Below are 72,089 nucleotides of genomic sequence, written 5' to 3' on the forward strand. Positions count from 1 at the left end.
AAAACATTCTTTTACCCTATACTGCTAAATAGTTAATCCTCGTCCTTGAAGACTATCTCCATTCTTCCACACATCACTGCCAATTGTTCCTCTGGCCTGAGAGAGATTACCATTCTTCCCTTCGTTCTTGGCTCAATCCCAACTCCTCCAAGCTGGATATTACATCCTGCTTCCTTCAGAAACTTGACTCGTTCATTATATTCTTTCTTCCAAATCTTCTATCTTTCCTTCATTGCTAGATTATCCTACTCAATAAAGAAAGATAATTTTTTAAATATAAAAATTTTGTCTTTCAACTTTTTACCTTACCAATTACAAACAAGCTGAAGAATAACCTGTGATGCCTCGCTTCCTCATTTTTCATTTAATCCAACTTCCAGTCACTTACAGGAAGTCCCCTTTCCAAGGTCACTGATATAATGTCCATCTATTCCAAAGAACATGTGGCAGTTTACATGCTACTCATTACATTTGATACTGTTTGTCACTCTTCTGAATACTCTCATCTTGTTTGACCTCCCAGATCCTTCTTTATGTTCCCTTTCCTTTGCCCATACTTGCAAAGTTTGATGTCCGGAATTTCTCCTCTGCTTATTCTATGCAATTCATCTAAATGGTTTCATCTGTTGCCATGGTTTCAACTACTGCTAACATGTTCATTACTCCCAACTGTCTTTCCATAGCCTCAGAGATTGAGCTGCTTTTTAGGGAATTGCCATCCGGTATCCCAGAGGCACTTCCATCTCAATAGATACAAACGGGATACCTTGTCCTTAGGTTATGATGCTGGCTCCTTCTTGTATATTTTCTAAATCAATAAATGATACCATCTCCTGTTCTGTTGTTGTAGGCAGAGTTGTGGTTGATTAATCTTTTCTTACTCCTCCATGTAAAAAGCACCATCTCTCATTCACCATCCCCCCTACCTACATCATAAATATCTTTCTAATAAATCATTTTGTCTTTTCTACCTGTCATTAACCATATGGTGTCCTACCTACTCTGGGGCACTGAGTAGGACAGGACTAGCTGGAGAGCACATACACGTCATTCAGAAGATAATGCGTATGGGGCAAAGACAAAGCCAGGAACCATGTGCAGCTAGGTCTGGGGAGAGATGCAGCAGCTGCGCATGAGCTAACAGAGAGAGACGGAACAGGCGGGGTGTGAGGGCAGGGCAAAGCACACTTACTTACAGGTCCAGAAAGCCCACATGCGCTGCTTTCGTGAAGTGCACAGCATGGCTATCATATATATCGAGGGAGTGTGGACACTTAGATATTTTTCATTCTCCACCTAGCTCCTGGATATCTGATGATGTTTACAACTTTTCTTCCTGCCTTCCTAATTGGTCTTAGCCTTTTGATACTCTCACTGTTCTCTGAATGACATTTCAAATACATTTCACTCAGTGCTGGTTTTACAATCAGACTTTTTTTTTTATAATGATTTTTTATTATATTATGTTAGTCACCATACAGTACATCCCCGGTTTCCGATGTAAGGCTCGATGATTCATTAGTTGTGTATAACACCCAGTGCACCATGCAATATGTGCCCTCCTTACTACCCATACCGGCCTGTCCCATTCCCCCACCCCCCTCCGCTCTGTAGCCCTCAGTTTGTTTCTCATAGTCCATAGTCCCTCATGTTTCATTCCCCCTTCTGATTACCCCCCCTTTCTTTATCCCTTTCTTCCCCTACTGATCATTCTAGTTCTTATGTTCCATAGATGAGAGAAATCATATGATAGTTGTCTTTCTCTGCTTGACTTATTTCACTTAGCATTATCTCCTCCAGTGCCGTCCATGTTGTAGCAAATGTTGAGAACTCGTTCTTTCTGATAGCTGAGTAATATTCCATTGTATATATGGACCACAACTTCTTAATCCAGTCATCTGTTGAAGGGCATCGCGGCTCCTTCCACAATTTAGCTATTGTGGACATTGCTGCTATGAACATTGGTGTGCATATGGCCCTTCTCTTCACTATGTCTGTATCTTTGGGGTAAACACCCAGTAGTGCAATGGCTGGATCATAGGGTAGCTCAATTTTTAACTTTCTAAGGGACCTCCACACTGTTTTCCAGAGTGGCTGTACCAACTTGCATTCCCACCAACAATGTAGGAGGGATCCCCTTTCTCCACATCCTCTCCAACATTTGTTGTTTCTTGCCTTGTCTATTTTTGCCATTCTAACTGGCGTAAGGTGGTATCTCAGTGTGGTTTTGATTTGAATTTCCTTGATGGCTAATGATTTTGAACATTTTTTCATGTGTCTGTTAGCCATTTGTATGTCTTCATTGGAAAAGTGTCTGTTCTCATCTTCTGCCCATTTTTTGATTTATTTGTTTCTCGTGTATTGAGTTTGAGAAGTTCTTTGTAGATCTTGGATACCAGTCCTTTATCTGTAGTGTCATTTGCAAATATCTTCTCCCATTCCGTGGGCTGCCTCTTAGTTTTTCTGACTGTTTCCTTGGCTGTGCAGAAACTTTTAATCTTGATGAAGTCCCATAAATTCATTTTATCTTTTGTTTCTCTTGCCTTTGGGGATGTATCATGAAAAAGGTTGCTTTGGCCGATGTCGTAGAGGTTGCTGCCTATGTTCTCCTCTAGAATTTTGATGGATTCCTGTCTCACATCGAGGTCTTTCATCCATTTGGAGTTTATTTTTGTGTATGGTGTGAGATAGTGGTCAAGTTTCATTCTTTTGCATGTAGCTGTCCAATTTTCCCAGCACCATTTATTGAAGAGACTGTCTTTTTCCCACGATGTTTTTTTCCTGCTTTATCAAATATTAGTTGCCCAAAGAGCCGAGGGTCCATTTCTGGGCTCTCTATTCTGTTCCATTGGTCTATGTGTCTGTTTTTGTGCCAGTACCATGCTGTCTTTGTGATCACAGTTTTGTAGTACAGCTCAAAATCCGGAATTGTGATGCCCCCAGCTTTGTTTTTCCTTTTCAACAGTTCTTGGAGATTCGGGGTCTTTTCTGGTTCCATACAAATTTAAGGACTATTTGTTCCAGTTCTTTGAAAAATGTCATCGGTATTTTGATTGGGATAGCATTGAAAGTGTAGATTGCTCTGGGTAGCATGGACATTTTAACTTTTTAAATGCCTTCAAAGGATCTCTAATTAGGTAGAGGTTAAGTCTTAAATCTTTGCAAGTCTTGCAAGGGAGTCTAAGATTGGCCCTTGACTTAATTTCCAACATGCTTTTCTCAAATCATTTTTGGAACTACCCTGAGCAACATTAAACACCTTTCAGTGCCTCTGCTGTACTGTATTTTCTCTACGTTTTTGTAATTTCCACCCTTTCTCTCTGCAATGCTGTTATCATCCTACGAACCTTGCTGGGATCAACTCTTCTAAAAGAAAGCCATACCCCATTCTCCCCGGGTCCCACCCCAACTGGGTTAGGTTCACTCTTCTGAGTTCTCATTCCTCATTCTATAATCTAATCTATTCTCTAGCCATATTGTACATTATTTGAGGACAAAGATTATATTCTGCTACCTATTTATCATCTATTATTATTTGTATTTCTATTGCCTTTTACAATGTGTAATGCACAAAAGGCACTCAATATATGTTGGTAAATGGTAATTAAATATCCTTAAAATTTTTCTATTTAGTTAGGTCTTCAGGGAATAGCAAGTTAAGTTTTTGGAAGGCAGGGATGGGTCTTCATTGCATTTTTCCTTCTTATAGAACTTAACAGGACTTCATGCGTAAAAATTACTAAATAAATAAAAATATTAAATGTAATGCTAGAATACGACAGCTATTAGAGTATAGGCTTCAGTGGCAGAAATCTGAGTTCAAATCCTTTTCTTCAATCTTTGGAAGATGAATCAGAGCCACAAATCCTCCATATAATAATCTCTATCTCTTTCTTCCATATAGGCTTCATTTTTCTTCTTTACTTCTACTTAGCTAAATGCTTTTTTCTGTTTCACTGCTTTTTGTTTTTGCTTTTGTTTTCATCACTTGTCTCCCCTTTCTCTCTCTTCCTCTGAGTACATGTGCAGATTCACATGTGCACCATGTGTGTTTGGGAGTACGTTAAGTGTGGGTGGTTTGCCAACCACAAGACCCTGTGAGTGTAACAGAAAAGCTATAAGCCAAAACTAAGAGTGAATACAAATGCAGACCAACAATGCAAACATAAATAAAACCATGCAAAGCATAAGAGCTGCACAGAGACAACACTAAGATTGTTATAATTTAACTTTTTCTTCTTTTAACCTTTGCACATTCTTATTGTCCTATTTTATTCTTTGCAGTTTCCTCTGCTCCCCCCTCTGCTTTTTCACCAAGGAGGAGAAAAGGAAAATGTGAAGAGCAACTTTCTTTAAAGAGGAAATACACTAAAGCCTTTTAACCTTAGAGGGAAATTCATTATTTAAATTGGGAACTACATGGACTCCCAATACCCTGTCTGCTCTTCAGCCAGTCACCTTATAGGTGAGACCACTATGATTACCCCTGCTCATTTACAGAGAGCGGCTACCATGGTCCTCATTCTGGGAAAGTCCTGTGAGGAAGCCAACCTCTACAGTAGCCAAGGAAACCTCTACCAGTTACATATACTGTAGATTTTAATCACCTGGTAGTAAATGTGACCAACTGGCCAGGAAACACCAAGTGCTTGAGAAAAACCAGTGGTATTAAAGAAAGAATCAATATTTTAAAAAATGGCACAGCACATAATCACCTAGGCGATTATTTCCTACCTTGAGTTGAAACTGAATAGTTTGATCTAAAAGCAGATTTCACATTCTAGGGAAAAATAACCACAACAGTTCAGTCAATCCCTTTTCTCTTAGGACTCCTCTGATGATTCTGATTATCAACTTAATTCCAACCAAGCCCCCAGACAAGGTGCCAGCTTCCTGGGGCACTTAATTGCATTCATAAGAGTTTATGAGCAAGGGGAATTTTCAGCCTAATGCCAAGTAATTGACAACTAAATTTTTTCCTGGTTTCAACCCAAATATTTATTCTTAACATGGCAAAAGTTTAGGATTTGTAGTATTTCCATAGCTTCCAATTATCTCCATTGCTGCAGGACATGGACCATATATAAGTCTCATGTGGTAATCACTAACATTTATCTTTGTTATTGTCACCTGGTATCTTCCTCAATGTCAAAAGAGTCTTAGAAAATGAAGCTCTGCAGTTTTACTGGCCCAACAACAGAGGTCTTACTGAAGAAACCCTATCTCTGTATGACAGAGAATGGGCAGCAGAAACATCTCTGACAGCTGTTGCATGATGGGGTACGATAAAGGTCATTTCCTGCAAATGTTAGGGGTTTTTAAGAATCCCACAGGCACTGGAGAAATAATTGGACTCAAGCAATCAATCATACTTGAAGCATGTGAAGTATATCTAAGGACCAAAGGTCAGGATTTAATGCCCAAATTCATCCAATTGTCTGGAAATAAAAAAAAAAAAGATTTAACTTCACAGAAGGTTATATGGAGGAATTTAATTGAAGTTAAATATAAATTAATTAAATATAGATTTTTTTCTTTCTTTGAAAATCTTTGTTGATAAGGACTAATATGATAAATTAGAACCTAAGTGATCTCCCTGAAACTTTATTATTCAAGTAATTAATAAAAGCATACTGAAGTTTTTAACTGATTTTTCTTAAGAAGTGTTACTTTTGTCATAAACTAAAAGTAATTTAACATATTGGTTTTAATTGACATTAATAATTTTAAGAATGAAATTTAAGAATATAACTATGGCTTAACATCCTAAGATGTTTAGCTGGAAATTTAATTTTAAATCACCTGGTTCTCTTCTAGATTCATATGTTATTAAATGCGGTTTTGCTTAAGCTATGATAGTGTTAGGAAAATAATGAAATTTAAAAACTGTAATCCTGTTCAAGACCTTAAATCTTTTTATTGAGTGTGACAGACTTCTAATTGTCCCTAAATACCCAATTCCCTCTTCTTTCTTTTAAATGCAACTTTTTATTTTGAAATATGTTGGCTTCCTGAAGTTTCAAAATAGTAATGATCATTCTGGTATATTTTAAAGCAGCTTCACCCAATGATCATATCTTCCATAACCACAGTACATGGTCAAAAGCAGGAATCTCACATTGGTACAATACTCTTTTTTTTTAATTTTTCTTTTCAGAGAGAGTGCACATGCACGAGTTGGGGGAGGGGCAGAGAGAGAGAGGGAGAGAGAATCTCAAGCAGGCTCCACCCCCAGAGTGGAGCCCAATGCGGGGCTTGATCTTATGACGCTGAGATCACGACCTCAGCCTAAATCAAGAGCGAGACACTTAACCAACTGAGCCACCCGGGTGCCCCAACATTGGCACAATACCCTTAACTTGCAAATATACTTTATATAGATTTTAAATGCACTCTTCTTTTGCTCTCTTTTATGTGTATAGTTCTTTGAAATTTTATACCAAGTGTAAATTTGTTGAAGCATCACCACATGGTACATATTACCATTAGGGTACAGAACGGCTCCATCGGCACAAAGACACTCCCTTATGTTACCCATTAACAGTTCTGTCCTCCTCCCCAACCCTAACCTCCGGCAGCAACTGACTACTTATCACTATGATTTTGCCATTTCAAGAATGTTATAGAAACAGAATCATATCATATCCAATTTTTTCAGATTGGCTTTTGCACTCAGCATAAATCCTTGACATCCTTCTAAATCATTTTTTGTATCATTAGTTTGTTTCTTTGTATTTGTTGTATCACACTTTATTTACCAGTTGAATTTTGGGTGCTTTCCAGCTTTTGGCTACTATAAACTGACTGTGAACATACTTTAGTTCGCTAGGATAGAAACCCAGGAGGGCTGGGCTGTATCGTGGTTGTTAACTTTAAGAAACAGCTGAGTTGCTTTCCAGAATGGCTATGACATTTTACGTTTTCATCAACAATGTTTGAGAAATCCAGTTGCCCTCTATCCTTGTCAACACTTGATACTGTATTTTTAAATTTTTTTGCCGTTTTAATAGGTATGCAATGGTATCTTACTGTAGCTTTAGTTTGCATTTCCCTAATGACTAATGATGGTGAACATCTTTTCTCTCGTGTGTATTTGCCATCTCTATACCCTTTTGGGAGAAATATGTTAAAATGATTTGCCTATTTTCTGATTTTTTTTTTAATTGCTGAGATTAGAGAATTCTTTATATATTCTGGATAAAAATTGTTTCTCAGATATGTGATTTGATAATATGTGTCAATGACAAACTTGATACTCTAAATAGACCTTGATCCTCTTAATAGGGATCACACAACAGAGCAAAAGTTTTTAAGTTTGATGGTCTATATTATTTTATTTCTTTTATGGATTGTACCTTTGGTGTCATGTCTAAGAGCTCCTTGTCTAACCTAAGCAAAGGAAAAATTTTTCCTGTGATTTCTTCTAGAAGTTTTATAGCGTTTTTTTAAATGTCTCATTTAGATCTATGATCCATTTTGAGTTAATTTTCATATAAGATGTTAAGTTTAGGTTTGGTTCTAGAGAGTTCTGTTTGGATATTGATGGGAGAAGGACAAATTTCAGAAGGAAGAATACTGATGACTGAAAAATGATGTCAGTGTGTACTGAACAAAGTTTCAAGATAGTGACAGAGGAATAAGGAAATTGGACAGTAGTCAAAATCAAACACACTAGAATACAGAAAGAAGAGTGAAGAGAATGACAGAGTTCTGAAAGAAAATGAAAAATTTAAGAGTAGGTTCAAAATATCAAAAAGCTTTCTAGTTCTTAGACTTGCCCACAGTTGGACTAGGCTATCTTGGTTGAGAGTTTATAAAGATGTTCCTATATATATTATCGATAATACTTGAATAATAGCATTCTGGCTATAAAACCTCTTACTTGCTCAAAAGAGTCATCCCGATGGTGAAATTTTAAATCTGTTAAGGAAGTTTATTATAACTTGAAAACAGCATAATAATTTAAGGTGTATTTCTATGCTTCTGAAATTCTTTTGTATGGCTTTTTGTTCAAGTGAGTATAACTCAAAAGCTAAAGAAGGACAACATTTTTCTGATATTCCGAAGATACTTAGTAGCATCAGAAAGGCAAAGGATAGCTTACAAAATAACAAGTCTTAAAATTGGGCTAAAAGGCAATCTTAAACAATGAAATTTAACAGAGAGGCCATGAAGAAGTCACATTTAAGAGGAAGATAAAGCACCACGTAAAACTTGGAATTTCTTAAAATAACAACAAATAGAAAAATGAAGTAAATATTTCATTTCAATTTTAAGATTTCCCAAGACCCATTAGCAACATGGCAAGTGTAAATTGAGAACTGGTTTTTATGGGAAAAATGATAATAATTTCTACTTTCACTATCTTTTCCCTAAGTAGATTTACAATGATGTGTGTATTTCCATGAAGAGTTGCTTAATCCAATAAGCTTTCCATTGACATCCCATGTCAGATAGGAACACCACTGTATCACTTACTGATTTCACCAGTATTAGCTTTTTCCTAGAAACTAAAACCAGATGTTACTGAAATTTACACACATGTACATGCACACAGAGTCTATTAAAAATCAATTATTCATCTTTCTGCCTATAATTTTCAGAAGGAAGAAAAGAAAGATGTGCTCAAAGACAAACTATTATTTATCAGAAAAAGCATAAAGATAACTCTCAACCTGAATATTTCCAGTAAGTGTCTTGCTGAAAATTACTGAGGTGATTCTACAAAAATATCTTAGTTTTTAGAGCACATAGAAAGCCATTTCCACAAATTTGATTTTTTTTAGTTTTATCAAGATAATTGGCATACAGAACCGTATAAATTACATAATGACTTGACCCACATATATTACAAAATGATTAGCACATAAAGCTTAGTTAACATCAGCTCACATAGATACACAAAGAAAAGAAAAAATGTTTTTATCCTTGTGATGGGGTCTTTTAGAATCTAGTCTTTTAGCAGCTTTCAAATATACCGTACAGCAGTATTAGCTATAGTCATCATGTTGTATATGTTACATTCCTAGTATTTATTTATCTTATAGCTGGAAGTTTGTTTCTTTTCATTAACTTCCTCCAATTCTCCTCATTCCAACCCCCCCATCCCCACCTCTGGTAACAGCAAATCTGATCTTTCTCTGTTTTGTTTTTGTTTTTGTTTTTGTTGTTGTTGTTTTTGCTGTTGTTTTAGATTCCACGAGTAAATGACATCATATAGTATTTGTCTTTCTCTGACTTATTTCACTTGTCATAATGCTCTCAATATTCACCTATGTTGCCACAAATGGCAGGATTTTCTTCTTTATGGCTGAATATTCCGTGTGTGTGTGTGTGTGTGTGTGTGTGTGTACATTTTCCAGATTTTGCTCATCCATTCACCTCTGATGGACATTCCATTATTTCCATGTCTTGGCTGTTACAAACAATGCTGCAATGAACATGAGGCAGATATCGCTTCTACAGTGATGTCATTTCCTTCAAATGTATACCGACAACTGGGATTTCTGGATCACATGGTAGTTCTAGTTTTGATTTTCTGAGGACATCCATACTGTGTTCCAGTGCCTGCACCAGTTTACATTCCCACTAACAGTGCACAGAGGTTGCCTTCTTTCCACATCTTCACCAGCCTTTGTTACTCGTCTTTCTGATGATGGCCATTCTAACAAGTATGAGGAGAAGATAGTTCACTGTGGGTTTGATTTGCTTTTCCCTCATGAGGAGTGATGTTGAGCACCTTTGCATGTGTCTATGGCCATCTGAATGTCTTCTTTGGAAAAAAAAGTCTATGTAGGTCTTTGGCCCTTTTTTAATTGGAGGATTTTTGTTATTATTGAATTGTATGAGTTCTTTATATACTTTGGATATAATTTGTAAATATTTTCCCCCATTCTGCAGACCGCCTTTTCATTTGGTTGATCATTTCTTTTGCTGTATGGAAACTTTTCGTTTCTATTTATTTATTTTTAAATATTTATTTTAGAGAAAGAGAGAGCATGACCCCGAGTGTGGGAGGGGGTGGAGGGAGAGAGAGAGTCCTCAAGCAGACTCCCCACTGAGCATGGAGCAGATCCCAAGACCCTGAGATCATGACCCAAGCCGAAACTAAGAGCTGGCCGCTTAACCAACTGAGCCACCCAGGCACCCCAGTGTGGAAGCTTTTTAATTTGATGTAGTCCCACTTCCTTATTTTTTATTTTGTTGCTTATGCTTTTGCTACCATATCCAAAAAAAATCATTGCCAAGATCCATGTCCAGGAGTTTTTTTCCGGTTTTCTTCTAGCAGTTTTATGGTTTCAGATCTTACATTTAAGTCTTTGATACATTTTGAGTTAGTTTGTGTGAGTGGTGTCCACAACTTTTTAATGTTCGTAATAAATTTGAACATACAACATATCATCCAAATTTATTAGACAGCTTGAAGTATAGTAGTCAAATATCTAGCATAGATTAGTTGAAATGGGTAGCTCTCTTAAGACTTTAAAATTTGTCCTTCTCATAGATCTGAACTCCTAAATGTGTAAAATGAAGCATTAATTAATGTTAGCAACACTTTTCAAAATACTATTTAAGTTCCAGAACAACCACAATGCTCAGAAATGGTCCCTTTCCAGGTTATTTCATGCTCTCTGTAAGATTCCTGGATTGGGTATGAGTTATGTCAAATATGAGTTAATATTGATATTATTTCTGTCTTTTTCACAAACCAAGAGCACACTTCTAAAGTTGTCAATAGTATGAAAAAAAATAAGCAAATTTTGGAATAGGTGACTTCCCTACATTAACTCAAGTTGACTTTGTTCTTCTGAATGATGACAAATACTATCTTGCAGTAGAATAACATGGAAATTCTGTAAACATGTTTAGTTGAAAGTATCCCAAAGATACACAATAATTCAATGGAAGATATAAAAGTAGATCTCAGAAACAGATTTTAGGTTCACTTCTATTTAATTATCTTAATTTTTCTAGTATAATTAAGATTCTGCCTTGACTATGGAAGTGGCTTATGAAAGAGTTATAAAAGTAATATGTAGGGACATTTGAAATATTTTCTTTTTGCTCACTTTGAAAAGATTTCCAGTTTGCTTCTAAATGCATATCAAATTTGAAAGGCCAAGTGATTTAAGGCAGGTATATCATTACTTTCCTCTATGGTTTGTTCAAGCAGGTAAAAAGTATGCAAGAATCTGAATGTTCCTTGCAACAGTAGCTTCAATTTTCATCAGCCAAGACCCAATTTGTGTCAGAGGGTAAAACTTGCCTGATTAGATCTGTTCAAAAAGCCATTAAACAACTTTCAATGTTCTTGCTCTCTCACATTTAGGACACTAAACTTTTACAGAGATAGGCTGTTTGAAGCCTTCCTAATTATTTCCATTATTATCCAAGAAGGATTACTGATGTTCAGCCTCCATTGGAATTCTCAAAAGTTCTCAGTGCAAATTATATGGCAATCTAAAATGCCTTTCTCTGGCTTTATGGCCTGATTATTATTTAGAGTCTCTCCAGCAGTGAACTTGAAGATCATGCAAATGTGCTCTTTGGGAAAGTCACTGTATAGCTGAATAATTTGTTTTGTAGGAAGCCAGCTCAAGTTTATCATCAACCACGAAAATTCTTTATCAATGCTTTTCTATAAAGTAGGCCTATTATTATACCGGTTCCACTTTAACTCTGACAGAAAGCTGATCGGGAATGCTATTATTAAGTCATAAATGCCTATTTTAAAATATGTTGCCTCATATTATTACACTGTATCGTTTCATTAATTCGTGTAATATTTCCTTTGGTTTTTAGTATCTTCTATGTCATAATCAAAACTAAAATAACTCTAAAAATGTAAAGTCTATAGCATAGATTTAGTCAAGAGTCCGTATGCGTCTACAACTTAATATGTATAAATACATACAAATTTAACTAGACAGAAGTGACCATGTTCACTCACTACATGCAATATTTACAATGCTGAATAACAACTGTATTTGCCAAGATATTCACAGTTCATAATATTGTGAGATAAAATGTAGCTATAAACATTAATCAATGGCATGTTTATTAAACCTATATTTCTTAGATCATAAGATATACTGATGAACAAATTTCACTGTGTAATAACAAGGAGCCTAGAGCCAAGTGGGAACAAAAATACCTAAGTAATTTTAATTTGTGAGATAAACTATCAGTATAGGGATTTATTCAGGATACCACTGGCACACCTTACACCCATTCAGGAAAGTTGTTAACAAGCGATATTCAAATAGGACCTAATTAGGCATGAGGTCCTAGAATAGAGAGAGTGTGCCAGTCAGGAGAAGACATGTCTACATGGACAGTAGGAATATGTTACAACAGAGGTTTAAAGTCATATTAAATCAGACTTAAAATGGAGTTTGGTCTTCATCTTGATGTTGAGATAGATCACTGAAGGAGAGTGATATAATCACATTTCAGTTTGGAAAGATCATCCTGGCTCAAGTATAACGAATGTTTTAGAGGGAATAATGGAATTAGACCAGTTCAGATAAGAAATGATACTGTCTTACCCTGTGGTAGTGATGGAAAAGAAAGAAAAAAAAAAACATAAAATAAACTTACTTCTCAACTTATTCTGTTATGACTATTGTTTTGTAATAGACTTTACAGATGTTACTTTTAAAATATTCTGTTAGTCTGAGGAGCCATTTATTTATAGATCTCCTTGTATTATTTGTAACAATATTGTATTTATTTTTTTAAAGGTTTTTTATTTTTATTTATTTGACAGAGAGAGAGACAGCCAGCGAGAGAGGGAACACAAGCAGGGGGAGTAGGAGAGGAAGAAGCAGCCTCCCAGCAGAGGAGCCTGATGTGGGGCTTGATCTCAGGACCCCAGGATCATGCCCTGAGCTGAAGGCAGACGCTCAACGACTGAGCCACCCAGGTGCCCCTGTATTTATCTCTTAAGCACAGATTCTCTACACATCATCTCAAGTTCCCAGATTGTTTTATTAAAACATTTATCTTCAATCATCCAAATGTGACTAAACACTATCTGAAAAGTCCCATAGTATTCCATACCTGTGAACACATTTACATTTTTGTGCTGAAAGATACATAAAAACAGAGGCTTAGATATTTGATCTTACTGATTTGAAGAAATGATAACATGAAAAGAGAGGTAAACGGAGGCTAAGAAAATGTAAAGTGTGTATTGTGGAAACAGACATGTTATCTGAAAAGTGAATTGTCTGAGGGAAATATAGATCTAAGAGGCATGCATGAAAAATGCAAAAGGAGAGACGTGATTGCATACAAATCTAAACTATTTTAACTAGTGCCTACTCATAAAAACACCATCATTTGAATCATATTATGGATTTTTTTTTATAATTATTTTTTATTATATTATGTTAGTCACCATACAGTACATCCCCGGTTTTCGATGTAAGGCTCGATGATTCATTAGTTGTGTATAACACCCAGTGCACCATGCAATATGTGCCCTCCTTACTACCCATCACCGGCCTGTCCCATTCCCCCACCCCCCTCCGCTCTGTAGCCCTCAGTTTGTTTCTCATAGTCCATAGTCTCTCATGTTTCATTCCCCCTTCTGATTACCCCCCCTTTCTTTATCCCTTTCTTCCCCTACTGATCATTCTAGTTCTTATGTTCCATAGATGAGAGAAATCATATGATAGTTGTCTTTCTCTGCTTGACTTATTTCACTTAGCATTATCTCCTCCAGTGCCGTCCATGTTGTAGCAAATGTTGAGAACTCGTTCTTTCTGATAGCTGAGTAATATTCCATTGTATATATGGACCACAACTTCTTAATCCAGTCATCTGTTGAAGGGCATCTCGGCTCCCTCCACGATTTAGCTATTGTGGACTTTGCTGCTATGAACATTGGTGTGCATATGGCCCTTCTCTTTACTACATCTGTATCTTTGGGGTAAACACCCCGTAGTGCAATGGCTGGATCATAAGGTAGCTCAATTTTTAACTTTTTAAGGGACCTCCACACTGTTTTCCAGAGTGGCTGTACCAACTTGCATTCCCACCAACAATGTAGGAGGGATCCCCTTTCTCCACATCCTCTCCAACAATTGTTGTTTCTTGCCTTGTCTATTTTTGCCATTCTAACTGGCGTAAGGTGGTATCTCAGTGTGGTTTTGATTTGAATTTCCTTGATGGCTAATGATTTTGAACATTTTTTCATGTGTCTGTTAGCCATTTGTATGTCTTCATTGGAAAAGTGTCTGTTCATATCTTCTGCCCATTTTTTGATTTGTTTATTTGTTTCTCGTGTATTGAGTTTGAGAAGTTCTTTGTAGATCTTGGATACCAGTCCTTTATCTGTAGTGTCATTTGCAAATATCTTCTCCCATTCCGTGGGCTGCCTCTTAGTTTTTCTGACTGTTTCCTTGGCTGTGCAGAAACTTTTAATCTTGATGAAGTCCCATAAATTCATTTTATCTTTTGTTTCTCTTGCCTTTGGGGATGTATCATGAAAAAGGTTGCTTTGGCCGATGTCGTAGAGGTTGCTGCCTATGTTCTCCTCTAGAATTTTGATGGATTCCTGTCTCACATCGAGGTCTTTCATCCATTTGGAGTTTATTTTTGTGTATGGTGTGAGAGAGTGGTCAAGTTTCATTCTTTTGCATGTAGCTGTCCAATTTTCCCAGCACCATTTATTGAAGAGACTGTCTTTTTCCCACCGGATGTTTTTTCCTGCTTTATCAAATATTAGTTGCCCAAAGAGCCGAGGGTCCATTTCTGGGCTCTCTATTCTGTTCCATTGGTCTATGTGTCTGTTTTTGTGCCAGTACCATGCTGTCTTTGTGATCACAGCTTTGTAGTACAGCTCAAAATCCGGCATTGTGATGCCCCCAGCTTTGTTTTTCCTTTTCAACAGTTCCTTGGAGATTCGGGGCCTTTTCTGGTTCCATACAAATTTAAGGACTATTTGTTCCAGTTCTTTGAAAAACGTTCTCGGTATTTTGATCGGGATAGCATTGAAAGAGTATATTGCTCTGGGTAGCATGGACACTTTAACTATGTTAATTCTTCCGATCCATGAGCGTGGAATATCTTTCCATCTTTTTATGTCTTCCTCATTGTCTTTCAAGAGTGATTTATAGTTTCTAGAATATAGGTCCTTTACGTCTCTGGTTAAGTTAATTCCAAGGTAACGTATGGTTTTTGGTGCTATTGTAAATGGGATGGATTCCCTTATTTCTCTTTCTTCGGTCTCGCTATTCGTGTACAGAAATGCAACTGATTTCTGAGCATTGATTTTGTATCCCGCCACGTTACTGAATTGCTCTATAACTTCTAATAGTTTGGGAGTGGCTTCTTTTGGGTTTTCCATATAGAGTATCATGTCATCTGCGAAGAGAGACATTTTGACTTCTTCTTTGCTGATTTGAATACCTTTGATCCCTTTTTGTTGTCTGATTGCTGTTGCAAGGACTTCTAGTACTATGTTGAATTATAGTGGTGAGAGTGGGCATCCTTGTCGTGTTCCTGATCTTAAGGGAAAGGCTTCCAGCTTTTCCCCATTGAGAATAATATTTGCAGTAGGCTTTTCATAGATGGCTTTTATGAGATTGAGAAATGTACCTTCTATTCCTACACTCTGAAGGGTTTTAATCAGGAAAGGATGCTGTATTTTGTCAAATGCTTTTTCGGCATCGATTGAGAGGATCATATGGTTCCTGAGTCTTTTCTTGTTGATATGATGTATCACGCTGATTGATTTGCGAATATTGAACCACGCTTGCATCCCAGGTATGAATCCCACTTGATCGTGGTGGATAATCCTTTTAATGAACTGTTGGATTCTATTAGCAAGTATCTTGTTGAGGATTTTGGCGTCCATATTCATTAGGGCAATCGGTCTATAATTCTCCTTTTTGAGGGGGTCTTTGCCTGGTTTGGGGATCAAGGTAATATTGGCCTCATAGAATGAGTTTGGTAGCTTTCCTTCTGTTTCTACTTTTTGAAATAGCTTTAGGAGAATAGGTATTATTTCTTCTTTGAATGTTTGGTAGAATTCCCCAGGAAAACCGTCCGGGCCTGGAGTTTTGTTATTTGGAAGGTTGTGTATCACTGACTCAATTTCTTCATCATTAATTGGCCTGTTTAAGAAATCAATTTCTTCCTGTTTCAATCTTAGTAGTTTATAGGTTTCCAGGAAGGATTCCATCTCTTCCAGATTGCTTAGTTTATTGGCATATAGCTGTTGATAAAAATTTCTAATAATCCTTCCAATTTCAATGGTGTTCGTCGTGACCTCTCCTTTTTCATTCATAGTTTTAATAATCTGGGTCCTTTCTCTTTTCTTTTGGATAGTCTTGCCAGTGGTCTGTCAATTTTATTGATTCTCTCAAAGAACCAGCTTCTAGTCCTGTTGATCTGCTCTACTGTACTTCTGGTTTATGCTTGATTGATTTCAGCTCTAAGTTTGGTCAACTGCTTCCTCGTGTGTGGATTAGGCCTGTCCCTCTGTTGCTGTTCTAGCTTCTTGAGGTGAGAATATAAAAACTGCATTTTAGATTTTTCTATTCTTTTGAGTGAGGCTTGGATGGCTATGTATTTCCCCCTTAGGACTGCGTTTGCAGTATCCCATAGGTTTTGGACTGTTGTATTTTCATTCTCATTGGTCTCCATAAATTGTTTAATTTGATTTTTGATTTCCTGGTTTATCAAGTCATTCCTGAGCAGGATGGTTCTTAGTCTCCAAGTGTTTGAGTTTCTTCCAAATTTTTCCTTGTGGTTGAGTTCCAATTCCAGAGCGTTGTGGTCTGAGAATATGCAGGGGATAATTTCAATCTTCTGGTATCGGCTGAGACCTGTTTTGTGTCCCAGAACGTGGTCTATTCTTGAAAATATTCCATTAGCATTAGAATAGAATGAGTATTCTTTGGTTCTGGGGTGTAGTGTTCTCTATATATCTATGAGGTCCAACTCGTCGAGTATGGCATTGAAAGCCTTTGATTCTTTGCTTAGTTTTTGCCAGGGTGTTCTGTCTATTTCTGATAGTGGAGTGTTGAGGTCCCCTACTATTAATGTATTTTTTTTTTTATATGTCTCTTTATTCTGGTTAAGAGTTGCTTCTGTATCTTGCTGCTCCCCTGTTGGGGGCATATATATTTATAATTGTCATATCCACTTGTTGAATACTTCCTTTAAGAATAATATAGTGCCCTTCTGCGTCTCTAACTATAGTCTGTAGTTTAAAATCCAATTTATCTGATATGAGAATTGCTACCCCAGCTTTCTTTTGAGGTCCATTTGCGTGAACCATGGTACTCCATCCCCTTACTCTCAGTCTGAATGCATCTTTGGGTTCAAAATGAGTCTCTTGTAGACAGCAAATGGATGGGTCATTTCTTTTTATCCAATCTGCAACCCTGTGGTGTTGTAAGGGAGAATTTAAGCCATTAACATTAAGACTGAGTACTGAGAGATAGGCTTTTAATGATGCCATGTTGTCAGTAAAGTCTTTGTTTGTATTGGCTGTGACTTTCTGTTTTGTATCACTCTTGGGGCCTTTTTACTTTTATAGAACCCCCCGTAATACCTCCTGTAGGGCTGGTTTCGTGGTTACGAAATTGGCTAGTGACTGTTGATTCTGAAATGTCCTTATTTCTCCATCAATTCTGAATGACAGCCTTGCTGGATAAAGGATCCTTGGCTGCATGTTTTTCTCTGAAAGAGCTTTAAAAATGCTCCCCCAACCCTTTCTCTCATTCCAGGTCTGTGTAGACAGGTCTGACGTAATTCTGATGTGTTTTCCTTGGTACGTGAGAAATTTCTTTGCCCTGGCCGCTTTCAATACTGTATCCTTGGATCTAATATTTGCAAATTGGACCATGACGTGACGTGGTGTAGGTCTGTCATGGTTGAGCTTGGGAGGGGTCCTCTCTGCCTCTTGGACACGAATTTTTGTTTCCCTTGCTAGATTAGGGAAGTTTTCAGCTACAATTTGTTCAAATATCTCTTCTAGACCTCTGTTTTTCTCCACCCCCTCGGGGATGCCGATGATTCTAACATTGGATCGTTCCGTTGAGTCAGTAATCTCCCGTAGCCAACATTCGCGGGCATGGATTTTTTTAAGACCATCTTCTATTTTTATTTTTTCCTCTATTAACCCATCCTCCAATTCACTAACCCTTTCCTCTGCTTCGGTGACCCTGGCCGTCAAAGCCTCTAGTTTTGCCTGCATTTGGCTCATAGAATTTTTAATTTCTGTCAAATTCGCTCTCATTTCCGCCCTTAGGGATTCTATATTCTCAGTAACATTTTCCTTAATACTTTTTTCAAGTCTACTCATTATCTTGACCATTGTTACTCTGAATTCCATTTCTGATAATTTGGTTACATCCATGTCCGTTACTTCTGTGGCAGAGGCCACAGACTCACTGTCTTCTCTTTGCTGGGGGGGGGGGGCCTCTCCTTCTTGTCATTCTGATGAGGAGAGGTTGCGGGGTTGTCCAGAGCCCAAATTATTGACTGGGTCCCAGGCCATGCCCCTTGTTTTGTAGGGATCTTAGAGATGTAAGCTTCTTCTTTAAAGATTTTATTTATTTACTTATCTGAGAGAGGGAGACAGACAGTCAGCAAGAACGGAACAGAAGCAGGGGAGTGAGAGAGGAAGAAGCAGGCTCCCAGCGGAGGAGCCCGATGAGGTACTCCTTTCTGGAACGCTGGGATCATGCCCTAAGCCGCAGACAGGCGCTCAATGACTGCGCCACCCAGGCGCCTCAGGTTGTGGGCTTCTTGATTTTTCAGCCTGCCTTCTGTGTTCTGGGGGAGGGGCCTGCCACAATGATACTCAGGCAACCCTGTTTGGTTAGAGTCTCCGTGTCCCCTGCGAGGGAGGATGGGGATGGGCACTCTCTGAGCCAGTATTTCCAGGCTTTTGTTCTCTGGCGGCTTTCCCTGGCGCCCGGCTATGCCTCTTCTGAGAGTCAGAGCAGCAGAGGCTGCATTGTCACAGAACAGAGGGATTGCGGCCCGTTCTCCACTGATGTTCTGGCCACTTTAACTCTATTACTGTTGGTGCTGCTCAACCGTGCAGCGTCCCGGGATGTGCGCACCAACCCAGCGTCCTTGCCCTCACTTCCAGGGCCGGCGCGTCTCTGTCCTTTGTGTTTCTAATGCCGCCAGCCACCGGCCGCCCCGCACGCTCCCGGGTCTCCCGGTCTCAGTCTATGCCCGGTGAGCACACCTCAATTCCGGAGTTTCGTGAGAAGCCTGGTGGCGCGTGCACCCGGTTCAGGGTCTCAGTCTGCTGTTTCGCAGGTGCCGACCACGAGTCTGCCCGCTCCCCCGTGCAGGTGGCCCGCCAACCGCCAGCCGCCCTGCGCACGCTCCGGGAGCTCCCGGTCTCAGTCTGGATCCCGTGAGCACACGGGATTCCCGGGTTCCGCGAGATGCCTGGTGGCGCACGCTCCTGGCTCACCCTCACCGGTCTCAGTCCACTCTCTCGCGGGTGCCCTCTGTGAGTCCGCCCGCTCCCCCGTGCAGGTGGCTGCCGCTTCCCGGCACCCAAACGCGGCGGCTCCCTCCCCCTTCCGTTTATCTTCCGATATCTGTGCACGGTTTACAGCTCCCCTTTTCGTACCTCAATACTCAGCGCTGGAGATGTTCATTTGTAGAGATCCAGATGCATCATCCTGCGTCTCAGGCTGATTCTGTGGTTATTTAGGCTGGTCTGGTACCTATCCAGCTCGACTCAGGGGACCGGCTGAAAAAGGGGCCCCCTACTCTTCCGCCATCTTAACTCCGCCCCCCCGCATATTATGGATTTATGATCTTCCGAAACTGAAATGTGATACCGCTCTCCTTCAGTGGTATGTCTCAGCATCACGACGAAGGCCGTATATGTAGATACACACACATACACATTTATATACATACACAGATATATGAAAACTTATGATCTCATCACTGTAACACTATATGTATATGATGAGACTGTTATTCTAGAAAGCAATAGAACACAGACATTTTAGTCAATAGAAAAGAGAAAATGAGGTTCAGATACCAATTTCCGGGTTTCAGGCAAGACACGTAACCTCTTTGGGCATCAATGTCCTTATTTGTAAAATGACAAAACATACCCTACTATGTATCTCTTGTGTAAATGTATAAAAAGGAGATGGTAGTTTTGAAAGTGGTTTTGGAAAACATGTGCAAGGGGTTCGGTAATGATTCACTGTAGGGTGTGACATTTCTGAAGGAGTCAGAAAGATAGGGGTAACAAAATTCATTCAAACTTAATAGGAAAAGTAGTATTTACTAACTGGCAGGCTTTTAAGATTACGGAAAGAACCAATTTTACATGAATACTATATCTATTCCTCTGAAAATGCTACAAAAATATAGGAATCCATAATGTTAGATATGTTCAAGTTTTGTAGTCAAAATAACTTCCTTAATATTTCTTACACATTTCTCATACACATATGCTTCACACACGCTCCCTATTTTTCAGACAAGGTCAATGTTTTCACTACAATTCATTTACATTGTTATTAGAACTATTTTCTAGGTCTGTTGATAAAATTTGGCCTCACACATTGATAACACATTTTTTCTAATTACACTGTAATTTTCACTAGTAATTCTAGCTTTTTTGAATATACAAATCATTTCAACTTATTATATCATTGCTTTAACACTTCATACACATCTTGAGACATTTAGGCCACAAAAGATTATATTTAATATTAAAAGGATCAAATGTCAATAATTCTCAATTACTTATCCAAAGTGAAAACTTGAATAACGTGTATAGTCTAAATGTGCAAATAATCAGAAGATACAGATTTTTTACCCTCCTGCTACCGAATGTTTCCCTGAGTTGTTGTCAGAGACAATGTTTACAGTGTTGTGCTTTAATTCCTACTCTCTTGTCAAGACACCAATTGAAAGCAGAATGCTAAGAACTCAGTGAGAACTAAGAGTGATAAATGAAGTGCCAGCATAATTTGGAAATTGGAAAATGTGCCCTTGAAAACATATTAGTTCGCTCAGTTTGTAACGTGTAACAGCAGTATTGGTTTTCTCTCTTCACTGCTAGGTCAAGACACTGATGGAAGTAGGAGTCGGCCGAGCCAGAAACAGATCTTCAGCTGGGGTCCAGTAAAGAGTGTGGGAAGGCTTCCCCGAGGCTGGCAAATATCTCGCCCCAGTGGCTAACACCCCTTGCTCTGTCGTTCTGCCTGAGATTTCACCCAAAATGACATTCGCTTATGTGGTTAAGCTCAAGTATTTCCAGGAAGCTTAAGCAAGGTACGGTAGCCATTCCAACTTCCAGAAAGTCTCCCTCTTTGCTGTGATTGATAAAAAAAAAAAAAAGAGGTAATTTTTGGTGGAAAGCAGAAATGAATTTGGAGCACTGGGATATTTTTCAGAGAAGAGAGGCCTGGTAAATTTTAGTAGCCAACAGGAAACATGAAACATAGAAGTCAGGGGAGAATGAAAAAGGTGATACCAGGACATAAATAAACACAGAAATGGGCAGAGTAATTAAATAAATAAATAAATAAATAAATAAATAAATAAATAAATAAATAAATAAATAAAAACAACAATAAGAACAATTATAATAACAACTCTCATGTCTTAAACTTTGCCCAGAGCAGTCCCAAAATATTCTATGTGGAGAAAGTGTAGGAACATGTCCAATGTGTAACTAAGATCAGTGCTCCCCTTGTGCGATGCCATGATCTTGCCTGGCTTGTGGCCTAAACAACTGGGTGAATCCTGAAATCTGCTCCACTCAGGAGAAAAGCTGGAGTGGCACATCGAATGTGCACATCTTCACAGCCTGGAACCTCAGGGTGGTTCCAGAACACTTTTCTCCTTTGCTTCCACGTTGGTCCAGTTATGTAGTTCTATCAATACGGATAACAGAATGTACTCAGAGAATCAGATGAGAATGGACTCTCCACCAGGAAGGTAAGTCAACGTAACACAAAAACAGATATGGCTGTCAGAGTGGAACACGTGTCTTTTCCTAGCTGGGTATTTTGTCTCTCACAACACAACCTTGCAGACTATCAAGGATATAACAATTTTTGAAAGGGTCATGTTAGGAAAAGAAAATTATACACAGATGCAGCATTTTCCAATCTCTGTGCCATAGATAAGGTAGCTCTGAGAGTAACCAGGAAGGGGCTCGAATAGCGTGAGCCACTGGATCACTGTCACACACACTATAAGAAGCATGTCCTTTTACAGTAGGTTGTCTTACAAAAATGTCCATTTTCCGGGAGTGGCATAGTACCAACAAAAGATGTTTTTGTTCTCCATTCCCACACTGTTTAAGAAAAGGCGAGAAAACATGGGTTACTTAAATTATAGCACATCCATAGCACACCATGGAATACAAACAAGGACGAAAACATCCTTGAGGGGGCTTAACTAAAATATGTGTGCCAACAATGCTGCCATGCCTGTACAATAAGCACATAAAAATACCAAAACTAATTTATTAAATTAAAACACACAGAACTGTACACAGTACAGAACTTTTGCCAAAGTTCAAGGGTAACACACGTGAAGAGTTAACACCTTCCAGAGAGTCTTTCAGTAAATCCTGAAAATTCCTATCCTCAAGTCCCCTGCCTTTGAGAGTGCTTACTTCTAACTTCTGCCTTAGAATCTCCAGCCACCATTAGCACAATCTCCTCCTTACTAGCGAGGTTAGACCTTCCCTGACACAAATCCCTCTTGTCTTTAGGATGTAACACTAGGTCTGCATTATCAGTCTAGAAGGACCCTCTGGTGGCAGTTGTGGTGCAGGCTCCTAGTGGGTCATTTTGTGGTTATCTCTGGTCCTTCGCGTACCTCCAAATAATATTAGCCGTGAGGCGATGGGTTTGACACTGCTAATTTCACAGAAGCATCTAAGGCATGAAAGGCTTCTCTTTGAGTATAAGGGTAAGTTACAGACCTTTATCTTTTATTTATTGGTAACAGTTGAATCAGATGTACATGCATATATATTTACACACACACACACACACACACACACACACACACTCCTCTATGTCCCAAAGATTAACGCTGAGCCTTATCTTATCCTGAAGTCTCCAAACTGCTTACTGAAATCAGGCAGATGAGATGAGAAGAGATGAGAAGGGGAGGGGAGGGGAAAGAGAGGACAGGAGAGAGTGGAAAGGGAGAGAAGAGAAAAAGGAGAGGAGAGGAGAGAAAGAACACCACAAATCTCAGTGGAACAGGCCATGCGTAAGAAGCAAGCTATGTGGTGAGAATGAAGAAGTGAGCACTAAAATTCCATCAAGAAACGACTCTTCAGCTCCACTGCCTGCCGCCACATGGGAACAAGGACCAGGTTTCCAGAGCTTCCAGTTCTTACACAGAAGCCAGGAATCCTCATGTACAATTTCTTATATGTTGACTTAAAATAGTTAAGTCTTGTGCAGACCAAACAAAAAATTTCCGTGAGAAGGATTTAGTCAATGAGCAGTGAGCGTGACCCTCAGTCTAAACAAATAAGAAGATAGGGAAACATCTGCCTAACTTCTTGATCACTGGCCGTTATTTCTCAACACCCGAGTTAGTACTTCTGGATTCTAGAGCATTGTTTCTTCCCCTTCTTCAATCAGACACTTTCAAATCATGCTGCCTCCCCTACACACACACCCCAACACACAAAGTGAGACTAAGAAAGGAGTCTACTGCTGAGCCAGGAACATATCTCTAAAAGTTACCCTATCCCAGTTACAAAGAACCCTGGAGGAAACTTCCTCCACCTGACCTGTTCGGACTTTTTATCTTATCCAAGACCCATTTCCCTGCCAGGCTCACTGGGGAAGTAGAAGGAGGATTCCTCTATTAAGTGTGTACTAAAACTATTGTCTCCTCCCTCGATCTACTCTTTCGATAGGAGTTCAAGCTCTCATCACTTCTCATCCGGCCCACTTGTCAATTTACATGAAGTTCATCGCCGCCCTCTAATCCAAACTTCCCACTGTTGACAATATCCTTGCTTATGCCTTAGACACCATCAAAGACACACCAAAGTCACTGTGCATTGCCTTGGACTTTCTTATGGTTACCAACTGTGACCACAGGCTCTCATGTACGTTCTGTCCTCCTATTATACTCATCCCCAGACTTAAATCCCCCTTAACACTGATCCTTGAAATTGGTGTTTCAATCAAAATCCATTCAACCACAGTCAGGATTATTTAAATTGAAAATAATGTAATAATGACAATTTAGTGAAACATGTTAGAATCAGAGACTTGATGAAAGACAGAAGGTAAGATTTTTAAAATGAGAGATGACTCAACATTCTTCAAGCCACATTTCTTTATTTTTTATTCTCATTCACATAGGATTGATGTTATACCTAAGATAGTTGTAAAGATTAGAACTTAGAAGGAGGAATATATGCATGTATTCTTTTAGGAGTTATCTTCTGAAACCTTTGACTATCACCAATATTGAAGATAAAGAAATGTTTTGACAGGCTCTTGGATTTCTCATGTTGTATTTCTATCAAGAATTATGCTTAACTTGTATGCTCATGCTACAAGTTAACTGCCTTTTCAACATTCTTTACAGTCTTCTGCATGACAAAAGATACCATAAAGGAAATCAAAGACAAGCAAATTAATAAGGAAATGACAAAACAGTAAATAAGGTTAAATGGATAAAGATACAAATAGCAAATTCACAGAAAAACCTATACAATGGGACACAAAATTATGAAAAAATCCTTATGAAAACATGTGCAGTCCCATTAATAATCAGGATTGTACCATAAAACAGCAATGGGATTTTTTTAAAAAATCAACTAAATATTATTTATTGTTGGATAATTTTAAGTGTAAGTGAGAGTATAAAGAAATGGACATTCCTAAACTGGGGATGAAAATGCAAATTGGTATACAACCTGTTTGGAAGGAAAATTAATTAGGGAAATTAAATATGCACATACTTTGTGATGCAAGATTCCATTTGCCAGCATGTACACCAGAGAAAAGTGTGTTACATCTTCAAATAGGCAGACACTGAGTGCTCTGCATGGCTGTCTGTAGGAGGATAGTGCATTTAGAAAAAAATGGGGCAGAAACAGATAGGGAGTGATAATGTCAAAAATCCAGATACAAACTATGGGTGATTTGCTGCCATTTATGTCACCAATATTTAGTGGAAGAACAAAGACTTAGGGTCACCTTAGAAACCATGAAATGTATGTAAATATCAATCTTAAAGCTTTGGGAATATTTATCGATCTTTATAATTTATAGGTAATGGGCACTGGATGCTTGATCATCTGATGATGTTAGTTCATCAGATTCTCAAACAGTTCATGACTCAGAAGATGAACAACGTTTTTAGAGTTAATAAAAAAGGATTACTGAATCTATTATATATATTTTGATTTTAGGATTTAAAATGCTTTTTGTACTTCTCACAGTTAACACCGAGGTCTATGATACAAAATACATTGATAATAATATTTACAATATAGGATTGTTATAGGGGTTTCTTGAGGTAATGTATGTAAGTACCCTACGGATATGCGAACCGCAAGGCTGGTCTGTGGGAGGGACTCATTATGTTGGTCAGTCATGCTAGTATTCCACTGACTCAGCATCTCTCTCTAAAATAACGGTATTTATGAATTCAAGACATACCTTTCATGAATAGCAAGAACTTGCTCTATGACAAAAATAAACATAACAATTTTGTTTCTGTTGAACACCAAGCCAACTCTTTCCTTTCAAACCATGTTTACAACGGAAATACTCATAAAGCTGAGATGGCTGGTGGTTCTAAGGATCACCTAGAAAATGGATTGTCAGAGATTGATTAGACACTGACTGGAGACACCAAGTAAGACAACAGTAACAAAGTAAGCAAGCTATCTGTGATTCAGAAACTGATAATCAAAAGTGCAGTGATCAGCTACTATTACAGCAACCAAGTGATTTCCTCCAGTTCGGGCTCTATTTCTGATATAGCGTCATATGTTATCAATGAAAAAAATAATAACTAAATCTCCCTTCTCCTAATTTCCAGTTCCCTTCAAGGGAAACAATTTTATCGCCCCATTGCTAAAATGAAGTTGCATTAAATACATCTGCTCTCTAAACTTTCTGATGTGGTACTGTAAAAGTAGTTAGGTTTCCACTGTAAGACTGAATGAAATCAGTGGCCGTAATTAGGACCCAACTTACGTCATAACAGTACCTGAAGGGGGGGGGTATTTATCTCAGTGTTCCTGCTTTTCCATTCTTGGAAGCCGGTTTGGATGGATCCCAATGCCCTATAAGTCCTCCTGCATTTGACTATTATCGGTCTCCTCCCCAGGAATCATTCTGCCCAAACCAAAACTCCACTCAATAGATAAATGCTACCAATCACGGAAAGGGAAAATTGAAAACTTGTAAGTATTCCCCAATATTAATGTGCCTGAACAATCATATTTAATTGGTTCTCAGGTCTATTATTTGTTCTGTCTACCCAAAGAAAGTTCTATTGTAGTTATTTCAGTGATAAACTTGCTTCTTCTCAAAAAGTTTTATTATTCTGAGAAATTGCTTGAAAATAGCAGAAGTTGTAGTGGGGTAGTGAAGGCCTGATAATACATTCTAAAGGTTTTTTTAATAGTGTAATTTATGTTAAAACTTGTCCTAATACATTGCAAGATCACTTAGATATTTTATTTTAAATACTGTATGTAGCTTTCTCACAGCTCTAGTGCCATTTCCAGTAAAATGAGATTTTCATGAAAGACATTAAAAATCATGTTGCACTTAAATGGTGATATTGTTTCAATCTTTCATCAGGCGAGGTCATTTTCGTTCAGAAATTTGACATTCATCTAGAACATTCTGTATCTAAGAAAAATGAAATGCCTACAGTTGCTTCAATTTCCAGACTTAACTACTTTTACATAAGAGTCGAGTTCCTCTTCAGCCCACTAAGGTACTCACACATCTTCCTTTATTCTTTAAGGCCAAACTGTCCTGAAACAGCTCCCCTGGAAATCTGACATAGTTACAGAAAAGAGCCATAAAATGTCTTATTAAGGGATTTAACCTCGCAATCATTAACATGTAGATATGTATTTCACTTGGGTATAGAAATTAACCTACTATGCTTTATTTATTTTTAAATTTTATACATTGATACCCCTTGTACATTAATACCCCTAATCTGGGATTCAGGGGAGCTAATAAACACACATTTCCTCCTGTTCCTTTTCTTCCTCCTCCTCACTCATTAGTTTTCTTCTCTAAGAATACACATTAAGAAGTTAAATGCTAAAAACTGAAATTCAACAGGAGACTTTTGCATGTTTGCAAAGACCTCTGACGTTTCTAGTTAAACACATACCTTATCTCCTTACTCTCACCTAATTTCTTTTTTTTTTTAATTTTTTTATTATATGTTAGTCACCATACAATACATCATTAGTTTTTGATGTAGTGTTCCATGATTCATTGTTTGCGTGTAACGCCCAGTGCTCCATGCAATACGTGGCCTCCTTAATACTATGCTTTTTTTAATACAAAAGGAGGCAGTCTGGAGAGATTTGAAGGAAACACAAAGGCACAATTAAATTATTAACAGTTCTTGATAGATACAGAAAGAGAAGCAGGTACAGTTAAACTTTCATCTGATACAGGCTGGGATGAGGATATCTGTGCCTAGAGGCAAAAGTAAGGAAATAGGAAAATGTACCGATTTTGCTGATGATGTATCCTAAATACATGCTTTATTTTGGCTTCCTTCTGAAAAAATTTACTTTTCCTATAATTTACACTTGTATTCCTTGTTTGATTACAAAACAATTTTACATATGTTATGTCTTTGGACTTTTACAGTATTGTATGTTAGAGCAAGTTTTGGCTATTTAACAATGAGGAAATGGAACTTAAGTGACCTCCCATAGGTATATATGTAATAAGTTGAAGAGCAGGGTCATATACCCTATGTCTTGTGTTTCACTAAGTTTTTTAGGCATCATGTTATTGTCTTAGGGGAAAAAAACCCTGCTTTATGAGCCTATAAAGAACATTTTGACACCCTTTGATTTATAAGATTTGTTAGTTGGGCATGCATCAGATTTTCTTTAGTGCGCAACAAAATAAATTTAGAAGAGTAAGAATAATTCAAATTCCTAAAGACAACATTGAGTATTTTTAAAAATCAAAATACTATCAAAGTTAACACACACACGCACCCACACACATACGCACACAGCACAAATTTCAAGATACACAGCACAAGAATTTAAAGTCTATCTCCCTTCTGTCTCTTGCTGCCAGAAGTATCCCAGCCAAACAATTATATCTCCCAAGCGAAGATATTGAAGCATGATTTCTTTTTGCTTCCCTGCCCTTTATTTTTAACACAATGATTCTGTCCTACAAATTAGTTTCAACTTTTATCACTTAGCTCCATGGACAAGTGTGCTTGCACGCACACACACACACCTGGGGACGCACACACTCTTCGTTCCGTATCAGCACAGGATCTTCCTTATTTTAATGGCTATAGAAATGTGTTATAATTTATTTGACCAGTTGGACATTTAAGTTATTTCCAAATAAATCTTGCACAGATGTCATTTAGATAGCATGTATGTCACTGGATAAATTCCTAGAAGGGGAATTATTAAACAAAATGAATTATACATTTCAATTTTGAGAAATATTGCCAAACTGCCTGTTGTATTGTATTAATCTCTATTTCCACCAGCAACGCATGAGAACGCATGCTTTCCTGACACCCCATTGACACATTGTGTCAGTAAATTTTTTTTTTTAACTATAGGAATAGGATAGGTATGTTACATAGCTGAGTTTCAATTTGTATAAGTGAGGATGAGATTTTTCCCCACATGCATGTCATCTTCCCAATCCTTCATTGGACATTGGTCTTTTCCCAACTGATTCACATGGATGCTGGACATGTTAAGAATATGAATCCTTAACTGTTAAAGGAATTATAATTTTTTCCAGTTTTATCTTTTGTTTGTAGAAGTTTATATGCAGTTTTACTTTAATGTAATTAAACACAGCTATTTATATATTTTTGAGCTTTTTGTCATTTTAAAAAAGCTTTCTCCAATCCAACACCATAGCATTTGAGTTGAGCTTTGCCTTGATAAGTTAACTAGTGGTATGTTTTATATAAAATGTATCATGCAGATGAAGGAATTATCCTATTGGGAAAAAATATCTCCTATTTAAATTTTGGAGTTTGAGATAGTCAACATTTTGCTTTTTGCATGGTTAATATTCAAATGCACAGGCATTGGAAAACAGGCCTAATTGTTTCTAAAGCTATTTCTGGTTCTAAATGATAAAACCACATCTTTGACACAAACAAAGATACTTTGTTCTCATTTCCGGTAGAAACTGACAGCCTCCAAGTCATCTAGTAGTTACCCTAAAGGATCCAACTATAATTAAGATGTAGGAGATGTAGTTTACATCCCTTTGACCAGAATTAGAATTGTATTTGTCAAAATATTTTTCTTATGTTTATTCTAGCTGAAACTAGAAGCTACTTCTCATGAAGTAGATGGTGTAAAAGCATTTGTGGTTTTGTATCTTTACTGAGATTTTACAGTTTTCTGGTGATATTTCTATCTGTGGACTCAAAGCCTCGTAATTAATCATATATGTTGAAAACGCCTTTGTTCTTCATGACATGAAACTGTATTTTTTGAGTGACTTAAATGGGAGTATCTACACATAAACCTATATGCTCTTTTTATATTGATATATACATTTAGTCCAAAAAGTATACAAGTATACTGTTGGATAACAGTAATATTTTGAAGGGATATTCTATAGATTCATGGCTTTGTTCTTTTGTGAGAAAAGATTTTCCCTTTTTAAAAAAGAAAACTATACTCACATTTCTCGGTAAGGCAATTCTGTGTAGTTAAATCAGAGAAAGAACGTTTTGTAAGGTTTAGAGAACTCTTTCAGGAGAGACTACAACATAGACTTGCAGTTAGTATACGTGAGTTAGTATAAGTGAAGTAATTATTTAAAGTCCAAGGACTTCATGTGAATCTCCAGAGCAAGTCAAAGCATACCAAGAATTCTCAACATAAAAGAGAGGAGTTGGGTTTGTACATGAATAAGATAATCAGATTTTAAAATTCCAATGTAGTTATCTAAACAGTCCGCCCGTACCAATTGTAAATTGTATTCACTTACTTAAAATGTGTAATTCTACCCAAAAGTTCATTTGTCCCTACAATTTACTTAAATGATGTACTTTTAACCAAGATTTCAATTTCATTGATGTCCCTATAATAACGTGGAAAGTAAAATGGAAAATTCGAACATTTATCCCACATGGAGCAATATGGAAGACTCTAAATAAGAGACTTCAAATAAATACCTTTTTATACAATGAATTGCTTTGAATGAACCAAATTTCCAGTGTTAGTGACATATAAATGGAGATGAAGGAAAATCTTGTCTTTTACTTCTATTTTTATTATTACATACAGAGATAAGATTTTAAACAACAGAAGGAATAAAATCAAATATTTCAGAAAAATAGAAAGTTTTGAGGAGTAATTGTATATGGCATTGTTTATCCATGAGTATGATTTGGTAGGTCTTTCAACCCAGGTGGGAAAAGCAGGAGAGCAGCACTGTGGGTGGGAGTGTGGGGTAGAGTGGGTGGGTGATTGGCACCTACAACTCCCAGACATATCCTGTGCAGGATTTAATACTGTAAGTGTGATGGAACTTCACTTTAACATTCCATAGCAGAGTGTAGCTTTGACATAAAGTGACTCTACCTTCGATCCACAGCAAGATGGTTAATTGCAAGTACAGAAGAACCCTATTAGGCAGTACTTCCTTAGACGATGACTACGGAGTAATTTACCTGCCTCTTGGCCACAACTTTTGTAAGCGAAAGGCCGCCTAACTCCCTAAAGTTGGCTAGTATCCATTGCTTGCTTCTAAGCCAGTGCATTTCTTCTGCTCAATTTCCCAATTAAATCTGATCTTTCTTTGGGATCAAGTAAGTGAGCTGTAAGTAATAAATAAAAATACTAGCTAGAGAACAGGTGGATAGGTAGTGAAGGTAAGAGTTTGCCTGGAAGGAAGAGAAAGAAAATACAAACATATTAAGAGTCTCTAAAAAGTTAATACACATTGAATGTGAATGTAACTACTCATTTTTTTAAAACTGTGACTCTATCTAAAATAAAAGAGATGCTTTTCTGTGTGACTTTGGGATAATTATCTTTTATTTAAAAAAAAATCAAAATCTGTCCATGCGTTCCCAAGAACATGTACTTTGGCAATTAAATGCAGCAGTAGAGCTATCAGAATGGGAAGTATTTTAGCAATTATTAGTTCATAAAATAAACTTGATTTCTTTTTGAGTCAAGTTCATATGTTTTAAGTGGGATATGCATGGAGCACTTTACTGTGGTTTACAAAAAAAACTATTTCATATGGGAATCTGATCTCCATCAAAGCATTAAATCCTAGTCAATCACTAAAACCACTAGATCTCAATCACGACATCACCTTTTAGGTTTACAGTTCTTCCTCCTATGTTGGAGGTTCTCAGAATAACAAAGTTTTTCAACTAGATCCAGGAGAACTATGGAGGTCCTCATGTCAGACAGGTAGGTAGCAGAATTTCAAAAATCACATTTGGACAGTCAGGTGCCTTTCTCAGTTTGCTACATAAATTTGCCACAGCCTAACAAGTCTACCATTTTATGTTGCAACCATGTAAGTTATATACTATTTTCCAAACTGAACTTTTAAGAGTAAAAGGGACACCGATAATAAGGATACCAGGAAAACAAACATAATCTGGGCCTATTTCAGGCTAACTGGAACTTAATGGCCACCTTACCAGGGAAGTGTTAGGGTCCTTTGTCTGCTTCTATTTCAAGAATGCAAATATTGACTTTGATATTTATATTGATTAAAGCAGGAAAAACATTACATCTCAATTTCTTTTGATGAAATGTGGATACACCATTTAGAATGATGGCTCACCCTTTCACATCCTATGATCTACCAATCTCGTTACCACTTTTTAAAGCTGGTTCGTACAGAGAAAACCCAAAACACCACTTGTTTTAATATTGTAAATAAAAGACTTGAAACAGGGTAACAGGATCTCTGAAAAGCCAGGCCTTAAAAGGCATAAAATTGCAAGTCATTGTAATGTTGATCTTTATCCCCAAGATGATTTTGATGATGATAAGGTTTGTTATCATTCCTTGGATGAGTGCTGTATGCCAGGTGTTTTGCTATGTGCTTTTCATATATTAACTTTCCTCGCCTATCCAACATCACTCTCAATCTGTCCAGATTTGCTTTATTCCAAGAAGAAAAATCAGTCATAGATAAGTTTGATTGATTTGTTTAAAGAAGCCCAGCTAGTCACCCAAGGAAGCTTCTGTGTTCAAACTGGGATACAATTCCAATCCCCATGCTCTTCTTGAATAAGCTACAATACCTTTATGTTATCTTTCTTAGGAATTTTAGGATTCCTCCTGACATAGTACTGTGGTCAGCCTTGTTCCCACTGCTGACTTTTACATTAAGGAATTAGTGGAGACATTTGAGACCATCAGGAAACAGAACATGATGTACATTTGCCAATGTGTAAAGAAGGAAAATGTCCACATTACTAGCAAAATAATAAAAGCCACGTGTACCTAATCCACAGCAAATAATATTGACCGGAGACAATAAACCGTGGGAACTGACATGGGATTGGAAGATAAGAAATTCTTAGTAACTGCTTTGTCAACGCCAAATTCCCCATGAACTCCTCTTTGCAGCCCAGTAATAAGGGGCTCCTCTACCCTGCCACCTACCAGGCAGTCACATGAGAGATGGGAGGTCTACCCAGTACACGTTCCATAGCAGGCACCAGAACACCTACGTGCTGGTAAATATCTGTTAATTGCAAGAAGGACTTAGAATTAACTAAATCAGGGCATTAGTCAAATGGATAGGAGTATTTCCCATCTGCAAGGCCTCTTTTTTCATTAAGTTAGTATTAATATATGACTATTATCATTTCCATCTCTCAAATCAGAAAACCAGGCACAGCAACGTTACTAATTAGATCACACCCTTTCTAAGTGATATAATCAATTAAAAGATCTGGGTATTTTAATTTGAATAAGACTGTAGGCTTAAGTACTATGACCCACTCTGCTTTTACTAACTTCTACAAATAAAAATTTAATTTGCAATACTGAAGAAAAATCATTAAAGTACAGATATGTTCGATTTTTAAAATGAAGTGCTTCTATTATTTCAATCCACATTATTATAAAGCTATATTTAAAAAAAATTATCTTCAAAATGTTAACAAGGTTGCCCAAGGTCTACTCCTTAAATGATCTGAGCTAATCATCCTGCTTGGCCACTCCCTGACATCTCGATTTCAAGAAATAAAAGTTCTAGATAAAAACACATATTGAAAACATGTGCTGAAGTGGTGATTGGAAATCAGGCATATTTCACTTCATCAGGTACACGAAGTATCAGGGATTATGTGATGTTTCTACGTACACCTTGTCCTGGTAGAAATAAAGTTGCATTTTTACCTATATTGTGATTTTACGAAAGGATCACTATTTGTCTTCCTCTCTACTCTCAGCTTCATTCTAGCAACTAATACTAATTACAGGAAGGTTGAATCGCCATCACGTGTGATTAACTTCAATGGCGTCCCTTTCTCCTCTACTTCAGACATCCTCTCCTTTCATGGAGTTCTTCTCAAGGCCACTTAGGACATCGGTGACACCTACAGAGAATACTAAAACCAAACTCATTATGAAAAGTAGTAGGGAGAGCCACTGTAGACAGGAGGAGGCATCTGGGGAAACCCAACAATAACAACAAAGGTAGAGCTGGAGCAAATGAAGATTGCAGCTGTGTCCCTACATCCCTTAGCACTATGGGAAAGATGAAGTAGGAAATGCTTTAAAAAAAAATTACACCGAATTTTAAAAAAATTGTTTAACACTGTTTAATCCTGTTTAAAGCATACAAGAGAGTATCATTAAAAACTTCTCGAGAAACAGCTGTGTTTTGATGCTTTGCTACTTACAAATGTAACAATGGAAGATGTAGGGTTGGAAGGGTTTAGATTTCATGTGAGCATTCAGGGTAAAGAGAGCGGAGCACTGGGATAAGGCACAAAGAGAAGCTGGAGAGAGAGACAGCAAGAAGATGGCGGACTTGGTATGACATGCCAACCTTAGTGGGCTCAGCTACCACCCTGAAGGGCAGCTTCTGAGTCAGATGACAGGAGAAGAATGAGACACAGCTCAGTCCCTACAGATTCAGTGAGGACTTGGTCTCAGTTCTGAGATTCAGAGGTAAAACCGGTACTGCTGTGCTCTCTGTGGGTGGGTTCTGGCACTTGGCTAACAGCAGAAGAACTACTGCATAGGGGAGAGAGACAAGACTTGCCCCAGGGCTGTATATAGCCAAGGTGTACTTGAAAGTAAATCCGTCTTCATAAACCAGTAAGAAAAAACAAACTTCACTCATAGTGGGCAAGTTAAAACTAGACATATATTTTTATTTTCACATCTTGCTTTCTTTTATTTTTAAAAGACTATTTGAGAGACAGAGAGAGAGTGAGCAGGAGGGGCAACGGGAGAGGGGGAGAAGCAGACTCCCCACCAAGCATGCAGCCTGATGTGGGGGCTCGATCCCAGGACTCAGAGATTGTGCCCGGAGCCAGTCAGATGCTTAACCAACTGCGGGGTGAGGCGCCCCTCACATTTTGCTTTAACGTCATTTTGTCTTGTAATGGAAATGTATATATGTTTTATCCATATTTGCCTTTATATTTAATAAACAGCTATTTTTATATAGGTAAAACACTTTGAATTTTAGTAAACTATGACCATATAAAGGACGCTTTCTCAGAGCACTGCTTTTGTCTGTCAAGCAGCTACGTCATTTAGTGGAAACTAAGCCAAACTGTAGCCATAAGCACAAGCATGGTACTCCAATATATATGCTCTTTGAATGCATATTAATCACATATTACACTCTCAAATGGCTACTTGGACCAAGCAAGTAATACACGAATGAAACGAGCCAAGATAAGAAAAATCATGATTGTTGAAATCTATGGTAAACTGATGTGTACTTGCCATGGCTAAAAGGACTCGACTCCAGAAGATTTCTTCCCTGTAGAAAGTGAACTCCATGTTGGCAAATCCCACAATTTTCAAAAGCCAGGTTACATGAAATTTCCCGATTTTTAAAAGTTATTCAATTAAAAAATACTACAGAGGTAAAAACAAAACAATACAACTCACAACAGTCATTGCAATAGAAATACATCTGCTGAATGAATTTGGCTTACAGGCTGCCAGTTTATGACTTCTGATCAAATTTTTGAAATTATCTTTGGGAGGGTGGGGAGGGGAAGACTCAATTTGAAAGGAGCCACATGTAGTTTTGCAAGAGAATTTGTAGACGTCAAGTATGCACTCAGAACATTGCCCAAGGGAAAACGAAAACTAAAATAAGACACATTAAGGTTAATACTCAAAGGAAGGAAAAGTCACTCCTTTGCTATCATGCAGACGTACATTCACACATGATTGCTGGCTGTAAGACCAAATCAGTCTGTGAGACTAAACCAGAAAAAGTAAAAAGAATATAAACAAGCAAAAATAAAAGAAATATAAAAATCTTTCAATTTCTCATAGACAAGGACTAGAAATCCAATGTCAATAAAAACAAACAAACAACCCCACCAAACAACTTCCCTAGGTATTACCTGGCAAACATGGGCATTAATCACAGTTTCACACTAAACTGCAGATTTTATAGCAGTATTTGCTGCAATAAAACTTGCTTAGTCTTAGCGCTAGTTGTAATTTATGTTTTGTTTAGATGAATTCATGAGATCTCTGTACCTAAATTAAGGAATGAAAATAAATAGTTTAGCTTATGTGCTTGCTTTGAAAAATAGATATAAATAAAAGGTAATAGTACATGGGTGATGGACACTGGGAAGGGTATGTGTTGTAATGAGCACTGGGTATTATATAAGACGGATGAATCACAGACTGTATCCCTGAAACAAATAATACATTACATGTTAATTAATTGAATTTAAATTAAAAATGTTTTAATAAAAAAATAAAATGTAATAGTACATTTAAAACCACATTTTGCATGGTAAGTATGTCCTATCTACTGGTGAGTTGATTACCAGAAAACATAGCAGGTGCCAATGGGGAATGTAAATATAGTTATTGACCTACTGTGTCAGTGACAAGAGATTAGTCTTTTTTTCCAGGAGGTTGTAATTAGCCTTGCAGAAAATATTCATTCCCTACCAAATTAGACTACACATTGTATTTCTGTCACCGAATGTTTTCCTTGATGGTTGTCTGAGTAAAACAAATTGGATGTAGGTTGAAGGTATATCATTCAAGCACCTTCTTTCAAAAGTAATTAGGGTCTTACTCACTTGAAACCAGATAACTACATTTAATGTAATCTTAAAAGGGCCCCTAAGGATTGTTTTCCATTGGTAAATGAATGAGAAGTGGAACAAACTGACTTTCATGATCACTAAAGTTTAGAAGAACTAGGAAAAGAAAATAATGCTGAATCGAAAATTTAGTCTCATAAGACTAATAAAGGTAAAATACTTTTTTCCATTTATTCTCATGTAACCCCCAAGGGATTTTTGTCCAGTGAAAGTGGCACATGGAAGGATGTTCCACAGAGACTCATTCAGTGATCAGCTCAGCATGGTTCCACACTAGACCTCCAACCAAATGAGAGCTAGACACTCATCCCCTTGGCTTCAATTCATTTAGGAAAAAAAGTGTATCTTTGGATAGCTCACTGTACTCCATGCTAGCACACCAGGATGATAAGACTTCATTCCTGACTCAGAATATAGGTGGAGACCCATCACTGTCTGACCTAAACCAGGCCACCTGTAATTAGAAAATAAATTCACTACCAGACCAAGAACTAGGTTAGTAGATACACAAAGATTTTAGGAGTAACATCATAAAATTAGAACAGAGGAGATCTTGAAGGGAAAAAAAGGGTTTGGTAATTATTAATGGGCAGAAATGCTAATGATTTTAAAAATTCAGCAATTTTCAGAAGAAATCTTTCCCCAATTTCAAGTATTTCTAGAAAATGAATCTAGATGCAGTTTTGAATAGGTTTGTATACCAGAAAACATAATTATATTTGATTTTTCTTATTTTTCTATGTCCAGTGTAAGAAAAAAATTGTACTAAATTACTGCAGGTACTGTCTAATTAAGTCATATTCAACAATATATTTTAGTCTTCGAATGTACCCTACTAAAAGAAATACAATTTTTGAATCAAATAAAAGCTATTTTAAATTTCACTCTGCCAATTTCTAAAATGTATTCAGAAATTTATATGAAAATTATTTCAATGGCCACCGTGCTTAAATCTCTTATTTTAAAATATACATTTTCTTATTAAATCTATTTATTTGAATTTTAATTAACATTTGAATATGTTAATTTGTAAAGATACTTAAATATGCCAATGCTCCTATTTCCTTCCTCTGGGTGGGTATTTGAAACACATTTCTGTAAATTTAAAGGACCCTTTAAACTTTGAAAACATAGCTATTATTTTGTACTTTCAAAACTTGGTGTTGCCTATGACCCTTTTTAACTGAATGTCTTCTAAGCAGTAAGCCTGCCACACTTCACCCATGTAATGGACACCCTGTGGATAAAATCATGATGCTTCATCTTCCTGACAGCATTCTCTTCTCTCCTGAGGGAACTTCTAATGGGATGACTCCGGGGTCTTGAATGTTTCTTTCAATTTCCTTCATATGATACACAGCCTATTCTTATTATGCTGTTTTTTGTTTTTTGTGTTTTTTTTTTTTGTAAAAATTCTGATCTAGAATTTGGCCTACTGTAGTGTATTGCTTATAGGACTCTCTTTTCAGCAACTTTGAACAGATTATTGAGGTTTAATTGACATACAATTAACCACACATGTTGAAGGATACAATTTGATAAGTTCTGAGTATGTAAATAAACATATATTGGTCAAATTCTAAAAAGATATGTTGAAATATTTGTTTCTTCAGGATGTGAACTTATTTGGAAATAGGGTAACTGCAGATGTAATTAGTTAATATGAGGTCGTATTGGAATTCCAATATGACTAGTGTTTTTTTTTTTTTTTATGTTAGTCACCATACAGTACACCATTAGTTTTTGATGTACTGTTCCATGATTCATTGTGTATAACACCCGGTGCTCCATGCAATACCTGCCCTCCTTAATACCCATCACCGGGCTAACCCATCCCCCACCCCCCTCCCTTCTGAAACCCTCAGATTGTTTCCCGGAATTCATAGTCTCTCATGGTTCGTCTCCCCTCTGATGCCCCCCCCCTTCATTTTCCCCTTCCTTTAAGAAGTGGGAACTTTGGAAAAAGACACAGATGCAGGGAAGATGGCCATATGAAGATGGAGGCAGAGACTGCAGGGATGTTGCCCCAAAGCCAGAAACACCCAGGACTATTACAGACCGGAAGAAGCAAGGAAGGATCCTCCCGTAGAGACCTCAGAGGAAGCATGACCCTGGAACACATTGCGTTTGAACTCCTAGTCTCCAGAACTGACGTCATAAAATTCTGTTACTTCAAGCCAACCAGTTTGTGGTAATTTATTATAGTTGCCCTAGGAAACTAATAAAATTTGCAATCAGGAAACTGACAACAAAAATAGCAAACAAATGCATCACCTCAAAGAGTTACATGATCCCCTTGCCATTGACATTTCCCTAACACTCACCCCATCCCCATGAAACCACTGAACATTTTTCTGTCATCCTAGATTGCATTTTCTACAATTTTACATATATTTTACATAAATTTATAAGAATTCTAGAATTATATGAAATATAGACATATGGCATGCACTGGATTCTTTCAGCGTAATTATTCTGAGACTCATTCATGGTGTTGTTCATTCACGTGCACATTCACTTGTTGCTCCTTTGTGTTAACAAACAGTATTCCATTACATGACTTTACCACCATCAGTTCATTCACTCACCTGCTGACATACATTTAGATGGTTTACAAAATCCTGGCTATCCGAAATACACCAGCTATATACATCATCCGAGTGTACAAATATCTGTATGGAGTTACACTTTCACTTCCCTTGGGTAGAGAGACCCCTAACTGTGGAATCACTGGGTCACAAAGCGGGTAAATGTTTACATTGTAAAGCAACTACCAAACTGTCTTCCCAAATGTATGAGAATTCCAGTTCCTCCACACCCTTGTCAACACTCGGTATGTGTATTAATTGTTCTTGGTTATTTTCTGTATATTATGACGTTCTGACCTCTCTTGGGAGCCTTCAGACCCGGGAAGAGACTGCCCTTCCCGGAACTAGAGGATATCTGAAGATAATGACAACCTTCCCACAAGCACGTTTTCACGTACACACCAAGCAGTGCACTGTCCGTGCCCCAACTATGTCTTACCCAGCTCTCCCTCCCACGCCCGTACGGTCGTGTCCCCTTGCTGGGGAGCACACGTGCCAGGACCGCAGCGGTGCCGGAAACCGTGGAGAGTACCGAACCCCGTGGACATGACGCCCTTTCCTATGCCTAAGCCCCTCTGACAAAGCTTAATGCCTACAGGAGGCACTGGAAGAGACACAGCAGTACCCAGTAATAAAATAGCATCATTATAGCAATATACATTCACAAAAGCTCATGAACGAACGTGGTCCCCCTCTCTCCAAATCCCTTATTACAACGCACTCACCCTTGTCTCTGTGACGTGCTACGAAACATCCACAGCAGGACAGGAAGTGGGACGAACGAGCCGGGTGCGCCCTGTGAAGCAGCTTCAGCAACCGGCTATTTACGCTCCGACCGGAAGGAGGCGGAGCCACAGCTGCTCCCTGATGCAGGTGCAAGTGCGGAGCTGAAGATGCAGAGTCCGGTGCTTTCTCTGCCCTGAATGGGTTTCAGGCAACTAGAGACCACCTCTGTGGCCCCAGACGCACCAGAGTAATTCGAACCAGCTGAGCCTAAAGTGTTGACTCCTTCTTGCCTTGTCTTTCCTGGGGGAATTCCAAGGCGGCTCTGGCACAACTGCCTTCCTGGTTGGGTTTACACTCTATTATTAAAGAAAGTCTTTCGTATTGATTTGTTTTTTCAAAAGTCTTCCCTAATTCATCTGTCTGTTCTGCCTCATCATTCCTTTTTGATAGGCATCGAGCATTCTCGCATCTGCAAGGATGAAAATACGGTAGCTATTTATGAGACCGCCATGAAATTGGAAAGGTTGAAAATCAGTTTTTGATACAGATTTCCATAAATAATTTTATTATTATATTCCTAATCTCTAACTGCTGAATGCTAGATGAATCTCTTACTTTGTTTTCTTGAAACAGAACATAATTTAAACTATTTTTGGGTTTTTTTGGTTTTGGGGGTTTTTTTGTTTTTGTTTTTTGTTTTTTTTGTAGCTGGTCTGTGATGTCTTTTAGCTTGAACGAAGTTTTGTTTAGAGAAAACATTTCTTCCTTTATCTGTATAGTCACACAGATTATAGTTTTAAGGGTGGGGGAGGGGCATAGGAAGAAGGAGACCGAGAATCTCAAGCGGACTCCATGCTGAGCACAGACCTGTCACAGAGCTTGATCTCACAAGCTTCAGGTCATGACCTGAGCCCAGATTAAGAGTAGGACGCTTAACTGACCGAGCCACACAGATGCCCCTCTTAGTAGATCTTATTAGGAGTGTATCAAATCTATTAGTCTATAATTTATAGAGAAATCAACTTTTGGCTGTTTAATACTTTTATTGACTATTTAGTGTTCCATAGATTTTAAATTTTAATTTCTGCTCTTTATGTTTTTCTTCCATTTTCTTAGAATTGATATTATCTAACTCCTTTAGAATAATCATTTTTAGCCTTTCTTTTTTTGTATATACACATTTAATGTAATACCTTCTGTCTAAACAATTTTGCCTGCCTCTGCAGGCAATACTAGATTTTTAAAAAATTGTAATTCAGTTCAAAATATTGTCTGTGGATTATTTAGTAATATATAGCTTTACTGTATAAAGCTTGATCTGTGGATTATTTAGTAATATATAGCTTTATTTTCAAATATAAGGACATATTCTAGTCATCTTTTATGACTGAATTCCAGTTTAACTACATTGTGATCAAAGGACTTTCTGAATTATCTAGTACTTTAACATTTGTTGAGATTTTCTTTTTACTCCAGTCTATATAAAATTTTTTTACAATACTCTTTGATAAATGTTCATGTGAATGTCAAGAGAATCTGTGCTTTCATCTATTTTGTTCTGCAGCACTTCATATATATCAATTAGGTAAATATCTTAATAACTTCTATAGATCATCTATGTGCTTATTGAATTTTTTTCCTGCTTGGACTTAGTTATGAGAAATGTGTGTTAAAATCTTCTTCATTGTGGATTTTTGCACTCCACCTTTTATTTTTGCCACTTTGTTCTGTATATATTTGGAACTTAAATTGTTGGATGCACACAATTTTAGAATTATTAAAACTTCTTGGTAGATTGACCTTTTTCATTATGAAATGTTTTTCTTCTATTTATTTTTTTGCTCTCTCTTTATTTCTAGTGATACTTCTTGCCTTAAAATATTCCCTATTTGACATTGGCATAACTACATAAGACTTCTTTTGGATACTGCTGAAATAACATGTTTTTCCATTCTTTAGTTTTTTTAGCACTTTTACTCTTTTCTGTATTTATTTCTAGGAGTATTTTCCTTCTTCTTGAAGACTTCCTTTTAGTATCTATCTACTACTAGTGAATTCTCTTCGCTATAATTTTGTGGACATGTCTTTATTTCACCTTTACTTTGAAGGATATTCTCAGTGGGCATAGAATTATATATTTTAAATTATTTTGTTTAAAATGATAATTGCCATTTTTAAAAAAAATTTCTATTAAGAATTCCACTGTCAGTCTTATTTTTAGTCTTTTGGGTTGCAGTTAAGAAATACACCCTTCCTATAACACTAACTTGACTACTAAGATAAGGAAAAACTGAAAAGTGGGAAAAGTTCATAGTGAGGAAAAAAAACAACTATAAGGGGAAGAAACACCATAGAAAATAATTTATTAGACAATTAAGTGACACTTACTTTTGACCAAAGTTTGTAGACTGGCTGGAATTTGATTATTAGCGGTCAGATGAAAACAAGTAATGCTCCACTCTTTGTCAGAATACCTTCCAGAATGTCCTTTAGTAGAACCTGGATGTTACATGAAACTAATTGCCACAAATGAGGTTATAGTTTTAGTAAAATCCAGCATGGATGTAAATTTTGACTCATACTCCAAACCTAAAATGAAAGTAGAACTATGTTAATAACAGTCATATTTGATGAAAATAATTAATTCACTTATTCATTGATCAATATCATATACCAATGAGGTGACAAAAGTTAATTTTCTTTCATTATAATTCACTTGATATATTTTGTTAAAGATATTTATAATATCAGTCAATAAAAATAAATACTGACTTTCAGTGAAGACACGATGCAGACATGGGTATTACATGAGAACATAAACCCTATGAGACTGTGAACTTTGTGTATCTTGTTCTCTGTGGTATCTCTTGCACTGAGATTAAGGTTTATTTCATAGTGCTCAAAAATATGTGTTGAGGGTGCAGGAATGCATTACACAGGTGATGGGGATTAAGACATGCCCTGGGGATAAGCACCAGGTGTTGTATGTAAGTGTTGATTCACTAAATTGTACACCTGAAACTAATATTACACCGTATGTTAACTGGAATTTCAGTAAAAATTTAAAAAATATATATGTGTTGAACAAATGGATCAGTTTTTCTCTAAAAGTTGACTTAAAAACATTAAGGGTGATGATAATAAGCAGTATAATCTAGTTGGAGAGGCATCTAACAGAAGTCTGTAAACATCAATCTCTTATTCACTCTAAACACATAGTCCAGATAGTATTTACAAATGAGGCAAATCTTGAATGTCCCCTGAGATTGGCTCCGTCACTATTTTTAGGGGATACTGAAGTTACCACGTAGTGTGATCTGAGATGTCTTCAGGCCTAGTTTGCTCTAAAAATTATTAACACCTTTCAATGGTATAAACCACCTCTTGAAACTTTGAACTCTTCATCGTTTGCAGCACTTCTGGCGAGGCTACCAAGCTCTGTATATATTCAGTATGTTTTGATGGTAACAATAGTTTGAAAAGAAAAATATGGAAAATAACTACATATATTTGGATGAGAAAGATAACTCCAAGTTTAGACATATGAGACAGGCCTACGTTTCTCACCAATAGCATTTCATGATTGTCTACAGTTCCTGCCTGGCTTGAAGATCTTTAATGTAAAATACTTATTTGTTTAGATAGTGGTGAGGCTCTTGCCTCCAGACTTATTTAGCAACTACCATAACTTTTACTCTCTTAGCATATTATTAGATTCTATGAGTGGTATAAAAAGTGCATAACACAGTCTGTTTTTATGACCATCACAATTTTGTTTTCTGCAAGGAAAAAATAAAGATATCTGCATTTGCTTGAACATGTATTAGAAATTCTGAAACTTCATATTAGAAGTCTGAAACTTCATAGTGGGATTATATATTTGAGGTCTAAATCTTGACTTAACTTTCCTAAAGATATCCATGGTTGGCAAAGCTGGGAAGTTGTGTTATGTAAAACCTTCCTGGTCTACTACTTCTGGGTTAAATTGAGAGTGTTATCACCCATCCTTGGAAAGAGAAAAGTTTCCTTCCCCCCCCCCCCCGGAAAAACCGGATTACTTTAACCTTTACAAATGTAAAATAATGCCACCTGAAGGAGCTCCACTGATACAAAACAGAATTAGCATGCAGAATCTACTTTCATGTGAAAAACAGAGCAAAGAAACTATAGTCTGCGTCCTTCACCACTACTTCCCTGGAATAATGGAAAGATCACAGGCTTTTGAATGAGATAAATCTGGATTTGAGTCATGTTTGTGAATTAGCACAGGTTTCTTAGTTTCTCACCTACAAAATGGCCTTAATAATGTCGCCACAGAGCATTCTTGTGAAGATTAAATAAGAGAATGCATGTGAAAGCTCTCAGCAATTAGATTTTCAGTAAAAATGAAGTCTAGTCTTCTGTTGTTCTTATAGTTGTTTCCACAGAGTTTAACAGAAATTGTCTTTCATTTCATACATTAGCGTTGTCTTTCTATTGGGTTAACATATAATTGAGGAAATGGCCAAGAGTTACGAGGAAAAAAATCACTAATCATCAGGGAAATGCAAATCAAAACCACAATGAGATATTACTTCACATCTGTTAGAATGGCTGTCATCAAAAAGAAAACAGGTAACAAGTGCTGGTAAGGATGTGGAGGAAAGGGAAGCCCCCCATACACTGTTGGCAGGAATGTAAATCGGTTCAAACACTATGGGAAACAGTTTAGAGTTTCCTCAAAAAACTAGAAATAGAACTACCATATGATCCAGCAATTCCACTTCTGGCATGCAGCCAAAGGAAATGAAATCTCTATCTTAAAGAGATATTTGCACTCCTGTGTTCATAGCATCCTTATTTACAATAACCAAGATATAGAAACAGCCTAGAGCAATGAGAGATGAATGGATAGAAAAATAGCAAATATACATATATATTTATACATTCCATATATATTCCATATAAATAGATGAATGGATAGAAAAATAGCAAATATACATATATATGGAATATATATATATATACACATATATATGGAATATAAGTATATTCCATATAAATTGATCAATGTGCAATATTATGCAAACATAAAAAGGAAAGAAATCTGGCCATGTATGACAACCTATATGGACTTTGAGGACATTATGCTAAGTAAAATAAATCAGACAGGGAAAAACAAATACTCATATGTGTAATCTGAAAAAGCCAAATTCAGAATCAGAGAATAGAATGGTGGTTGCCACAGGATGGGAAATGGGAAGAGTTGGTCAAGGAGTACAGACTTCTAGTTATAAGATTAATAAATTCTGGGCATCTAATGATGATTACAGTTAGCAATACTGTGTTATACACTTCAAAGTTGCTAAGAGAGTAGATCTTAAGTGTTCTCACCACAAAAACAAAATGGTAATTATGTGAGATAATGGAGGTGTTAACTAACTTTATTATAGTAGTCATTTCACAAAATATGTGTTCAAATAATCACCTTGTACATCTTAACCTTATACAATGTTATATGTCAATTATATCTCAATACAGTTGGAAAAAATACAATAATAAGGTCTTAGTCTTCTCCTTAGTACCAGTTTTCAGTCAGTTATAACACTGTGGTCTGGAAATACTACTTACCAGTTTGAGAAATAGACTGGTTCTCTCATTGTTTCATTTATGCCTATCTGCCTATCTATCATCTATCTATCTATCCATCCATCCCAGATCTTCTATACCTGATATGGATACAAGTGAACTTCAATATTTCTGTATTTATTGTGAAATTTGGTATTTTATTCCTTAAATACTTGAACAAAATTATCGTAAGTGCTATGTAAATAGTAGATGCCATTATTATAGCTCACTCAGTAAATACTTCATTTTACAATAATTCATTCAAAAAATTATAGGAGAAAAGATATAAATTTCTTCTGAAAACATGGTTAAAATCAAAATTCAAGTTCTAAGCTGATAAAATTCTTAGTAGTAACAATAAAGCTGACAATACTTACTCAACCAGAAAAGTAGTTGACTTATCCCAATCTTACTCAAAGATTTCTGTTAGGTGACTTTAAATATCTCTTCTCACATACAAAAATGTGTACCTCATTTAATTGAGATAAAGATGCTTTCAATTTCCATTTATAAAATAATGGCCCTAAAGACTTTAAAACAAATAGTTAACACCAGTATGATTTATGGTGGGGATTTCAACAAAACTCCATCACAGATAAAGGTCAAAGCGATAAACTTATATTCCTAATGACAGAGAGTTCCAGAAACAGAGGTAAATCGAAGGTCTGTATACATAATCATGGAATGATAATGTACTAGAGAACACCTGCATTATAACTCTGGCAGAAACCCTGCATCCTAAATGGCTAAGCAGGGAGCAGAGAATGAAAAGATGTTGATCACAACATAGTTACCAACAGTCCCTTCACTGCCCCCCCCCCACCAAAAAAAGGAGTAATCCAGATTTATCAGGCAGTCATGGACATTTTTTTAAAAGGAAGTTTTTTTTTGTTTTTTGTTTTTAATTTATTTATATTGCATTTTCTTTTAATTTCTGGAAGGATGAATGCACTTACAATAAGTTTTAGCAAACGTATATGATATTTGTAATTCTGTCTTCTTTGTGTAGACCACTCATTATACACATTGGCATTGCCCAGGTGTGTCTTCTTCCCTTGACTACTTGTTTTTCCCATTCTGTGGATTTAACTATCACTTTAGCCATGTGTGTGTGTGTGTGTGTGTGTGTGTGTGTGTGTGTCTATACATACAGATATAGAATATATCAGAATCCAGTGTCTCTGTAAGGTATCATTCACAATGTTGGATATAATCCCATATTATTAGCTATACAAAGAAACCTTAAAATGTAACTAATACTCAGAATAAAAGGCAATCAATGAACAACTCTATAAATATACTAAAAACCACTAAATTATAGACTTTAAATGATAAATTCTATCATATGAGTAATTTCTCAAACTATTTCAGCAATAACAAGCAATCACTGGGGTTTCTGAGATGATCCATATGTAATTAGCAGACAAGATTTTAAAAGCATTTATAATAACTAGGCTCAGTATGTAAATTAAAATACACACATAATGATTAAACACAAAAATCTTAGCAGATAAACTGAAATGTTCATTGAAGAACCAAATGGAAATTCTAGAAAAAAGTATAGATACATAGATCTTATGTATATGTATACTCCATGTACTTATATCTACATTTATAACTATCTATAGTAAAGTTTTCAACCATAATCATTCTCTACTTGAGACTTCTGTAATAGATACAAGGGTCCAATGGCCATCTTCACTTTGTCTCATATACACCTTGAAGTCAACACATTTAAAACTGAGCTTAACATCTTGTCTAAAACTCCACCTTCTGTATACCTCCACAGAAACAACAGATTCCACCCATCCCATCCAATATGGAAACTGAGATTTACCTTTGAACTCACATTTTTCTTCTCCACTCACATCTAAACAATCACCCAGTGAACACAGATTTTACTTTCTTAGTTTCCCTTTTCTTTCTTCTGCATCACTACTAGATCTATCATGGGTAATTGGGGGGAAAATCTCCTTTGTTCTCTTCTGCCTCTGGTCTTATTTCTTTAAATCCATTCTCTAAACAAAGCATAGTTACAAACTGAAATATAACTAGGGGCGCCTGGGTGGCGCAGTCGTTAAGCGTCTGCCTTCGGCTCAGGGCGTGATCCCGGAGTTATGGGATCGAGCCCCACGTCAGGCTCCTCCGCTATGAGCCTGCTTCTTCCTCTCCCACTCCCCCTGCTTGTGTTCCCTCTCTCGCTGGCTGTCACTATCTCTGTCGAATAAATAAATAAAATAAAAAAAAAAAAGAAAAGAAATATAACTATACTACGGTTATGATCAGGTATTTTCAATGACTCTACATATCCTTTGAATTAACTCCAATCTTCCTATATTATGTGCAAAAGAGAAGATACTTCCACATCCCCTTCTTCAACTGGAAGAAAAAGATGGGAAAGGGAAATTTTAACTTTAAATCAACTAGGAATCTTGACTATTTTATGGGACTGGGCATTTTAATAATTGACTGAAGGAACTGACTGGAAAAATCATGAGGGAAACACCATCTGAGTTTCAGCTGGAGAAAAGAGAAATGATTAGCCTCATCAAATGAATATAAAGAATAATAAGAGGAGGATCAGGGTCATGTATACTTTCATTCCAAGGAGGATGGATTTGATACACTAGTTATATGTGCAATTTTTTATACTCGATACAAGCTCTGTACTTCATGTTCATTTAAAAAAAGAGAAAGAAAAGCTTTATCCTTAGTTTAGAATGCCCTATCTCCTTCTGCCTTACTTGAATAATTACTCTTCATTCTTTAAAACACAACTGGTGATTTTACTTAGCAATTCCTGATTATTCAAATCTTAGTTTGTATTCTGCATCCTTGTTCCCATCATACCCCTTGATCTACACATGCCATCATCCTTACAGTATTGGATTTTGACCATGTGTTTTGGTTCTGACTATTCCATGAATTCTTTAAAGCCAGAGAATATGGCCCATTCATCTTTGTGTTTTCAAAACTGCAAACTGGACCTGAAATATTAGGTTATCGATAAATAAATGAAATGATGTTGCAGAGAAGGAGAGACAAATGGAACTATCAACAACAATAGAGAAGTAAGTATGATTATTTTTGAGAGGGGATGAAGAACTCCATCTGGGGAAGTTCATACTGGAATGGCAAAGGTCGTTTTTAAAAATAGAGCTTCCTACAGACCTAATAAGCACTAGTTGAAGTTAAAACAGCACAAAAAGCTAGTTAGCACAATATCATTGGGATGCTTTGAAATTGCACTCTCTTTAGATACAGGAATCTGAACTGGAAATTCTGGGAGTTACAAAAAATAGAAGGTATGGTCCCTTCACTCCTTAACATCTCTGTAACCATGCACCACCTTTGGGGAATAATCATCTTCTGAGAAGATCCATCTGATGACTGAGATACAGAGAATACAAGTGATTCTCTCAATTGCTTAATAACGAAACTAAGACAAAACAAAAAACCTATCTTCTCTAAGGAAAATAACCCAATGCTTTGTGTGAGAGAAAATAGAACTAAGGAATGATTTAGCTATAGAAAACACAAGTATGATGATTATTTCAGTTCCTCTCAGAAGAAAGGAATATCTTATGATACCACATACAGAAAACCCAAAAGACTACCAAAAATCTATTGGACTAATAAAGGAATTCAGTAAGATCACAGGATATAAAAATCAATATACAAAAATCCATTACATTTCTATACACAATAAAGCAACAGAAAGAGAGATTGAGAAAATAATCCCATTTACAATTGCACCAAAAATAATAAAATATCTAGAACTAGGGACCCCTGGGTGGCTCAGTCAGTTAAGCGTCTGTCTTTGGCTCAGGTCATGATCCCAGGGTCCTGGGATGGAGGCCCACATCGGGCTTCTTGCTCAGTGAGGAGCCTGCTTCTCCCTCTACTTCTGCTCCTCCCCCTTGTTTGTGCTCTCTCTCTGGCAAATAAATAAGTAAATCTTTAAAAAATATATCTAGGAATAAACTTAACCAAAGTGATGAAAGTCTATACTCTGAAAACTAGAAAACATTGATAAAAGATATCAAAGACAACACAAATGGAAAGATATTCCATGTTCATGAATTGGAAGGACAAATATTGTTTAAATGTCCATACTACCCAAAGAAATCTACACATTAAATGCAAACCCTATAAAAATACCAACAGCATTTTTTACAGAAGTAGAACAAACCAACCTAAAATTTGTATGGAACCACAAAAGACCCTGAATAGCCAAAGCAATCATGAAAAAGAAAAACAAAGAGGAAGTATCACAATCCCAGATTTCAAGTTATACTACAAAATTGTAGTAGTCAAAACAGTATGGTATCAGCATAAAAATAAACACATAGATCAATGGAACAGAATAGAGAGCCCAGAAATAAACCTGTAATTATATGGTCAATTAATCTTTGACAAAGGAGGCAAGAATATGCAAAGGGTAAAAGAGAGTCTCTTCAACAAATGATGTTGGGAAATCTCTATGCAAAAGAATGAAACTGGACCACTTTTTTACTTGGTACACAAAAATAAACTCAAAATGGGTTAAAGACCTAAATGTGAAACCTGAAACATAAAAATTCTAGAAGAAAGCACAAGCAGTGATTTCTCTAACACTGGCCATAGCAACATTTTCTAGATATTTCTCCTAAGGCAAGGGAAATAAAAGCAAAAATAAACTATTGGAACTACATCAAAATGAAATGCAAAGGAAATGACCAACAAAACTAAAAGACAATCTAACGACTGGGAGAAGATATTTACAAATGACATAATCAACAAAGGGCTAGTATCCAAAATATATAAAGAACTGATACAACTCAACACCAAAAAAACAAATAATCCAATTAAAAATGGGCAGAAGACATGGGAGGTTACTCAAAAAATTAAAAATAGAAGTACCATATGATGCAGTAATACAAAACCACCAATTCAGCTAGATATATGTACCCCTATGTTTATTGCAGCATTATTTACAATAGCCAAATATCCTAAAGTGTCCAACACTAGATGAATAGATAAAGAAGTGGGATATATATACAATGGAATATTACTCAGCCATAGAAAAGAATGAAATCTTGCCATTTGCAACATGAATGGATCTAGAGAGTATAATGCTAAGTGCAATAAGTCAGACAGAGAAAGACAAATACCATATGATTTCACCCATATGTGGAATTTAAGAAACAAAACAAAGGAAAAAAGTAACTAACCAAAAACAGACTCTTAACTACAGGGAACAAACTGATGGTTATCAGAAGGGAGTTGGGTAGGGGGATGGGTGAAATAGGTGACAAGGATTAAGAGTACATTTATCACAATGAGCACTGAGTAATGTATGGAATTGTTGAATCACTATATTGTACACCTGAAACTAATATAACACTGTATGTTAACTATATTGAATTAAAATAGAATAAAATAAAAAGTCACTTTCATATTAAAAGAAAGGGGATTTCTTAACATGGGTTTTAACTATTTTTTTTACTTTATTTTTATTTTTTTAAAAGATTTTATTTATTTGAGAGAGAGTGAGAGAGAGAGAAAGAGAGAACATGAGCAGCGGGAGTGGGAGAGGGTGAAGCCGACTCCCTGATGAGCAGAGAGACTGATGCAGGGCTCGATCCTGGGACTCCAGGATCATGACCTGAGCTTAAAGCAGATGCTTAACCAACTGAGCCACCCAGGTGCCCCTTAACTATTTCTTCTGAAAAAACTCTACAAAAAAAACCCTATTACCTTTTCACCTAATATAAAAAAGTGAAAAATTACCATATAAATAAAATTAGGTGCATATGTTTCTATTTTCTTTTGAAAATATATCCCAGGGTAGAAAATGTTGCTTTAATAATGTTATGACTATCTATCATCTATCTATCTATCATCTTTGTGTATGTATGCACACATTATATATCAAGGATTATCCCTTTTTTAAAAATTTTCTTATGCTACCCTTTAGTTACTTATTTTGAACATTAAGATACTAAATTTTTAAGAACTTCTTTTAATGAAAAGTTTCAAGTTTATTAATTTAGTTTTTCTAATAAAAATGAAGAAAACAAGGCATTTTACAGAACTGACTATAATCACTGTTATATAGCCAATGGAAGGGAAAGGGGATAAAAAAAAATATCTTATGGAGTTAACAATGGTTAATTAGTATTTCATGTTAAAGTAAAGGCATTCAATTTAAAATAATATTAAATGGCTCAAGTGGCATAAAAATGCTCCCAAGTTTGAGTAACAAAATCTAACAGATTGATTAGAGTTGGTTTGGGTCTTCAGAGTTCAACTCTAGAGGCCTTGTCTCTGCCACCTTACTTTTACAATGACATTTTCAGTGCACAGTGATTACTCATTGGGTTTTCCTTTCCCTCTGAATGGTTTATGGCAACAGGAGTCATCGGCCATGAAATTGCAGGAGGTCTCCGAATAAATACTATCATTGACTGAAGGGAAACAGCTGCACACATTTGTAAAGATTTCTATAACACTTAATGTAAAACAAGGCATCACACTGGACCTGGCGAGGTGGTTCTCCTCCTTCTTCTTCCCCTTCTCCTCCTTCTTCTAATGGAAATATCCTGATTTAGGCAGGCAAAGGCTGGATATGTTTTCTTAAGTGAAAAGCAATGGAGACATCCTGGAACTGCTGCAAAGATTAAGCCCCATTCATATAAACACCCATTTCCTATTCCTTAAAGTAAAAAAAAAAAAAAGCTATAAATTAACTTACTGAAGAAAACCACAGGCAAGTATATGCATATACATATATGCACATATATCTGCATATTTAATTTACCTATTGGAAATCTTTTCCCCATTTAAATTCAAACAAGTCCCTTAATGAGTCTTCATCTGTCCCTTCATTTGTTCATTTGTCACGAGTCCCCAGAAATGAAAGACTCCATTTTATGAATGAAGATAAAATGTTCCTTGAATAGTGAATCTTTCTTAATAAAAGGAGAATTCAGGTTAAAGCAAGGGGGATAATCAGTACTTGAGGGCCTTGGGTTATTTTTTCTAAAGTTTTAATTCATTTATATCTTCACTAAAAAGAAAAATGTAAATTAATCTCTGGGTTACCATTTAGCACACAAGTGAGTTCTAAGATATTATCTGAGGGAATTAAGACAGCCGAAATTATCCTGATATAAGAGAAAATCAATAGTATTCAGTAATGTGTAATTGCATTTTATTTTAGTGAATGTTAGAATAATGACATATACGTGTTAAACCACAAGCATCTTATGGGCTTTAAAATATGTGGTTAGGGGATTTTCCAGCTGCCACATATCCTGCCAGATGCTTCGGGTTTTTGGTCTATTCCACAGATTTGGAATGAAGAAACTTGCTCTGCAGAAGTGCCAGGGCCTGCATTCAGATGCTTTCCTCCAGCCATGGAGCTTCCTGCAGTTCCCGCCCTCAGGATCTCTGCCCATCAACAACTTTGCCTCAAGTTTCAATGTGCTGATCATAATAACAAAGACGAGGAGAGCTACTTTCAGTCACATGAATTTAGAGCTGAAGAGCTCTAATTTTTTTTTTTTTGGCGTGGTTATTCAGATGAAATTGTATAACACGGTAATGAAACTTACAAGGTTAAAAATTAAAGGCCAAAATAACATTTAAATAGGATGTGAACCACACAGCATAATCATAAAGCGGTAGACTAGTTTCCAAAAGTCACTACAGAACACTAATCTCATAAACTTATGAGTACTATGTATATAAAGATATGTGTGCATAATAAAAGCTTAGATATCTTTGACGCAAACATTTGTAATATAAATAACCTTCTCAGCAAACATGTGCACAGGGATATTTTGAAACTCACAACACTTGTCAAGGGGAAATTAATTTCCACTTGAAATAAGGTAATGTGAATGTCAAAAATGCCCTTTGGAAGTTTAATCACAAAACAAAAGATCATGCCTAAGGAGTAAATTTACATACAAAAAAATGATCTATCACATGGCCTAAATGTTGCTTTATTGCAACCCAGTTTAGTAAGTAATCTAGCTGTGTGATCTTGGGTGAGTCAGTTTCAGTGTGCGCATATAAATAACTGACTTGTGAGGGTACAGTGAGGCATGTATTCAACAATCATAAAAATAACAAAGCAAGTCCATGATACCTTATTTTAAAAATTGTAAGATATCTTTATATCCATACATCTATATGTATAGACAGGAGTTATTTACATAACTAATGATGGCTATACTTTCCTATTTCCATCTTAAACACAAGTATACATGTACTTATAAAAAATTTAATTTTTAGATTTGATAATAGTTTATAATATTATGAAATATTCTTCATATTAAAGGAAGAAAAGTCCTATAGGATCATCTCTTCCAAGAGTAATAACAAGAGGCAGATTTGTTCAAAATTTTAAAATGACTGTTGAAAAATGTTGAAAAGCTATCAGAGAATTTTTTTTAATGATTTTTTATTATATTATGTTAGTCACCATACAGTACATCCCCGGTTTCCGATGTAAGGCTCAATGATTCATTAGTTGTGTATAACACTCAGTGCACCATGCAATACGTGCCCTCCTTATTACCCATCACCGGTCTATCCCATTCCCCCACGCCCCCTCCCCTCTGAGGCCCTCAGTTTCTTTCTCGTAGTCCATAGTCTCTCATGTTTCATTCCCCCTTCTGGTTACCCCCCCCTTTCTTTATCCCTTTCTTCTCCTACCGATCTTCCTAGTTTTTATGTTCCATAGATGAGAGAAATCATATGATAGAGTCTTTCTCTGCTTGACTTATTTCACTTAGCATTATCTCCTCCAGTGCCGTCCATGTTGTAGCAAATGTTGAGAACTCGTTCTTTCTGATAGCTGAGTAATATTCCATTGTATATATGGACCACAACTTCTTAATCCAGTCGTCTGTTGAAGGGCATCTCGGCTCCTTCCACGATTTAGCTATTGTGGACATTGCTGCTATGAACATTGGGGTGCATATGGCCCTTCTCTTCACCACGTCTGTATCTTTGGGGTAAACACCCAGTAGTGCAATGCCTGGATCATAGGGAAGCTCAATTTTTAACATTTTAAGGGACCTCCACACTGTTTTCCAGAGTGGCTGTACCAACTTGCATTCCCACCAACAATGTAGGAGGGATCCCCTTTCTCCACATCCTCTCCAACATTTGTTGTTTCTTGCCTTGTCTATTTTTGCCATTCTAACTGGCGTAAGGTGGTATCTCAGTGAAGTTTTGATTTGAATTTCCTTGATGGCTAATGATTTTGAACATTTTTTCATGTGTCTGTTAGCCATTTGTATGTCTTCATTGAAAAAGTGTCTGTTCATATCTTCTGCCCATTTTTCGATTTATTTGTTTCTCGTGTATTGAGTTTGAGAAGTTCTTTGTAGATCTTGGATACCAGTCCTTTATCTGTAGTGTCATTTGCAAATATCTTCTCCCATTCCGTGGGCTGCCTCTTAGTTTTTCTGACTGTTTCCTTGGCTTGCAGAAACTTTTAATCTTTTTTTTTTTTTAAGATTTTATTTATTTATTCGACAGAGATAGAGACAGCCAGCGAGAGAGGGAACACAAGCAGGGGGAGTGGGAGACGAAGAAGCAGGCTCATAGCAGAGGAGCCTGATGTGGGGCTCGATCCCATAACGGCGGGATCACGCCCTGAGCTGAAGGCAGACGCTTAACCGCTGTGCCACCCAGATGCCCCAGAAACTTTTAATCTTGATGAAGTCCAATGAATTCATTTTATCTTTTGTTTCTCTTGCCTTTGAGGATGTATCATGAAAAAGGTTGCTTTGGCCGATGTCGTAGAGGTTGCTGCCTATGTTCTCCTCTAGAATTTTGATGGATTCCTGTCTCACATCGAGGTCTTTCATCCATTTGGAGTTTATTTTTGTGTATGGTGTGAGATAGTGGTCAAGTTTCCTTCTTTTGCATGTAGCTGTCCAATTTTCCCAGCACCATTTATTGAAGAGACTGTCTTTTTCCCACCGGATGTTTTTTCCTGCTTTATCAAATATTAGTTGCCCAAAGAGCCGAGGGTCCATTTCTGGGCTCTCTATTCTGTTCCATTGGTCTATGTGTCTGTTTTTGTGCCAGTACCATGCTGTCTTTGTGATCACAGCTTTGTAGTACAGCTCAAAATCTGGCATTGTGATGCCCCCAGCTTTGTTTTTCCTTTTCAACAGTTCCTTGGAGATTCGGGGCCTTTTCTGGTTCCATACAAATTTAAGGACTATTTGTTCCAGTTCTTTGAAAAATGTCCTCGGTGTTTTGATCGGGATAGCATTGAAAGAGTAGATTGCTCTGGGTAGCATGGACATTTTAACTATGTTAATTCTTCCGATCCATGAGCACGGAATATCTTTCCATCTTTTTATGTCTTCCTCATTGTCTTTCAAGAGGGATTTATAGTTTCTAGAATATAGGTCCTTTACGTCTCTGGTTAAGTTAATTCCAAGGTAACGTATGGTTTTTGGTGCTATTGTAAATGGGATGGATTCCCTAATTTCTCTTTCTTCGGTCCCGCTGTTCGTGTACAGAAATGCAACTGATTTCTGAGCATTGATTTTGTATCCCGCCACGTTTCTGAATTACTCTATAACTTCTAATGGTTTGGGAGCGGCTTCTTTGGGGTTTTCCACATAGAGTAACATGTCATCTGTGAAGAGAGACGTTTTGACTTCTTCTTTGCCGATTTGAATACCTTTGATCCCTTTTTGTCGTCTGATTGCTGTTGCAAGGACTTCTAGTACTATGTTGAATAATAGTGGCGAGAGTGGGCATCCTTGTCGAGTTCCTGATCTTAAAGGGAAGGCTTTCAGCTTTTCCCCATTGAGAATAATATTTGCAGTAGGCTTTTCATAGATGGCTTTTATGAGATTAAGAAATGTACCCTCTATTCCTACACTCTGAAGGGTTTTAATCAGGAAAGGATGCTGTATTTTGTCAAATGCTTTTTCGGCATTGATTGAGAGGATCATATGGTTCCTGAGTCTTTTCTTGTTGATATGATGTATCACGCTGATGGATTTGCGAATATTGAGCAACGCTTGCATCCCAGGTATGAATCCCACTTGATCGGGATGGATAATCCTTTTAATGAACTGTTGGATTCTATTAGCAAGTATCTTGTTGAGGATTTTGGCGTCCATATTCATTATGGAAATCGGTCTGTAATTCTCCTTTTTGAGGGGGTCTTTGCCTGGTTTGGGCATCAAGGTAATATTGGCCTCATAGAATGAGTTTGGTAGCTCTCCTTCTGTTTCTATTTTTTGAAATAGCTTTAGGAGAATAGGTATTATTTCTTCTTTGAAAGTTTGGTAGAATTCCCCAGGAAAACCGTCCGGGCCTGGAGTTCTGTTATTTGGAAGGTTGTTTATCACTGACTCAATTTCTTCATCATTAATTGGCCTGTTTAAGAAATCAATTTCTTCCTGTTTCAATCTTGGTAGTTTATAGGTTTCCAGGAAGGATTCCATCTCTTCCGGATTGCTTAGTTTATTGGCATATAGCTGTTGATAAAAATTTCTAATAATCCTTCCAATTTCAATAGTGTTCGTCGTGACCTCTCCTTTTTCATTCATAATTTTAATAATCTGGGTCCTTTCTCTTTTGTTTTGGATAAGTGTTGCCAGTGGTCTGTCAATTTTATTGATTCTCTCAAAGAACCAGCTTCTAGTCCTGTTGATCTGCTCTACTGTACTTCTGGTTTCTGCTTGATTGATTTCAGCTCTAATTTTGGTCAACTGCTTCCTCGTGCGTGGATTAGGCCTGTCCCTCTGTTGCTATTCCAGCTTCTTGAGGTGAGAATATAAAAACTGCATTTTAGATTTTTCTATTCTTTTGAGTGAGGCTTGGATGGCTATGTATTTCCCCATTAGGACTGCCTTTGCAGTATCCCATAGGTTTTGGACTGTTGTATATTCATTCTCATTGGTCTCCGTAAATTGTTTGATTTTTGATTTCCTGGTTTATCGAGTCATTCCTGAGCAGGATGGTTCTTAGTCTCCAAGTGTTTGAGTTTCTTCCAAATTTTTCCTTGTGGTTGAGTTCCAATTTCAGAGCATTGTGGTCTGAGAATATGCACGGGATAATTTCAATCTTTTGGTACCGGTTGAGGCCTGTTTTGTGTCCCAGAACATGGTCTATTCTTGAGAATGTTCCATGGGCATTAGAATAGAATGAGTATTCTTTGATTCTGGGGTGTAGTGTTTTCTATATATCTATGGGGTCCAACTCGTCGAGTATGGCATTCAAAGCCTTTGATTCTTTGCTTAGTTTTTGCCGGGGTGTTCTGTCTATTTCTGAGAGTGGAGTGTTGAGGTCCCCTACTATTAATGTATTTTTATTTATATGTCTCTTTATTCTGGTTAAGAGTTGGCTTGTGTATCTTGCTGCTCCCCTGTTGGGGGCATATATATTTATAATTGTCATATCCACTTGTTGAATACTTCCTTTAAGAATAATATAGTGCCCTTCTGCATCTCTAACTATAGTCTGTAGTTTAAAATCCAATTTATCTGATATGAGAATTGCTACCCCAGCTTTCTTTTGAGGTCCATTTGCGTGAAAGATGGTACTCCATCCCCTTACTCTCAGTCTGAATGCATCTTTGGGTTCGAAATGAGTCTCTTGTAGACAGCAAATGGATGGGTCATTTCTTTTTATCCAATCTGCAACCCTGTGGTGTTGTAAGGGAGAATTTAAGCCATTAACATTAAGACTGAGTACTGAGAGATATGATTCTAATGATGCCATGTTGCCAGTAAAGTCTTTGTTTGTATTGGCTGTGACTTTCTGTTTTGTATCACTCTTGTGGCCTTTTTACTTTTATAGAACCCCCCGTAATATCTCCTGTAGGGCTGGTTTCGTGGTTACAAAATTGGTTAGTGACTGGCGATTCTGAGATGTCTTTATTTCTCCATCAATTCTGAATGACAGCCTTGCTGGATAAAGGATCCTTGGCTGCATGTTTTTCTCTGAAAGAGTTTAAAAATGCTCCCCCAACCCTTTCTCTCATTCCAGGTCTGTGTAGACAGGTCTGACGTAATTTTGATGCCTTTGCCTTGGTACGTGAGAAATTTCTTTGCCCTGGCCGCTTTCAATACTGTATCCTTGGATGTAATATTTGCGAAATGCACTATGACGTGACGTGGCGTAGGTTTGTCGTGGTTGAGCTTGGGAGGGGTCCTCTCTGCCTCTTGGACACAAATGTTTGTTTCCCTCGCTAGATTAGGGAAGTTTTCAGCTACAATTTGTTCAAATATCTCTTCTAGACCTCTGTTTTTCTCCACCCCCTCGGGGATGCCGATGATTCTAACATTGGATCGTTTCATTGAGTCAGTAATCTCCCATAACCTACATTCGTGGGCTTAGATTTTTTTAAGAGAAGCTTCTATTTTGTTTTTTTCCTCTATTAACCCATCCTCCAATTCACTAACCCGTTCCTCTGCTTCTGTGACCCTGGCCGTCAGAGCCTCTAGTTTTTTTTTTTTTTTTTAATGATTTTTTATTATATTATGTTAGTCACCATACAGTACATCCCCGGTTTCCGATGAGAGCCTCTAGTTTTGCCTGCGTTTGGCTCATGGAATTTTGAATTTCTGCCAGATTTGCTCTCATTTCTGTTCTTAGGGATTCTATATTCTCAGTAACCTTTTTGTTAATAGTTTTTTCAATTCTACTCATCATTTTGACCATCGTTACTCTGAATTCCATTTCTGATACTTTGGTTACATCCATATCCATTATTTCTGTGGCAGAGGCCACAGACTCACTGTCTTTTCTTTGCTGGGGGGGGCTTCTCCTTCTTGTCATTCTGATGAGGAGAGGTTGCGGGGTTGTCCAGAGCCCAAATTATTGACTGGGTCCCAGGCCGTGCCCCTTGTTTTATAGGGATCTTAGGGATGTGGGCTTCTTCTTTAAAGATTTTATTTATTTATTTATGTGGCAGCCAACCAGCAAGAGAGGGAACAGAAGCAGGGGAGTGGGAGAGGAAGAAGCAGGCTCCCAGCAGAGGAGCCCGATGAGGGACTCCTTTCCGGAACGCTAGGATCACTCCCTAAGCCAAAGACAGGCGCTGAATGATTGCGCCACCCAGGTGCCCCGGGTTGTGGGCTTCTTGATTTTTCAGCCTGCCTTCTGTGGTCTGGGGGAGGGGCCTGCCGCGCCGAGACTCAGGCAACCCTGTTTGGGTAGAGTCTCCGTGTCCTCTGCGAGGGGGGATGGGGATGGGCACTCTCTGAACCGGTATTTCCAGGCTTTTGTTCTCTGGCGGCTTTCCCTGGCGGTTTGCTATGCCTCTTTTGAGAGTCAGAGCAGCTGGCCGAATTTCAGCCTCTGTCACAGAGCAGAGGGATTGCGGCCCGTTCTCTACTAATGTTCTGGCCACTTTAACTCTGTTACTGTTGGTGCTGCTCAACCCTGCAATGTCCTGGGATGTGCGCCCCACACCCGGCGTCCCAGCCCTCACTTCCAGGGCCGGCGTGTCTCTGTCCTTTGTGTTTCTAACGCCGCAAGCCGCCAGCCGCCCCACACGCTCTCCGGAAGCTCCTGGTCTCAGTCTGGTTCCAGCGAGTGCACGGGGATTCCGGTGTTCCGTGAGATGCCTGGTGGCGCGCGCACCCGTCTCACGGTCTCAGTCTGCTGTTTTGCGGGTGCCGTCCGCCCGGCGCCCAAATACGGCGGCTCCCTCCCCCTTCCGTTTATCTTCCGATATCTGTGCACGGTTTCATGGCTCCCCGCTTCGTACCTCAATACTCAGCGCCGGAGATGTTCATTTGTAGAGATCCAGATGCATCTTCCTGCGTCTCAGGCTGGTTCCGTGATTGTTTAGGCTGGTCTAGTACCTATCCAGCTCGACTCGGGGACCGGCTGAAAAAGGTGTCTCCTACTCCTTCGCCATCTTTGACCTCTCTGAACTTCTAAAACCTGAGTTTGGATGAGCTGTTCCCTTTTGTGTGCTCGGTCTTGCTAGGTATAAATTAGAACTGCAACTTTTGTTCTGCAATTCCTCAGAGTGGATGAGAATATAGGTTCAGATTTTTAATAAATCCTAGAAGCCTTCTTGGAGGTTCATTTCCTTCCAACTTAATGGTCCTTTGTTATTTGGTGTCTTTTCTTTTCCAATTTTCAAGCTCTGCCCAGACTCGTCTGCTCTGGGATCTGGCACATCCGTGTGACCAAAACTAATCATCATCCCATTGATTAGTGGAGGTAGGCATGTGACCCAGGTGTCCCCAATGCCACGGGAGGTTTGCTGAGGAAGCAGGATGCTGACTCCGGATTCCTGGGATTGAATGCTGGTATTCTTCCATTAAATGGAAATAGTAATGCTGTTATAAGTGAGAGTTTCCAGTGAGGTCATCTGGGTCAGATATGCAGAGCACCAATCAGGAAGGAGTCAAAGAACATTTCCAGTTTCCTTACAGGTCCCAGAAAGAGAAGGCCTCTTTTAAGTTTTTGATGGTTTCTTTTGCCGTTTGGAAGATTTCAGTTTAATGTTGTTCCACTTGTTTATTTTTGCTTTTGTTGCCTTTGCATTTGGTGTCCGATCTGAAGACTCTTTGCCAAAACCAATGTCGAGAGACTTAGTACCTGTGTCTTCTTGGAGGTTTATGGATTCGGGTCTTATGTTCAAATCATTCATCCATTAAAAATTTTGTGTGTGGTGTAAGAAAGTGACCCAGTTATATTCTTCTGCATTTAGTGTCCAGTTTGCCTGCTACCGTTCACTGAAGAGACAGTCCTTCCCTCATGGCATATCTTCTGCTGCTGTGTCGTAAGTTAGGATCATCTACGTGTGGGTAAGTTTCTGAGCTTTCTGTTCTTTTTTTTTTTTTTTTAAGATTTTATTTATTTATGTGACAGAGAGACAGCCAGTGAGAGAGGGAACACAGCAGGGGGAGTGGAAGAGGAAGAAGCAGGCTCACAGCGGAGGAGCCTGATGTGGGACTCGATCCCGGCACGCCGGGATCACGCCCTGAGCTGAATGCATGCGCTTTAACGACTGCGCTACCCAGGCGCCCCTGAGCTTTCCGTTCTGTTCCACTGACCTGGTGTCTGTGTTTCTGCCAGTACCACCCTGTTTTGATGACAACAGCTTTGTAATCTAGCTTGAAATCCAGGAGTGTGTTGACTGCACCTTTCTTTCTCCAGGTTGCTTTGGGTATTTGGGGTCTTTTGTGATTCCATACAAGTTTGAGGACTGTTTTCTATTTCCTCGAATAATGCCACTGGAATTCAGATGGGGATTTCATCACATCTGTCGATTGCTTTGGGTACGATGGACATGTTCACATAATTAACTCTTCCAGTTAAGGAGCATGGCGTATGCTTCCATTTGTTTGTGTTGCCTTCCAAATCTTTGGCCCATACATTCTGCCCCCCTCGACACACATGTTTTTCATTTCTTTTCTGCCATGTGTTGAGTGTACTATGTCTTTCTCATTGTTGGTTACTTTTATTCCTAGGTTTTTTTTTTTGATGCAATTGTAAATGGCATTGCTTTTTTAATTTCTCTTTGCGAAAGTGTGTCATCAGTATACAGAAATGCAAGAAGTTGGGTCATCTGGGTGGCTCCATAGGTGAAGCGTCTGCCTTCTGCTCAGGTCATGATCCCAGAGTTCTGGGATCGAGCCCCGTGTTGGGCTCCCCGCTTAGCGAGGGTCTGCTTCTCCGTCTTTCTGACACTCCCCCGGCTCGTGCTTTTTCTCTTCCTGTCAAATAAATAAATAAAATCTGAAAAAAAATAAAGACAACAGGTCTCTGTATATTGACTTTATATCCTGCAGCTTTCTTGAATTTGTTTATTCTAACAGGTTTTTTTTTTTTTTTGTGGAATCTTTTGGGATTTCATGTCATTTGCAAATAGTGACAGTTTTCCTGTATGGATTTCATATCTTTCTCTTTTTTTAAAATGATGTTAGTCACCCTACAGTACTTCATTTGTTTTTGATGTAGTGTTCCAGGATTCATTGTTTGCATATAACACCTAGTGCTCATTATGACACGTGCCCTCCTTAATACCCATCACCAGGATAACCCATTCCCCTACCCCTCCCTTTCTGCAACCTTCAGTTTGTTTCCCAGTGTCAATAGTCTCTCATGGTTCATCTCCCCCTCTCATTCCCCACCTTCACTTTTCCCTTCCTTCTCCTAATGTCCTCCATGCTATTCCTTCCATTCCACATAGGAGTGAAACCATATGATAATTGTCTTTCTCTGCTTGACTTAATTTCACTTAGCATAATCCCCTCCTGGTCCATCCACGTTGGTGCAAATGGTGGGTATTCATCCTTTCTGATGACTGAGTAATATTCCATTGTATAGATGAACCACATCTTCTTTGTCCATTCATCTGCTGAAGGACATCTTGGCTCCTTCCACAGTTTGGCTATTAGGGACATTGCTGCTATGAACATTGGGATACAGGTGCCCCTTCTTTTCATTACTCTGTGTCTATGGGGTAAATACCCAGTAGTGCAATTGGTGGGTCGTAGGATAGCTCTGTGTTCAACGTCTTGAGGAATCTCCATATTGTTTTCAAAAGTGGCTGTACCAGCTTGAATTCTCACGAGTAGTGTTAGAGGGCTCCCCTTTCTCCACATCCTCTCTGACTTTTTTTTATTTCCTGTCTTGTTAATTTCTTTTCAAGATTTTATTTATTTATTCCACAGAGATAGAGACAGCCAGCGAGAGAGGGAACACAAGCAGGGGGAGTGGGAGAGGAAGAAGCAGGCTCATAGCGGAGGAGCCTGATGTGGGGCTCCATCTCATAATGCCGGGATCACGCCCTGAGCCGAAGGCAGACGCTTAACCGCTGTGCCACCCAGGTGCCCCCTGCCTTGTTAATTTTAACCATTCTAACTGGTGTAAGGTGGTATCTCATTGTAGTTTTGATTTGTATTTGCCTGATGGCAAGTGATGTGGAGCATTTTTTCATGTGTCTGTTGGCCATTTGTATGTCTTCTCTGGACAAGTATCTCTTTGTGTCTTCTGCCCATTTTTTGGGTGTCGAGTTTGAGGAGTTCTTTATAGATCTTGGATACCAGCCCTTTATCTGTAATATCATTTGCAGATATCTTCTTCGATTCCATAGGTTGCCTTTTTGTTTTGTTGATCGTTTGCTTTGCCGTGCAGAAACTTTTTATCTTGATGAAGTGCCAATAGTTCATTTTTGCTTTTATTTCCTTTGCCTTTAGAGACGTGGCTTGCAAGAAGTTGTTGTGTCCAAGGTTGAAGAGTTCTTTTGATTTTGATATGAGACAGGAATCCATTATCTTTCTTTCCTGATTGTATTCGAGTGCTCTGTCTTTCTTGGTGCGTCTAGCTAAGTTTGTCAATTTTATCTTTCCAAAGAAGGCAGCTCTTATTTTCATTGTTTTTTTTTTTGTCTTTTTAGTCTCTGTTGGATTTATTTATGCGTTCCTTTTTGTTATTTCCTTATTTCTACTAATTTGGGCTTTGTGTTTTTTTTTTTTTCTACTTCTTTACCACAGAAATCAGGTTGTTTATTGGAGAGCATTCTCATGGATTGATGAAGACTTGAATTTCTATGAACGTCCCCCCCGTAGAGCTACTTTTGCTGCATCCCATAAGTTTTTGTAGGTTGTCTTTTTCATCAGTGTCAAGGTATTTCTAAAAATTTTTTTGATTTCTTCTTTGACTGTTGGTTGTTCAGTAGCATGTTGTTAAATCTCCACATATTTTTTTAAGATTATTCAAGTATCTGGCAGAGAGTGAGACAGCGAGAGAGGGAACGCAAGCAGGGGGGTGGGAGAGGGAGAAGCGGGCTTCCCACTGAGCAAGGAGCCTGATTCGGGGCTAGATCCCAGGCTCCTGGGATCACGACCTGAGCTGAAGGCAGATCCTTAATGACTGAGCCACCCAGGCCCCCCAATCTCCACCTGTTTTTGACTGTCCCATTTTTTTTCTTGAGACTGATTTCTAGTTTCATATCATTGTGGTTGGACAAGATTTGTAGCAGAAGGTGAAGAGAGCATTCAGATGAAAGGTTTGTTTCCTGGAGGGTTTTCTGAGGGCAGACCATGAGTTCCGTGGGGACAGAGGAAGGTTTTGTGAGACAGGGGGTGGGGTTAACCCTTGTTAGAATTACTGACTACTACCATGCAGGCTGTGTGCTACCGTTCACACCGTAGTCCTGATGGGCTTGTACTTCATTAGAAATATTTTCTAGGAGGTGTAGGCATAGGCTTCTCTAAAAGAAAGGTGCCATGTGGGTTCATGGCATGACCCCAGGTCAGCAACCAGGATGTATGGTATTGTGGGGGATCAGAACCAGGCTTTCTGTGGGAAGTGACGGAAATAGGGTATGGTGAGCTCCATGACCTCATAGGTGAGGTCCCGAGTGACCCACTGGGTGTTGGGTTCCGTGGATCTGTTTCATCAGGTGCTGTGGAATTCAGGGACACCCTCCTGTCTGTGGATTTGTGTGGAGACAGGTAGACATCAGTGTCTGGCCAGGCACGAGGGTCGCACTGGACCACCCCCAGAGGTGCAGCATGCGGGGGAGCCACTGCTTGGTTTCCACGAAAGCTGACCAGGGTCTGTGACCGTGATTCCTAGCAGCTGCAAGGGGAGAGGAGGCCGGGGGTGGTGCACACTTCCTAGACTTGTGGTCAGGACTAGTCTGGAGCCCACTGAAGTCAGCCACACCTGGCACAGAAGACCCCCAGTCAGTGTAGCTGTGGGCACTGCTCCCATGGCACTTTCGGGCCGGCTCCATGCTGCCACCTCCTGCTTTTCATCATCATCTTCAAGGTCGTGTGCCTCTGCTCTTGCCCCATGGCCTCCGGGGTATTGTCCGTCCTCCATCTGGCCCTCGTCCCTGGTGCCCTGTGCAGTCCGATGCCAGGGTAGCCTTCTCGAGGCAAACATCTGGCCCTGATGGAACACTTCCATGGATCTCGTGTGATGCGAGGATGATGTCCTGCCCTGGAAGGGGGCTGCAGGTCCCCAATCAGGAGAGCCATGTCTCCCTTTTCAGCATGGCCTGCCCTCCCCTCAGTCTTCTTCAGGGAAGCTCTCCCCACTTCCTGAGATGACAGCTCTGAACTTAAAAGTGAATGTTATTTTACATATCTCTATGCCTTAGTTCATCCATGGCATGTCTTTCAACGCCGTTAGTGGGTTTTTTTTTTTTTTTTAGCAGTTCTGAAGGGCTGTCTGCTCAAGGAGGGGATGACCTGGGTGGGGCAGCTTTCCCTCTCATCTCCCTCAGCCTGTCTCTGAGCCCTGGGGCCAGCTGTCCCACTGAGGATTGAGGGACCCGAGCCAGCCCATCCTGAGCCCAGGCTGTGTGTCAGCTGTGTAGACGGATGCGTGTCGGAGCGGTGGGCAGCTGGCATAGGCCAGGGGCAGGCAGTGTCTCCCCATTCCTTCCCTCCCTTCCTCCCAGAGGTAGCTCAGAGCAGCCTTCAACCCCTGCATCTCCAGATCCCTTGACCTGTGCCTCCTGTGTTCAGCTGGTGACCTTGGAGTTTCGCATGGATTCTACCTCCCATACCCTCTCCTGTAGCAGTTCCTGGATCAGGGGAGGGGTCGGACCCTTGTCTGATTTTGGTCTTCTTCCTGTCCCGCACCAAGCCCACTCACCTTTGCATCTTCCATGTATGTGCTTGGAAGCAAGCCCATCCACAGGGAACCTATTAGCCAAATGGATCCAGGTAATGAACATTGAAGTAGAGATCCAGGATCCATAATAAACCTGCTCTGAAACCTGTCCCAAAGTCTGTGACTCTCTCACACTGAAACAGAAACAATAATAGCTTTCTGGACTGTGAAGTGACATGTGTCTCTACTTCCAATCTTGAATGCATAGGTGCTGAGCCTGGACAGAAAAGGACCATGGCTCCCGTGGGCTGGGATCCACAGTAAGAACTCAGTGAAATCTGAATTCGAGGCATAGAATGAATAATTATTGTAGAGTGAATCCTCCCAAGTAGGGCTTATGCACATTGCAGAGGAAAAGCTTTTTCAAAGAGGTTCCTGAAAGAAAAATCTTTTTAAAAAATTTATTTTAATTCCAGTAGAGCTAACATACAGTGTTACATTCGTTTCAGGTGTACAAGAGAGTGATTCAGTAATTCTATATATTACTCAGTGGTCATCAAGAAAAGTGTCCTCTTAATCCGCTTCATCTATTTCACTCATCCCTCTATCCACCTCCTCCTCTCTGGTAACCATCCGTTTGTTCTCTATTGTTAAGAGTTTGTATTTTGCCAGGCCCATACTCAGGCAACCCTGTTTGGGTAGAGTTTCCGTGTCCCCTGCGAGGGGGGGTGGGGGTGGGCACGCTGTGAGCCGGTATTTCCAGGCTTTTGTTCCCTGGCGGCTTTCTCTGGCGGTCTGCTGTGCCTCTTCTGAGAGTCAGAGCAGCAGAGGCTGCATTGTCACAGAACAGAGGGATTGCGGCCCATTCTCCACCGATGTTCTGGCCACTTTAACTCCGTTACTGTTGGTGCTGCTCAACCCTGTAGCGTCCCGGGATGTGCGCCCCGCACCCGGCGTCCCTGCCCTCACTTCCAGGGCAGGCGCGTCTCTGTCCTTTGTGTTTCTAATGCCGCCAGCCGCCAGCCGCCCCCGCGCGCTCCCGGATCTCCCGGTCTCAGTCTGGATCCCGTGAGCACACCAGGATTCCGGAGTTCCGTGAGAAGCCTGGTGGCGCGCGCACCCGGTTCAGGGTCTCAGTCTGCTGTTTCGTGGGTGCCGACCGCGAGTCCGCCCGCTCCCCCGTGCAGGTGGCCCGCCAACCGCCAGCCGCCCTGCGCGCGCTCCAGAAGCTCCTGGTCTCAGTCTGGATCCCGTGAGCACACCGGGATTCAGGAATTCCGTGAGAAGCCTGGTGGCGTGCGCACCTGGTTCAGGGTCTCAGTCTGCTGTTTCGCGGGTGCCGACCGTGAGTCCGCCCGCTCCCCCGTGCAGGTGGCCTGCCAGCTGCCAGCTGCCCCGCATGCGCTCCGGGAGCTCCCGGTCTCAGTCTGGATCCCGTGAGCACACGGGATTCCCGCCCGGGTTCCGCGAGATGCCTGGTGGCGCGCGCTCCCGGCTCACCGGTCTCAGTCCGCTCTCTCGCGGGTGCCCTCTGTGAGTCCGCCCGCTCCCCCCGTGCAGGTGGCTGCCGCTTCCCGGCGCCCGAACGCGGCGGCTCCCTCCCCCTTCCGTTTATCTTCCGATAACTGTGCCCGGTTTCACGGCTCCCCGCTTCGTACCTCAATACTCAGCGCTGGAGATGTTCATTTGTAGAGATCCAGATGTATCTTCCTGCGTCTCAGGCTGATTCCGTGGTTGTTTAGGCTGGTCTGGTACCTATCCAGCTCGACTCAGGGGACCTGTGAAAAAGGGGTCCCCTACTCCTCCGCCATCTTAACTCCTCTCTTGTACCTGAAATAGTATTTAAAAACACTCAGCTCAGCCTCTTCTACAAAGTGAGCCAATGCTTATAAACATGGCTAAAATATTCCCTTACCGACGATGACTTCCCAGCCATCGTAGTGTTTAACTGGTATGACTGTGACTTACATTAGTCAACATTTGCAGAGAAAGAACTTAGTGCATCCAGGGGGCACTTCATGTTGAAATTAGTTTGTGACAACGAGCTACTGTGTTTTATGCTGCAGTCCAAGGGAATGGTGCCAGACATCTCTAAGGTGTCTAGCAGTTCTACAATTCTGATTTTAAGTGGTCTGTGTGCTTCAGAGATTTGGGCAGGAGAAGGGCAGGAGTCCAGAGACTGTGAACACTTCTGTTACCTGTGCCGACCACGGAGCAGGTAGCCTTCTGTGGGCATCATTTTGATTTCTTGGTACTCTTGTGAAAGGTGCTTTTGTCTCAAATTCCTCCATTTAGGAGCAATTATAATGATAAAAGTAATGTTTATCTTATATCATCTGTGGGCCCTGATCCTGGGCTCCCAGGGAAGCTATCCTTTAACATTTTACCCGGCTCAAAATGACTGGGCAAAACCTCAAAGCATGGGTCCTATTTCTGCCCCAAGCACATGTTGTACATCTGTTTCGAGAAGAAAACAATAACCAAAAATGCCAACATGAAGATAAGAAAAAATAAAGAACCTCTTTGGCTCCCATAAGATTAAAGTCATACTGACATGTACATACTGAAAATGCATGAAATCATTGCATGTCCTAAAGCCCAAGCCTTGGAGGGTCTGAGAGCCACTGACCTTGCCCAGAACCAGGCACACCCCAGCAGGGAGGGCTGGTGCAGAAAGGGAAGGGGCAGGACGCTGAGGGTGGTCTGCAGCTAGAGGGGTCCCTGGAAGGGGCCAGGTGTGTGGGGGGAGCCCGGCCCACGACCCCACCCATGCCTGTGCTGGGTGTTGAGTAGAGGAGGCGCCTCTTGGACCCCCTGCACTTTCAGGGTTCCAGGGGCTTGAGGGCGGGTTGCCCGGCACCCAAGGGGCTAGGGCACCACCCTCCCCGACCAATCACCGCTTGGGGGTGGAGCTACGTCTCTGTGGGCGGTCCCAGAGTTGCAGCGGGTTGCAGACCTGGGGCAGAAGAAGGGGCACTGGGAGAGAGAGAGTTGCCCTGCGGAGGTCCGGGCTGGTGAGTGAGCAGCATGCCCCGGGGTGGGGGTCGGGGGGTAGGGTGCGCCCCAGGTGGGAGGCAGGGTTCTGGAAGGGCACGTGGAGAGGGTTCATTGTGGGGACTCAGGTGAGTTTTCTTTTTCCCTTTAAAGTCTCTTCCGCCCCATGTCCTCAACTGGCCTTATTCCCCATACCCGTGAACTCCAGGGCGCCCACTCACCTGAGCTTTTGTGGGATGGGTTGCAGAATTTCAGGGTTCCCCCTGTTCCCCGGGAAGAGTGCGGGTAAGGACCTCACAGAATCCCCACCTTCAGTGGGGTGTCCCCCGGTTCTCTGACACAGTGCAGGTGATGCATCTTGAGCAGTACCCCGAGTTCAGCAGGGTGTGCCCTGGTCCCCCAGGCACAGGTGTGGCAGTAGCAAGCCCCAGAGCCATCCCCCAACTTCAGCATTATGCCCCGTGTGCCCCCGAGTTAGTGGTAATTGGCTGTTAGAATCATGCAGGAAAATCCTCCAGGTGGGGGCCTGGAGGCGGGCGTAAACCAGACCCCACTCTAGTTGCATTGGGAATAGACGAATTGAGGGTTTCTTTAGAAGAGTAAGTCTGCTTTCCAGAAAAGGCAAGGTCATTGGTCTATTGAGAATGAAGATAATTACTGCTAAACAACAACTATGTGTTGCCCCTTCGTCCAGAAACCGAAGCAGGTGTGCAGGCTTTAGGTGAGAGGTGCCTTCTTCTCCCCAGCTGACAGCACTTCTCTGCTCTGGCTCCATGAGACCCGAGGTTTTGAACGTCAGCATCTGAGTCAGGGAGGCAGCTTGTCAGAGGACGCCAGTGTTCAGAGAAAACACAGCTATTTTGGCATAATGTCCTATCTATGTCAGGACTGGAGGTAAAACCTCTCATTATCCCAAAACCTCCTGGGCTTTTCTCTTTTCTCTTTAGTTGAGCCACAAAGTAAAATTGAAGTAGCTGTCAGCATTCTGGGTTTGGTGCAAGAATTACTTAGTTTCCCTGCAGGTAGAACTTTGCAGGGGATCACAATTTCTCTGTCCATTTATTGCTTACAAATGTATTTTGACTATCTGTTTCCTAGGAACCCTCTTTTATTAGAAAGGGAAGGTGAGATTCACTCTGTGCCTGTTTGTAACATCTAATTTGTTCCTTCATCTAACAATGTTTATTCAATTGGGCCTAAGATATGGTTGAGTGGCCAGCATCTGGAGTTAGATGGCTTTTTTTCATCTGATACAGACTTGGATGATGTCATTTGACAAAGGTGATGTTTCATCATTGATTAGTTTATTCATCAGAAGAGTTAAAATTAGGGTGGAGGGAAAATTCAAAATTATCCAAATGGGCCTGTTCCTGTTTAAAAGTTGAGCTTGACTTTCTAGTTTTACTATTATCTCGATATTTTGAGGTGCCATATTCTGTCTGTAGTTTCTTTGGTGGTGGAGTCAGAAGGAGAGTCTGGGAATTCTTTTGGATAGTGGCATGCTGGTGGCTTCAAGGGGCTTGGCGTCAGGAGCCTTGGGGTGAATTCTGCAACTGCTTGCCTGACCCTGGGTGCATCTCGCAGAGGTTTTGTTTCCTCTTATGAAATTGCCAGCAGATAATGTTCTGCTTAAAGGGGAACCCTCCCACCATCCTGTTGGTGGGAATGCAGAGTGGTGCAGACAGTCTGGGAAACAGTGTGGGGGTTCCTCAAAAAGTTAAACATTGAACAACCACATGATCCAGCAATTGCTCTCCTAGGTGCTTACCCAAAAGATACAAAAATGCACATTCGAAGGGGGTACATGCACCATGATGTTTATAGCAACAATGTCCACAGTGGCCAAACTATGGAGAGAATCCCAAAGTCCATGCACTGATGAATGGATAAAGCAGATGTGGGATACGTGTATATGTGTGTGTGTGTGTGTGTGTGTGTGTGTGTGTATATATATATAGATATAGATATAGATATATATAGATATATATAGATATATATAGATATATATAGATATATATAGGAATATGACCCAGCTTCAAAAAGAATGAAATCTTACCATTTGCAAGGATGTGGATGGATCTAGAGTGTATTAAGCTAAGCAAAATTAGTGAGGAAAGACAAATATCCTATGCTCTCACGCTTGTGGAATTTCAGAAAGAAAACAGATGAACAGAGTTGAGGGGTGATGAGAAAGGCAAACAAGGAAATAGACTCAACCTTGGAGAACAAACTGAGTGTTGCTGCAGGACAGGGGCGTGGGGGGAAGAGTTAAATGGGTGAGGGGTATTAAGGAGGGCGCTTGTGATGAGCACTGGGTACTGTATGCAGGTGAGGAATCACTAAATCCTACCCCTGAAGCGAATATTCCATGGCATGTGAACTAACTGGAATTTAAGTAAAAGAAGAAAGGAAAAAGTGTTCTGCTTCATGAAGAGTGAGGTAAAATTGTAGTGATTTGGGCTGTACTGTTCTATAGATGATAGTTGTAAAACACCCTGTTGTAAGATACACTCGTTTCTTATCGCATAAGGAGTCCTCAGAAAGCTGCAATGAAAGATTCAGATCTCAGAGCATGTTCATGTTCCACTGATATGTTACAGTTTGCACAGGTAGGACAGAAGGAGAGAAAGGCAACAGAAGGGGAAAGTAGGTGTGAACCTTTCATTAGTTAGCATTATAGCTTTCTCATGAAAGCCTTGCGCCAGTGTGATTTTGCAAGAAGAGGGGGAATCCGGGAGCTTTGCAGGAGACGGGGGAGTTCCAGGTCTGGGTAAAGCTGACAGGGGTCCCAGAGGAGAGCTGAATGCATTGTGCAGCAGGGTGTGGGCAGGGTGGGCTCCAGGGGTGGCTGTGGGTCTCCTGTGTGAGAGTTGTGACAGGTGAGGGCTGTGTGCAAGTTCCTGGCTGAGGACAAGTGAGGCACAGGTGGAGAGCTGGCAGAAAACCTTTTTCGGGGCCACCAGCCTCACCCAACCCACACAGCCTCACCTTCTGTCCCTGTCACTCCAATTCAGACTTCTCAGAAGGCGAGTGAGAACACATCAAGAGCATTCTAAACAGAAAGGAAAG

The 72,089-nt window shown here is 39.1% G+C and overlaps 1 long non-coding RNA gene across 1 annotated transcript; it reads right to left on the bottom strand.

The window, feature by feature from the left end:
• Positions 1-20,270: 20,270 nt before the first annotated feature.
• Positions 20,271-39,917, bottom strand: LOC148107530 (uncharacterized). The gene is made up of 2 exons (XR_015722208.1): positions 39,851-39,917; positions 20,271-21,329 (listed from the first exon to the last, which is right to left on the bottom strand). It is a non-coding gene; the product is annotated as an uncharacterized LOC148107530 (long non-coding RNA).
• Between the last annotated feature and the right edge of the window lie 32,172 nt (positions 39,918-72,089).

This window comes from Ursus americanus, chromosome 29 (assembly GCF_024610735.1).
Source record: "Ursus americanus isolate L20-20 chromosome 29, mUrsAme1.1.p, whole genome shotgun sequence".
NCBI classification, from domain to species: domain Eukaryota; kingdom Metazoa; phylum Chordata; class Mammalia; order Carnivora; family Ursidae; genus Ursus; species Ursus americanus.